The 72,089-nt window shown below is 38.2% G+C and overlaps 2 protein-coding genes across 6 annotated transcripts; both read right to left on the bottom strand.

The window, feature by feature from the left end:
• Nucleotides 1-21,365: 21,365 nt before the first annotated feature.
• On the bottom strand, nucleotides 21,366-44,650 carry Saal1 (serum amyloid A like 1). Of its 2 annotated transcripts, none has more exons than XM_046438289.2 (12): nucleotides 44,479-44,650; nucleotides 43,070-43,183; nucleotides 41,844-41,927; nucleotides 38,705-38,784; nucleotides 36,447-36,506; nucleotides 36,198-36,313; nucleotides 35,545-35,725; nucleotides 33,007-33,089; nucleotides 32,729-32,917; nucleotides 27,309-27,505; nucleotides 26,035-26,127; nucleotides 21,366-24,910 (listed from the first exon to the last, which is right to left on the bottom strand). In XM_046438289.2, exons 1-12 carry the CDS (start codon nucleotides 44,611-44,613, stop codon nucleotides 24,818-24,820), a joined length of 1,425 nt encoding a protein of 474 aa, XP_046294245.1. In that variant the 5' UTR covers nucleotides 44,614-44,650; the 3' UTR covers nucleotides 21,366-24,817. The 2 variants fall into 2 exon arrangements, with proteins under 2 accessions (XP_046294245.1, XP_046294246.1); XM_046438290.2 differs by having other exon boundaries at nucleotides 27,309-27,502.
• An 8,981-nt stretch (nucleotides 44,651-53,631) lies between these two features.
• Nucleotides 53,632-68,721, bottom strand: LOC124088482 (serum amyloid A-3 protein). 4 transcript variants are annotated; one of them, XM_046438130.2, is made up of 6 exons: nucleotides 68,554-68,711; nucleotides 61,888-64,147; nucleotides 56,833-56,882; nucleotides 56,138-56,232; nucleotides 54,296-54,434; nucleotides 53,632-53,902 (listed from the first exon to the last, which is right to left on the bottom strand). In XM_046438130.2, exons 4-6 carry the CDS (start codon nucleotides 56,226-56,228, stop codon nucleotides 53,764-53,766), a joined length of 369 nt encoding a protein of 122 aa, XP_046294086.1. In that variant the 5' UTR covers nucleotides 56,229-56,232; nucleotides 56,833-56,882; nucleotides 61,888-64,147; nucleotides 68,554-68,711; the 3' UTR covers nucleotides 53,632-53,763. The 4 variants fall into 4 exon arrangements, 3 of the variants coding, with proteins under 3 accessions (XP_046294086.1, XP_046294087.1, XP_046294085.1); XM_046438131.2 differs by lacking the exon at nucleotides 56,833-56,882 and having other exon boundaries at nucleotides 68,554-68,712; XM_046438129.2 differs by lacking the exons at nucleotides 61,888-64,147; nucleotides 68,554-68,711 and having other exon boundaries at nucleotides 56,833-57,584.
• Nucleotides 68,722-72,089: the final 3,368 nt, after the last annotated feature.

The following is a 72,089-nucleotide window of genomic DNA, read 5'->3' as shown; positions in this document are numbered from 1 at the left end:
CCTCTTGTATGTAATTTTGTATAACCCTGAGGGTCTCCTTCCATTTCCATGCAATTTCTCTTCTCTCTCCCTTTCCCTCCCACCTCTCATCCCTGTTTAATGTTAATCTTCTTCTCATGCTCTTCGTCCCTACTCTGTTCTTAGTTACTCTCCTTATATCAAAGAAGACATTTGGCATTTGTTTTTTAGGGATTGGCTAGCTTCACTTAGCATAATCTGCTCTAATGCCATCCATTTCCCTGCAAATTCTATGATTTTGTCATTTTTTAATGCAGAGTAATACTCCATTGTGTATACATGCCACATTTTTTTTTATCCATTCGTCTATTGAAGGGCATCTAGGTTGGTTCCACAGTCTTGCTATTGTGAATTGTGCTGCTATGAACATCGATGTAGCAGTGTCCCTGTAGCATGCTCTTTTTAGGTCTTTAGGGAATAGACCAAGAAGGGGAATAGCTGGGTCAAATGGTGGTTCCATTCCCAGCTTTCCAAGAAATCTCCATACTGCTTTCCAAATTGGCTGCACCAATTTGCAGTCCCACCAGCAATGTACAAGTGTACCCTTTTCCCCACATCCTCGCCAGCACTTGTTGTTGTTTGACTTCATAATGGCTGCCAATCTTACTGGAGTGAGATGGTATCTTAGGGTGGTTTTGATTTGCATTTCTCTGACTGCTAGAGATGGTGAGCATTTTTTCATGTACTTGTTGATTGATTGTATGTCCCCCTCTGAGAAGTGTCTGTTCAGGTCCTTGGCCCATTTGTTGATTGGGTTATTTGTTATCTTATTGTCTAATTTTTTGAGTTCTTTGTATACTCTGGATATTAGGGCTCTATCTGAAGTGTGAGGAGTAAAGATTTGTTCCCAGGATGTAGGCTCCCTATTTACCTCTCTTATTGTTTCTTTTGCTGAGAAAAAACTTTTTAGTTTGAGTAAGTCCCATTTGTTGATTCTAGTTATTAACTTTTGTGCTATGGGTGTCCTATTGAGGAATTTGGAGCCCGACCCCACAGTATGTAGATCGTAGCCAACTTTTTCTTCTATCAGACGGCGTGTCTCTGATTTGATATCAAGCTCCTTGATCCATTTTGAATTAACTTTTGTGCATGGCCAGAGAAAGGGATTCAGTTTCATTTTGTTGCATATGGATTTCCAGTTTTCCCAGCACCATTTGTTGAAGATGCTATCCTTCCTCCATTGCATGCTTTTAGCCCCTTTATCAAATATAAGATAGTTGTAGTTTTGTGGATTGGTTTCTGTGTCCTCTATTCTGTACCATTGGTCCACCCGCCTGTTTTGGTACCAGTACCATGCTGTTTTTGTTAAAAGTTAGAATCCCAAGATGTTATAGTTCTAAGATAGCAAATTCATGTTGAATTTTTAGCATTGAGTCATTAAATAATATATCAAATGTGGGTATACAGAATGTGAAAAATATGGAGAACTTTCTTCTTTTGTGTGCTGTAAAGACAAAGCAATGTGTAGCCTTGCCACACAGTGAAATATCTCAGGAGACTCATTCTCTGCAAGATTATTCTCAGGCTGATCTACAGAGATGTTGATGATATGTTACACACAAATTGAGAGTCTGAAATGCATGTTAATTATCTTGGGATTGGATTGAGGGAAAAAAATCTTTTCTGGAGGAAGAAAAGTCCATTTAGGGAAAAAACTAAGTTCAAAGCAAAAGTTGTGCTGATTATTCTCAAGCTATTTAGGGTGCTTATATGGATGTGCAGCAAATAGTTTTTGTTTTTTTGATAAGAATCTCTTAAATTTATATAGTACTTTTCATTTTATATTCTTGATATTGGTCCTTAAAGTAACTAAGATTCAAAATGGTTCAGTGTCCTGTCTAAACTGCCAGGGCTTATAAATGGTATGATGTGAACTAGAAACCAGCTGTTCTCTCTCAGCCCTGAGCCTTTCTTTTCTCCTCATGCCACTTTTTCTAAGAGAAAGTGTAATGTGTAATCTGAAGCTGATCACTATATGTTTAGTTTAGATTTCACCATTTAATTGAAGGTGATCCCTGTACAATTTACAACCATCCCCAAGCCACAACCACAGCGAGAAGGCTCCCTAAGTTTACTTCTGTCTATGGCATCATAATTATTTGTTCGATTTGTCTTCTCCTTGATATAAACTCCCTCAGGGCAAGAATTGTGCCTTTCTTCTCTGTGGCTCAGGCTCTGCATAATGCTTGTTAGAGAGAAGGTGCTCAAAAAATAAATTATTCCTTACATGTTTGTTGAGAAGGAATGAATGAACACAAAAACAAGCAAGTCTGTGAGAGAGAAATGAACGATGTGATAATAAAACAAAACACTCCATTGTCTTTAATCAGAAAAGTCAAAGCTCAATTTATATGCCTATGAGTAAGAAGCAGAGGTTGCTTCTCCACCTCAGATATTAGAGGCCATATGGTATTCTACCCATGTTCACGTGGAAGTTAATTTGATGAGGCCAAGAGATGAAGGACTCAGAGATCAAGCTGGGACATAATCTCTTGAGTCCTCAAGATCGAAATCTACTAAATCCCTCTCCAAAGGGCATAGTAATCTTCACAACATGATGTCTTCAGTGAGTACTCAACTCAGATAATATCCAATGGCTTTATGGGAAGAGCTGAATACAAGTCTGCTTACATATAACATATGCAAGTTTTATTACAAATCTGCTTCAATTCTCAATCACACTTTTAAAAATTACAATAGACAACCCTGTTGATCATTTGAACACCTTTGCTTTACCACATCACTCCAAGAAATGTTGGTCATTTCCAACACATTACAGCTCAAAACAGCCCAATTAGTACAGATTGTGACAAGCCTTCCATTTTCTGTGTATAAGAGCTTGCCTAAAGTTACACAGCAAATGACAAAGGGAGACCAAAAGACAAAGGTCTCTATTAGACCAGGAAACTTTTTACCTCAACCTACTGTAAAATTTCAAGAAGTTTCAAAAAGATCCCAAAGGATTTTTTGTTTTTATTTTTTCAGGTTTTAATTCTTAACTTTGGTCCTATAGAAACCTCCTAATCCACTAAGTCCAGGATGCCTCAGTTAGATGAAAAAGTGAATGGTGCCCCCTGTAATTATACAGTGTAGCTTATTAATAGCTGTGTGAGAAAATACCATGACCTATGGAAATAGAGTGTTCTGAATCATTAGGAAGTTAGCTATCCTATTTTTAGGATGAGAGGGGCTAGCTTATGAGAATCAACTGTGCTTGCAGAAATAGGCCCTAGTGCTTGGGTGCAATTCATTTTCCCCAATGTCTGCTATTGTCTTAATGTTTGCTTTGTGCTGTTTAAAGAGGCATTGTCTCCCTTCTCACTCAGTGCAACCAGTCTTTTCTTCTACAGGAAGTCAAACAGCATTTGTTGGGGCTGCTAAAAGCAAAGCCAGTACCATTTGTCTAATTAATGATCAGGGAAAATAAACAAACAAAAAATTATTTTTTGGTAGTACTGAGGACTGAACTCAGGAGTACTTTACTGCTGAGCTACATCTCCAGCATTGGTGGTTTTGGTTTTGGTTGTTGTTTATTTGTTGTTGGTGGTGGTGGGTTGTTTTTGTTTGTTTGTTTGTTTGTTTTGCAGTGCTGGGAATTGAACCCAGGGCCTTGTGCATGCTAGGCAAGCACTCTACCAACTGAGGGTGGTGGGGGTTTTTTGTTTTGTTTTGAGACAATGTCTCACTAAGTTGCCCAGGCTGGCCTCCAGTTTGAATCCTCCTAAATCACTGAGATTACAGGCAGGCACCACCATGTCTAGCTGAATTGAGCAAGTTGATGATGTACATCTGTCCTTTGTTTCTGTAACTGAGCTCAAGGTAGTATGGCTGGGCTTCTTTGACAATCAGGAAAACTGTGAGAGAATCTACATGTGACCATTTGTAAGAAAAGAAAATATGCTGGGCCCCATGGTGCATGCTTATAATCCCAGAGGCTTGGGAGGCTGAGGCAGGAGGATCCCAAGTTCAAAGCCAGCCTCAGCAATTTAGCAAGGCCCTAAACAACTTAGTGAACCCCGCCTCAAAATAAAATATAAAATGGGCTGGGGATATGGCTCAGTGGTTAGGTGCCCCTGGGTTCAATCCCTGGTACCAGAGAGAGAGAGAGAGAGAGAGAAAGAAAATAAACCATGTGGAAATGTGGAGAGACAAAGCATGCCAGCCCCGAGTTCTAAAGAGACAGAAGAGAAAGATCTTCCTCTCATCTTTGGGAAAATTCTATCCACATGGAACTAAACCCACCACCCTCAGTTGATAGAGTGCTTGCCTAGCATGCACAAGGCCCTACAAGAACTAATTAATGTATTGGGCCTCACCCTGGAAGAGGTTACTCATAGGTTTCCAGGTATCAGAATAGTTTACTAGCTCCACTGTGGCAACAAAGCCACTGATCGGATGTGTATATAACCTACATGTGACTTGCTAAGCAATGCTGGGTACATGGAAAGGTCCAAAAGAACTCACAGCAAAGCACAGCCAGGAAAAGGAAGTCTCGAAGCACTTCAGATCAGCCTTTGTACTTTGTAGAGTATATGGGTAAATAGAGCTCACATGGTCAATCAGTGAATGCAGAGCCACTTTAAAATTCTGCTTAGAACCTCTCATGGGTTCCCACATGGTGAGCTCCATCCTTTCCTATTCAGGCTATTCATGCCCATTGAGTCACTCAGCCCACTCCTAGGTGTGCACCTGGCCAAAGGTACAGAAAAGGAAGTTCCACACATAGCCAACTTGTCTGCCAAGCAGCCCACAAGTGCTGTAGAAATGGTTATTGTTTGCCACTGTAATAAAATCATTGAACAAATTCTGTAGAGCCTTAAATCATAGTCATAAGTATCACTAGGCATAAGTGTCACCTCCAGGAAAGGTAGGAGGGACAGTGAAGTACAGAATTCCAGGGACACAGAAAAGGACTATAAGGTGTCTCTTACAAAGGCCTTGCACTGAAAATGCCATGGAATTCAAACAATATAATGCAACATCAGAAAAATTACAGAACGCTGCCATTTATAGCAACTAATTCTTCTACTCTACAGTGATGTATCTTTCAAAAGCACTTCAAAAATCACCATGAAGGTCACAGGCCAAAAAACGAGGCAAGATCATAAAAAGTGACATCTGTTGCTAGTAAGCATTTAGCTTTTGTGTGACTGTAGCCAGCAGAGGACTTAATCTGCATCTTACAGCCAGGTTGCACTTCTGAAAAAGCTCATGCTGGCTAAGTAAGTATCCAATTCATAGACTAAGACCACCTCAGCAAAGGAAAGGTCAGATACATGTTTTGTGGTACCTAAAGCTTATTCAATTTAGGGACCCTTTTTAAGAAAAAGAATATAAGCTTTCAAATCCCAGAGGAAGTTCCAAACATGGCCTAAATTGCTAGGCACTTCGCAGGGTCTTAGAAGCAGCCTCAGCTAGTATGAGGTCTTAAACCAGTGGTTCCCAATCTTTTCTGAACCTTAAAACACTTGGGGAGTGTTTACAAAAACCTCTTGCCCGGTTTGTACCCAATATCAATTAAATCAGAATGTCTGGGGTGGATGCCAGGTATCAGTCTTTATAAAGATCCTTAGGTGATTCCAATGTACATCAAAATTTGGGAACCACTGCCTTACGCTTAAGCTTTATTTGCTTCAGGGAAATTGGTCTCTGCATAGGGAGCATGGTTTTCACTTATTTAACACTTGTGGAGCATGCCATATGCCAGGCACTATATCCGAGCATAAAGCACTGTGCCTAATATGCAGTTGGCAATCAGTAAATACTTGTTGTATGTATAAATGAGAAAGAAAAGATCAGTCAGCAAGGCTCCTAAGTACAACAAAATCTGTTTTTTTAAAACCTATTGCTTTCTTCATTGTTTCTTGGAAATAAATGCATGTGTATGGAGGAATACTGAGTGTATCTGCCTGTAGAGATTCCCAAAGAAGTCTGTAAGGACTTAACTACTAAAACTTTGGCAACTTCATCTCCTTTTTCACTTTTCCCATGTTGTAGGGTCTCAAAATTCAACTCATACTATTACTCAAATGTGGAAAGAAAAAGTAACAGCTTTGGTTTTCTCAAAATAAATTAGATATTTATCTGGAACCCTTGTTAGTAGCAAGAAAATAACCCAAAGATCCAATTCAGTTTAATTTATTCTGATCCAATATAGACCCTTGAAGAGCTGCCCCATGTTCAATTTTTTGAAAAAGGATTTAGTGTCTTGAATGGCTTCCCCTGAAGATGGGATCAAGTGTATGGAGGAGACGGGTAGCTATGAGACTTCTAGTGGGTGTGAGAGGATTACATTCTTCCCAACTCTAGTCTAGCTTCCAGAATGTTAGTTGCTTCACCTCATTTGAGGCTATCTCCTGCAGCTAATGCAAATTCACCATTTTGTCTTTTTTGGATTAGGTGAGGATCCACCATGCTCCCTTGAGTTTCTTACATACATGTCATAACTCTAGCTTCCTGGATCAGCTTCTCCCCTCCTACCTCTGCTGCAGAATCATCATGCCCTGCTATGAAAGACTTGTTGGCATGTCCACTAACTCTTGACTCAGAACTAACATTTTGTGAGAATTTAAGGCAGCTCAGGATAGCTAAATATTGGAGCCTCCCTTTGCAGGGGAGATGTGGCAAGCCCTAGGTTGGACTGGGAGAAAGCCAAGGGGCAATTTTTTAGTTAAGTCCAACAAAAGTAGTGAGAGCAAGCATTTATCTGCTGTTTTTTTCATGGAAGGTGAGCAGTGGCAAAAGAATTGGGCTGCACTACACTGCAGGAAGATATTCACCCACGGAAGAACCTGTATATTGCTTACAGTTGTTATTAGTCTTAAGGGAAACTCAGATGTCTAATCAGCATATAACTTGAAGGAGTGAAAGTACATTGCTTCAGGGGGAGTGACATGGACCTTGGCTTTCAGAAACTGATGGAACAACTATTAACTAGTTTCCTTCCTACCTTGAATTGTCACCCCCTCAGCACCACTGATAGCACAGTGCTTTAACACATGGCAAATTCAAATCACAGCAGATTGTGGAATGAATAAATGAATGAGAAATTTTCATCTACAGTTCAGGTTTCTCTCTTACTAGTTCAATAAACTTCAACAAAGCATTTATCATCACATATTGGAAGCTAATCTGAGTATACCACATTCTTACAAAACCTATGTTCTATTAACATCCCAGTTCTCCCACAGAGACCAATCTCCTGCCCACTGAAACTCTCCACAGCAACAGAAGTCAGCAGTACTAGCATGTAACTGGAGAGACTTGTCAAGAGTGATGATAGGTCTTAAAAAAGAAAAACTCGAGCTCAAATTTTAGAGCCAGAAAGATTGATTTTAAACAAAGATATATTTTACAAACTACAACTTGTAGCAAATAAGCTCATGGAAGCTTCTCTGGTACAGACATCATATAAAAATCCCTAGGCCAACCCAGATCTTCTGATGACAATCATATCAACTATAAATGCCCCCTATCCTGCCTCCACACTTATTCCCAGGACCAGATGACCACCGCTTCATAGGACAATCTTTCAAGTCCACACAGGAAACCACTGTTCAGGGTTTGGAATTATCTAGGCACACCTGTACCCTTCTTCCCGTGCCTATACTTCCTCCCCACCATCTAACTGCTTTCTTCTGGTTCTTTAAATCCAGAATTGCAAAAGGAAATATACATCTTGACTTCCATTGGCAATAAACACTTGAATCTCTTGCTCATCCCCTCTCTAGATGAGAGGCTTAGAGAGGAAATGAGAGGAAGAATTTTTCTTTCTTTTTCAATTAACTTCCATTTCTTTCAAGTCTGAGTAAACTCTGGACCCAGAACAACCAGGATGATATGATTATGGAAACTATTAATCTCCCCATCAAAGGAGAGGCAGCTCATGGTTACGGAGCAGTTGGCACGTTCCTCCAAAGGGCTTCTGCAGAATGAGCCTCCTGGTTTCCCTTGCTTAGGGTATAATCTTTTAGGAGTAAGCAATTTCCTAAAAGACAAAATAATCCTTAAGTACTGGGTGAACCGTTCTGGGATATTGTGTGCTTTCCCACAACTACCCTTAAGAAATAGCTTAAAACATGTTCAAATAGACTGAAAGAGAAAAAAAAAATATAGTATTCTTATTGTTAAGAGACTCAAAGTTCATGTGAAATTGCATCTTTAAGCTCATTCTAGGGACCGGGGTGGTAGCTCAGTGGTAAGAGCACTTGCCTAGCACATGTGAGGCACTGGGTTCAATTCTCAGCACCACATAAAAATAAACAAATAAAGGTATTGTGTCCATATATAACTAAAAGTTTTTTTTTCAAAAAAAATTTAAAAGATCATCTGGTATCACTTAATATGGGCAAAAAACAAAGGGGTGCATTTGGGAGCAAGAAGTCTTTGAATTGCTTTGAATAATGAATACTACAATCACAAATATTGAAATAATTTCTGTAGGTCAATTAGGACAAACAACTTATTGGTTTGTCCAAACCTAAAACATAGAAAGAAATTCAAGAATTTAATTTACTAACTTTGTTCCAGGGTCCACAACAGCAATAGATTTATTTTCTTCCTATGATGACAGGTATATAGACTTCTCTGCAATGAGGGAGTTAAAGGACTTAGGAATTTCCTCCAGAAGGGCTTGCTAATTGGTGAAGTGAATAATTGTTCTTATTACAGGTAGGAAGAAAAAGTCCAAAATCAGTTGTGCTTTGAAGAAAGCACACTCATGAATTATAAATGCCACCATGCTTCCCAAATTACAGTCACAAACAAAGAGTGAATTTCTAGAGATGCCAAGTTCCTCTAATGGTATGGGGTCAATAAAGACCATTTAAAACTATATGATCCTGTTGACTTGAGTGACATAACCAAGCCCATGGTATATGTATCCATTTGAATTATGGGCGATGATTAAAATATACCGCCCAGCCACTGTACTTTGAACATACACTCCTTCCTGGAAGCAAGCCCATACTTGAGGAAGGCAAACTCCTCCAAAATACAGAAAGTCTCCTTGTTCTTTCTTCCTATTCTCCCATTGTCAGAGTCTGTGTGCACATTGGGTCTGGGCAGGAAGGTGTCCCTTCTGTGAAGAGACTATTTCCAAAACTTCAATTTATCATGTAATCACATAAACTGTAAATATAAGGGGGGGACCCATAAAAGTCATTATAAACAGATCCCATGATGTCAAAGGAAGTTTAATAAGCGACCTTCTTTTATTACAATAGGCTTGACGTCATTGATTATTTATTATTTCCATCACTAAAACACAAAGCCATGTGCTTCATTGAGGACCCAGGATGAAAAGGATATGTGGACTTTCCTGAGCATTTTAATATCCTCTTATTGACAGTAGATAGAAGATCTGAATAAGGACTGGGAACAGGAAATGATTTTAGTGATTTCATTACAGTAATAGAGAGAAGCATTTCCAGTGGCAGTGTTTGGCAGATGGTCTGTTAAGGTTTCCATTTCTAACAGCCTGCAGGTTAACAAGCCTAATATTGATACAAGGTTAGTATGTAATTAACAGAGTATCCAACCAAGCAGAAAAGTTTTTATAAATATATGCTGTAGCCTTAGTAGTGGAACACAGGAAGCTGGCATTTGAAAGTTCATTTAAAATCATTTCACAAAGAAAGGTATTTAGAAGCAGCAAAGAGGTATATATTAAGAGTACAGCTAAAGAACTACTGATGTTCTGACATAAATCACATTGCAATAAAACATGGAGTAAGGTACACCTTCATTCAGTTTATCTCTAGTAAAAAACAAACATGATTGTAGAACTTTCAGACTTTTAAGACTTTTCAGATCTCATTGAAAACCTAGTTATCAATCAATTCATTTTTAACACCAAACATCACCTTGCTGAGGCGCCTGGAAATTGATTTCTGTGAAACAAAACATTACTATTTGGAAGTTCCTTTGTTATGCAAGATGTGCAGTCTTTAACAATTTCCAAAGTGTTTTTTTAAAAAATTCATTTAATATAACAATCCTATAAGGTAGGCAGAGCTTACCTCCATTTTATACATGAGGATGCTCAGAAAGGTTAAGTGACTTTGGTCAAAGTTATAGTAACCTTTGATCAATGCCCACCCCCCTTCACCATTACTGTGTGATCTATTTCTGTTCAATAGTCTATGCATTTTAACTTATTAGTTGAAATCATATTTCACATACAATGTGCCTTTTTTAAGGTATACTTTTCACTATGCCATACTTGCTTAAATGTGGGCATGAAATGTAGAGGAAGTCTTTCTGTAACAGGTTGGTGATTTTCAGTGTCAGATGCCAATCTTTTACAGAGCTATTTCTAGTGAGTTCTAGGAGAATTTGAAAGGTGAAAATGGCTGATTTTTTTGGAATACAACTTCTCAATATGTTGTTTCCTTATGAATCCAGTCAGAGACTGTAAACCTCCTAAGTTAGTCCAATGTTTCCCTGTACAACCTCAATTTCTCTTGATGACACAGTTCTTAAAACATCTGTGCTCCCTGGGATTTTGTAGTAAACCCTAAATTTGTATCTCGAACCCCATTTTCTCACTAAAGCTCCAGGTCCATATGGAAATTAGACAGCCTCCATTTGGAGGTCCAACACATACTTAAAGCTCAACATGCTCAGAATCGGACGTATCTTCTATTCACTCTCTGTACCATGCCTCCTCCCACTGGGTTACTTCCCCAGCACAGTGAATGATGCCATCATCCATTGATCGCCCAAGCCAGAAGTTTGGAATTCACTCCTCCTCTCCCTTGCCTCAAATTAATATTCAATTCCTGTTGATTCTATTGCTAAACTTCCCCCACATCAATCCCCTCTTCCTTCATAAGGCTTTCAGAGTTAAATTGTGACACTTCCAAGTTTCTCAGTGCCTTCAGAGTCAAACTCACCATGGTAATGGCACAGAGGACAGGTGTTTTCTTTTGCAATATTTTAAACAAAACCATTTTCCTCAGTCCTGTGAGGTGTGTGGTTTAGACACACATGGCATGAATCAACTGGCTCTTCAGAACCTTCTATCAGGGACAGCTTGCACTGCATCCAGAATTGGGGGGACTTTCACTGCCATGCCTCCCCACAGACATTTTCATATTTTCTAGGCTTATGACTTATAGTTGAGAGTTTTTTTAAAATCTCAAATAAGAATGGAATGAAGGGCATGTTAAGCAAGTAGGGCACAGAAAGACAAATATTGTATGCCCTCACATCTGGAAATGAAAAAAAATTTGATTTCAAGCCAGTTTTTGTGGGGTATACTTGTAACCCCAGTGACTGAGAAGATGGAGGCTGGAAGACAAAAGTATAAGATCAGCCTGGCAATTGCAGAACCCTGTCTTTAAAAAATAAATTAACTAATTAAAACACTTTTTAAAAATTAAAAAAGAGGGCATATAGAACTGTAGTAGAACAACCCTGGGTTTAATTCCTGGTACTGCAAAAAGAAAAGAGCTGATTTCATAATAAAGAGTAGAATAGTGGTAATCAGAGACTGGGGAGGTTGAGGACAGGAGGTAGAGAGAGGGCTAATGGGTAAAGGTGCCGTTGGTTAGGAGGAATAATTTCTAATGTTCTATAGACCACTAGGGTCATTATGGTTGACAATAGTTGATTGTATATTTCAAAACTGCTAGTAGAGAAGAATTTTAATATCCCCAACACAAAGAAATAATAAATGTTTGAGGTGATGGCTATACCAATTACTCTGGTCTGATCACTGCAGTTTGAATACATTTACTTAAATCACACTGTACTCCATAAAGATATACAACTGTTATGTGCCATTTAAAAATAAATATTTAGAGCCGCCCCCTTGCCCCGCACCTGCAAGGTAGGTGGAACTGTGACGACCAACAGAACAGGCCAGACCTGCAACCGACAGACAGAACAGGCCCAGCGGCCTGCTGAGGGGCAGAGCCGCCCCCTCCCCCCGCGCCTGCAAGGTAGGCGGACCTGCGACCACCAACAGAACATGCCAGACCTGCAACCGACAGACAGAACAGGCCCAGCGGCCTGCGGAAGGGTAGAACCGCCCCCCCTCCGCGCCTGCAAGGTAGGCGGACCTGCGACCCACCGGCAAAACAGCCCCAGAGGCCTGCAGAGGGGCAGTGCCGCTCCCCGCGCCTGCAAAGTAGGCAGAACTGCGACCACCGACAGAACAAGCCTAGAGGCCCACAGAGGGGCAAAGCTGCCGCCCGCGCCTGCAAGGTAGGCGGACCTGCTACCAACCGGCAGAACAGGCCCAGTGGCCTGCCGGCATGGTAGGCACATTGCCCCAATTGGAGGAGGGGCAGAGCCGCTGCCCGCGCCTGCGAGGGAGACTTTGCAACTATACAAGACCAGTATAAATATATAGGGGGAAAATTCAATAGCACAACAGTTTCACCAAGCAGAAAGAAACGCGAACAGTATGAAGAGACAAGGAAAGAAAGGACCACAAGCAATGCAGGTCAACTCAACGTTAGAAGAGGTAATATCTGCAGCAGATGGAATGTCAGATAAAGAATTCAGGATATACATGCTTCAGATGATCTGGAGTCTCAAGGAAGACATCAGACAGCAAAATCAGACAATGAAAGATCACTTCAACAATGAATTACATAAACAAATCCAAGAAGCAAAAGATCAACTATACAGGGAGATAGAGGTTATAGAAAACAAACAAACAGAAATCCTAGAAATGCAGGAAGCAATAAACCAACTTAAAAACTCAATGGAGAATACTACCAGCAGAGTAGAACACTTAGAAGATAGAACATCAGACAATGAAGACAAAGTATTTCAACTTGAAAAGAACATAGACAGCTCAGCAAGACTGTTAAGAAACCATGAGCAGAACATCCAAGAAATATGGGATAACATAAAGAGACCAAATTTAAGAGTCATTGGGATGCAGGAAGGGATAGAGTTTCAAACCAAAGGAATGAGCAATCTATTCAATGAAATAATACGAGAAAACTTCCCAGACGTGAAGAATGAGACAGAATCCCAAATCCTAGAAGCCTACAGGACGCCGAATGTGCAAAATCATAAGAGATCCACACCTAGACAGATTATAATGAAGATGCCCAACATACAGAATAAGGAGAGAATTTTAAAAGCTACAAGAGAAAGGAAGCAGATTACATTTAGGGGTAAGCCAATCAGGATAACAGCTGATCTTTCAACACAGACTCTGAAAGCTAGAAGATCCTGGAATAACATATTTCAAACACTGAAAGAAAATGGGTTCCAACCTAGAATTGTGTATCCAGCGAAATTAAGCTTCAGGATGGAAGATGAAATTAAAACCTTCCACGATAAACAAAAGTTAAAAGAATTTGCAGCTAGAAAACCATCTCTTCAAAACATCCTCGGCAAAACATTACAGGAAGAGGAAATGGAAAATAACAATGAAAACCAACAGTGAGAGGTAGGACACTAAAGGGGGGAAAATTAATCAAAGAGGAAAACAAACCATGTTTAGTAACATAAATAAACAAATATGGCTGGAAGAACAACCCATATCTCAATAATAACCCTAAATGTTAATGGCTTATATTCACCAATTAAGAGACACAGGTTAGTAGAACGGATCACAAAACAAGACCCAACAAAATGCTGCCTACAGGAGACGCATTTGATAGGAAAAGACATACATAGGCTGAAGGTGAAAGGTTGGGAAAAATCATATCACTCATATGGAATTCGGAAACAAGCAGGAGTGTCCATACTCATATCAAATAAAATAGATTTCAAGCCCAAGTTAATCAAAAGGGATAAAGAGGGACACTACATACTGCTCAAGGGAACCATACACCAACAAGACATAACAATCATAAATATATATGCCCCAAACAATGGTGCAGCTATGTTCATCAAACAAACTCTTCTCAAGTTCAAGAGTCTAATAGACCACCATACAATAATCATGGGAGACTTCAACACACCTCTCTCACCACTGGACAGATCTTCCAAACAAAAGTTGAATAAGGAAACTATAGAACTCAATAACACAATTAATAACCTAGACTTAATTGACAGATATAGAATATACTACCCAACATCAAGCAGTTACACTTTTTTCTCAGCAGCACATGGATCCTCCTCAAAAACAGATCATATATTATGTCACAGGGCAACTCTTAGACAATATAAAGGAGTAGAGATAATACCATGCATCTTATCTGATCATAATGGAATGAAACTGAAAATCAATGATAAAAGAAGGAAGGAAAAATCATGCATCACTTGGAGAATGAACAATAGGTTACTGAATGATCAATGGGTTATAGAAGACATCAAGGAGGAAATTAAAAAATTCTTAGAGATAAATGAAAACACAGACACAACATATCGGAATCTATGGGACACATTGAAAGCAGTTCTAAGAGGAAAATTCATTGCTTGGAGTTCATTCCTTAAAAAAAGAAAAAACCAACAAATAAATTATCTCATACTTCATCTCAAAATCCTAGAAAAAGAAGAGCAAAACAACAGCAAAAGAAGTAGAAGGCAAGAAATAATTAAAATCAGAGCTGAAATTAATGAAATCGAAACAAAAGAAACAATTGAAAAAATTGACAAAACTAAAAGTTGGTTCTTTGAAAAAATAAATAAAATTGACAGACCCTTAGCCATGCTAACGAAGAGAAGAAGAGAGAGAACTCAAATTACTAGCATACGGGATGAAAAAGGCAATATCACAACAGACACTTCAGAAATACAGAAGATAATTAGAAATTATTTTGAATCCTTATACTCCAATAAATTAGAAGATAGTGAAGGCATCGATAAATTTCTTTTTTTTTAATTTTTTATTGTTGGTTGTTCAAAACATTACAAATTTCTTGATATATCATATTTCACACTTTGATTCAAGTGGGTTATGAACTCCCATTTTTACCCCATATACAGATGATAAATTTCTTAAGCCATATGATCTGCCCAGATTGAGTCAGGAGGATATAGACAACCTAAACAGACCAATATCAATTGAGGAAATAGAAGAAACCATCAAAAGACTACCAACTAAGAAAAGCCCAGGACCGGATGGCTATACAGCAGAGTTTTACAAAACCTTTAAAGAGGAACTAATACCAATACTTTTCAAGCTACTTCAGGAAATAGAAAAAGAGGGAGAACTTCCAAATTCATTCTACGAGGCCAACATCACCCTGATTCCTAAACCAGAAAAAGACACTTCAAAGAAAGAAAACTACAGACCAATATCTCTAATGAACCTAGATGCAAAAATCCTCAATAAAATTCTGGCGAATCAGATACAAAAACATATCAAAAAAATTGTGCACCATGATCAAGTAGGATTCATCCCTGGGATGCAAGGCTGGTTCAATATACGGAAATCAATAAATGTTATTCACCATATCAATAGACTTAAAAATAAGAACCATATGATCATCTCGATAGATGCGGAAAAAGCATTCGACAAAGTACAGCATCCCTTTATGTTCAAAACTCTAGAAAAACTAGTTATGTTCAAAACTCTAGAAAAACATACCTCAATATTGTAAAAGCAATCTATGCTAAGCCTCAGGCTAGCATCATTCTGAATGGAGAAAAACTGAAGGCATTCCCTCTAAAATCTGGAACAAGACAGGGATGCCCTCTCTCACCACTTCTGTTCAACATAGTTCTCGAAACACTGGCCAGAGCAATTAGATGAAAGAAATTAAAGGCACAAAAATAGGAAAAGAAGAACTTAAATTATCACTATTTTCAGTTGACATGAATCTATACCTAGCAGACCCAAAAGGGTCTACAAAGAAACTATTAGAGCTAATAAATGAATTCAGCAAAGTGGCAGGCTATAAAATCAACACGCATAAATCAAAGGCATTCCTGTATATCAGCGACAAATCCTCTGAAATGGAAATGAGGACAACCACTCCATTCACAATATCCTCAAAAAAAATAAAATACTTGGGAATCAACCTAACAAAAGAGGTGAAAGACTTATACAATGAAAACTACAGAACCCTAAAGAAAGAAATAGAAGAAGATCTTAGAAGATGGAAAAATATACCCTGTTCATGGATAGGCAGAACTAACATCATCAAAATGGCGATATTACCAAAAGTTCTCTATAGGTTTAATGCAATGCCAATCAAAATCCCAACGGCATTTCTTGTAGAAATAGAGAAAGCAATCATGAAATTCATATGGAAAAATAAAAGATCCAGAATAGCAAAAACAATGCTAAGCAGGAAGTGTGAATCAGGCGGTATAGCGATACCAGACTTCAAACTATACTACAGAGCAATAGTAACAAAAACAGCATGGTACTGGTACCAAAACAGGCGGGTGGACCAATGGTACAGAACAGAGGACACAGAAACCAATCCACAAAACTACAACTATCTTATATTTGATAAAGGGGCTAAAAGTATGCAGTGGAGGAAGGATAGCATCTTCAACAAATGGTGCTGGGAAAACTGGAAATCCATATGCAACAAAATGAAACTGAATCCCTTTCTCTCGCCATGCACAAAAGTTAATTCAAAATGGATCAAGGAGCTTGATATCAAATCAGAGACACGGCATCTGATAGAAGAAAAAGTTGGCTACGATCTACATACTGTGGGATCGGGCTCCAAATTTCTCAATAGGACATCCATAGCACAAAAGTTAATAACTAGAATCAACAAATGGGACTTACTCAAACTAAAAAGTTTTTTCTCAGCAAAAGAAACAATAAGAGAGGTAAATAGGGAGCCTACATCCTGGGAACAAATCTTTACTCCTCACACTTCAGATAGAGCCCTAATATCCAGAGTATACAAAGAACTCAAAAAATTAGACAATAAGAGAACAAACAACCCAATCAACAAATGGGCCAAGGACCTGAACAGACACTTCTCAGAGGGGGACATACAATCAATCAACAAGTACATGAAAAAATGCTCACCATCTCTAGCAGTCAGAGAAATGCAAATCAAAACTACCCTAAGATACCATCTCACTCCAGTAAGATTGGCAGCCATTATGAAGTCAAACAACAAGTGCTGGCGAGGATGTGGGGAAAAGGGTACACTTGTACATTGCTGGTGGGACTGCACATTGGTGCAGCCAATTTGGAAAGCAGTATGGAGATTTCTTGGAAAGCTGGGAATGGAACCACCATTTGACCCAGCTATTCCCCTTCTCGGTCTATTCCCTAAAGACCTAAAAAGAGCATGCTACAGGGACACTGCTACATCGATGTTCATAGCAGCACAATTCACAATAGCAAGACTGTGGAACCAACCTAGATGCCCTTCAATAGATGAATGGATAAAAAAAAATGTGGCATGTATACACAATGGAGTATTACTCTGCATTAAAAAATGACAAAATCATAGAATTTGCAGGGAAATGGATGGCATTAGAGCAGATTATGCTAAGTGAAGCTAGCCAATCCCTAAAAAACAAATGCCAAATGTCTTCTTTGATATAAGGAGAGTAACTAAGAATAGAGTATGAGAAGAAGATTAACATTAAACAGGGATGAGAGGTGGGAGGGAAAGGGAGAGAGAAGGGAAATTGCATGGAAATGGAAGGAGACCCTCAGGGTTATACAAAATTTCATACAAGAGGAAGTGAGGGGAAAGGGGAAAATAATACAAGGGGGAGAAATGAATGATAGTAGAGGGGGTAGAGAGAGAAGAGGGGAGGGGAGGGGAGGGGAGGGGGGATAGTAGAGGATAGGAAAGGCAGCAGAATACAACAGACACTAGTATGGCAATATGTAAATCAATGGATGTGTAACTGATGTGATTCTGCAATTTGTACACGGGGTAAAAATGGGATTTCATAACCCACTTGAATCAAAGTGTGAAATATGATATATCAAGAACTATGTAATGTTTTGAACAACCAACAATAAAAAATTAAAAAAAAAATAAAAAAGTTACTCAATTGTCTCATAAAAAAAAAAGAAAATTATATTCTATGCCTTTATAATTATGTCAAAATGAGTCCTGGTGTTATATGTACCTAAAAATAACCAATAAAAAGGAAAAAAAAATCTGATGAAATTCACCAAAAAAATAAAATAAAATAAATAAATAAATAAATAAATATTTAGGGGCCCAGTTTGTGGCTCAGTGGCAGAGTGCTTGCCTAGCATGTGTGAGGCACTGGGTTCCATCCCCGGCACCCCATAAAAATGAAAAAAAAATAAAATAAAGGTATTGTATCCTTCTATAACTAAAAGAATATTTTTTTAAAAAATTAATATTTAAAAAAAATAAGAAATGGATGCAATCACCACATCTCAAGTGGAACTCACTGTAAGTGAAATTATAGATATAGGGATATTTCAGACAACTAAAACAGGAACTATTGCTGAGACCCATAAAAGACTATGACATGGAGCTGGAAAGTTGCTGAGCAGTAATGCAGCTTTGCACTCAGGCTATTTCAGAAATCTATCACTTCAATAATGCTGTGTAACAAACCACTCCAAAACTCAATGACTCAAAACAATAAGTATTTAGTTCTTGCTCCCCGGTGTACAGGTTGGCAACTCAGCTAGGTTAGGCTGAACTCCTGACTGCAGGCTATAGAATGGGTTTAGGTTTGCTCCATGTTTCTAATCTCCCATGGACCAATTGCTACCCAGGTCATGCTCTTCTTATATTGAATGACAGGAACATTAGAGGTCAAATTGCACAAGCACATTAGAGCACTCTACTTTCAGTTCTAAAAAATTAGTTAGCATTCTACTGACCAAAGCAACTTGGCCCAGCTCAAAGTCACGGGACAGGAAAATACACTCCATACATTAATAAGCCATGGCAAGGACAGATACACAGAGATAACTTTGAGAATAATGATCCAATCTGCTATAGGATGCATGACCTCTTTTGTTTACCCCTCTATGCAGACCCATTTCTTCCTCTACTCCTCTTACACATCAATTTATAATGCAAGCCCCATTAGGCCAAGATTTTTGTCTTCTTTGTCCACAGCAGTATTTCCTCTATGCATATTTTATTTCATTCATTGTCTTCCTAGTGATTCAAATAATGCCTATAATATAGCAGTCAATAAATGACTGCCCCACAGAGTGCCCTTACCCTTGTAAGGTATATATGATCTTGAGGAGTTATCTCCTGAGTCAACCTGATTTGCCCAGCTTGACTCAGAAATAAATCTCTTGTTCAACCACATGCTGAAAACAAGGAAGAATGTAGGTATATTAGGGGCAACTCTTCAAGAAGTAGATAGAATAAACAGATGTCCCAGCTGTATATACTACATGATATATATGAACACTTACTTTTTCTTTTTTCTTTGGGTGGGGGAATCAATAACTGGGATTGAACACAAAGGCACTTTACCATTGAGCTATAACCCAGACCTTTTTTTTTTTTTTTTTTTTTTGAGACAGGGTCTTGCTAAGTTGTTGAGACTGGCCTCGAACTCATGCTCCTCCTGACTCAGACTCCTGAGACACTTGGATTACAGGGGTGCAGTACTGCAGTCCGTGATATGTAAACATTTTCATGATCTGGTCCATGTCAACTTACAGGATGCAAGTATAGTACAGTGGTTCACGGGACAAGCCCTAGTGCCAGGCAAGCCTAGACTCAAACTGTGGGTCAGCTACTTACAACTTATGTAACGTTGGAGAAGTTACTTAACATTCTGAATCTTCATTTTCCCATTTCCATAAATTACCATTTCCATAAATGGTAGCAGTCATCTTCTGGAATTATTGAAGAATTAAATAACCTACGTAAAGATCGTTATAGAGTATCAGGCAAATAGTAAACTCCACACAAGCGGTGGTCATTTCTACCAGGAAAATTAAGTCTGGTGTCTTATCACAACCTTAAGTAAATTATGCTTCAATTTAATTCCAACTTGATTATATTAGAGATGCACACACATAGCCAAGCCATAGCTAATCAAAAAAGCACAGATGATGTATAGATCCTCTCATCCAGGTCTAATTTCAACTTAACATGGTTCTTTTTCAGAATTATGTTCCTTGTTAGGGCCCTAAAGTAGGAAAAATTAGAGTAAAATGAAAATGATTACTCTATGGTGCTGCTAAATTATAGAAGTTTGCAGGCATGAACATCCAGGGAAATATATAGCTCTGAAGAAAATATAGTTACATGGGCACAATAATCATGGAATAAGGAGTAGTCTAATATTCCAAAATCTTTGGCTAGGAAACTAACTAGAAACTCAGAGATGCTTCTTTATCTTTTATCTTTTTGTATTCTTTAATTTTTTTCTGTAGTTGTAGATGAAAAACACACCTTTATGGTATTTATTTTTATGATACTAAGGATAGAACCCAGTGCCTCACAGGTGCTAGGCAAGTGCTCTGCCACTGAGCTACAGCCACAGACCTTTAGCTTTTATCTTACAGATGCTGCCTGAGTTGTTAAACAATGTATTTAAGCAAATTTGACTTTATGAAAATTAACCTAAGGTCCATCATCAAATTTTAACAATGTAGACTCTGCATTCTATACAAAAATACAAAGCAGATTGATGAACAAATATAAGGTGAGAGCAGAGAGCTGGCAGCATCTACCACAAGGTGTCCTCCTCTTTCCACTCTTTTAGTCTTGCCTGGTTTCCTGTGGTTGTTGCTCTGGGCCTAGGCCAGCCCTAAGGACAACATTTACCTGCTCTTGTAGGTCTGACTAGACGAAAGAATTAAGTATTGGACATAGGTCATCTCTTAAAAAACTTCCGTCTCTATCTCTATGATTCTGCTTCTTTTCTTTACTACTCTACGAGCAGACTACAGTGGCTCAGGGTAGAGTGCTCACCTAGCATATGCGAGGCACTGGGTTCGATTCTCAACACCACATGAAATAAGTGAATAAATAAATAAAGCTATTGTGTCCAACTACAACTAAAAAATATATATATTTTAAAAAATTAACAATAAGAGATTCTGTTAGTAAAAGGATACCAGTAGGTTGGACGCAGTGGCGCAAGCCTGTAATCTCAGCAGCTCAGGAGACTAAGGCAGGAGGATTGCAAGTTCAAAGCCAGACTCAGTAAGGGCAAGGCACTAAGCAACTCAGTGAGACCCTGTCTCTAAATAAAATACAAAAATGAGCTAGGGATATGGCTCAGTTGTTGAGCGCCCCTGAGTTCAATCCCCAATAACCTCCAGACCCCAAAAGTATAACACTATGGCACTAAAACATATGTGACATCAACAATGAGATAAAGATAATAATTCTTACATACTTGGTTATATACTGATAACCCTATCAAGTATTTGTGTTGGTTTCAACTGTTTTGAATTCAGAAATATTTAATATTATAATAATTTGATTCTTATGTGAATAGCATTATTCATAATTAAACTCAGGCTTAAAATCATGGGGTTTGTTTTTAAAAAACTTTAATAGAAAATCTCAAACATACAAAAATAGAGGAAACAGCAGTGTAACAGACCCCCATGTAACCATCACCCAGCTACAGCAATTCCAATTCATAGCCAATCTTATTTCACTTATCCCACCTTCCTTCCTCTTACCCCTATTTTGAAGACTATTTTGAAGCAAATCCAAGACATCATACCATTTCATTGTACATACATGACCGTTCATAATGGTTCTTGGATTAGATCTCACACTAGTAACAAAAATATCGGAATGGATCTCAAGAGTGATACTTACTTATTTTTCCTTCCTTAAAACTTCTACCAAGAATATAGAAAAGATTAAAGTTGCAAAGTGGTAAAAGATATGTTCATATAGAATACATTAACCCTAAATTACAGAAATCTATTCCTTGAAAAAATAGGATATTGATAAGGTTATAAAGAATACTAGTTAAAACAGGCAAGATAATCTATAATCTCAGCATTCCTTTTCTTTAATTTACTCAAACACAGCTCTACACCATCACTATAGCTCAATCCTGTACAACAGAAAGTGATGTTCACTTAAGACTTAATGATTTACTTCAGAGGTTGTTCCTTAATGTCTACAGTTAGTTTCTGCATGCACATCATTAAAAAAAGTTTGTGTGTATGAGTGTGTTCACATGTAAAAGTATACATGTTGAGAGGTGCCTTTTAAACTTTTCCTCACTTAAAATGCCAGAGTTATCAAGGTGAGTAATTCAAAAGTAAGGCAATAGGAAATTAAAGACAGTTGGAAAAGTTCTTCATCTAGAATGACGGATCAGCCAAAAAAAACAAGAGTTTAATAATATCCCATTAACTGAAAGGGACAAAATATCTTCTAAAAAGGCAGAAGAATATGTCTTCTTTTTTTATTATTATTATTTTTTTTAGTTGTAGGTGGACAAAATATCTTTATTTTTATTTATTTATTTTTATGTGGTGCTGAGGATCAAACCCAGTGCCTCACGTGTACGAGGCAACTCTCTACCACTGAGCTTCAACCACAGCCCTGGAGAATATGTCTTTTTTAAAAAATGATTTAAATACTTTGAAAATCTAATTCAAATTTAATTAGAAACAATGACACCACATATAATAAAGGCTAACTCAAGTTCCTCTCAATTTTTTCCCTCTCCTCCTACAAAAAAGTGTAGGGAAAGAGTGAGTTTCAATTTTATTTGTACATGTACTTTCAAATATCATATTTATGTTCTGGAGAACCATCATTCAAAATACCACTGCAACTGATTCAAATATAGAACATTGTAGTGAACTCTTCAGATCATGTAACATTTTAAAAGTTTATACTGAACTATTATTATAATTTACAGATTTAACAAATGTTCAAATGTATCAAAAAATACTACGAAAGCAGCTTATAATGTTATAATAGAAAGAAATAATAAAGAAAATAGGTCAGGTCCAAAGTAAAAGAAATGTGAATCAGAAATAACACATCCTACCTTCCTATAAAATAACCCATTTTTTTTCCCTCTATAACTCATCCTCTGGGTAGCACTCTCTTCCTCAGAACCCCCAAGCCTTGTGTTCCCCCCCTTAAAACATGTTTTCAGGAAAGCAATATGAAAGGTATATGCACTAAGGAAAATAAAGCCAATAATTTCAAGTGTTACTTTTATAGGGTATTTGCATCTCAACCTTATATTTAAAGAAATAAAACTGGAGTTTTAGCATTGGCTAGCAGGTCATTTCACTGGTGCCTCTGAAACTTCATGTTAAATAAACACATTCAGTCTATCAATAAGACCAGCCCTCAGGACATACAAACATAAAGTAAACCTACCAGTTAAAAGTTTCAACTCTAAGATTTTAATTTTATGGTCTCATTCTTTTCAACAGTGATAATTCAAACAATAAAACTTCCTCCAAACTGGAATCAGTCTTCTTTTATCAATAAGAGTTATCTCTGTGTTTTATCAACAAAAATCCCTCAAGGAAAGTAAACAAAGTGTAAGAAAAGACCACTACCTTAAAGATTCTAAAACAGGGGCTGGGGTTGTAGCTCAGCGGTAGAGCGCTCACCTAGCACATGTGAGGCCCTGGGTTCGATCCTCAGCATCATATAAAAATAAATAAATAAGATAAAGGCATTGTGTCCAACTACACCTAAAAAATAAATATTAAAAAAAAAAAAGATTCTAAGACAACTGTGGAATGGGCTTTAAAAGCTAGCTTTATTACTCATAACTGATATTTTCTTTAAATCTATTAGAAATTCCACTTTTTAGTATCTGAAATAATACAAACTGGATGCTTTTTTAAGCATAGCTGGTTGATAGTACCTGAATACAATTCATTCATTAGAAAACACTATACAGAGTAATAAAGTGTGTGTGTACAGCACAGTTTGTAAATCATCAGAAGCTACCAACTCCCCTCAATCTTAATTTTTTTTAAAAAATCTGAATTTCCTCAAGCGAATCACTTTCTGAAATTCAACTACTGGAATAATGCTGAAAAAAGAAATTGGCTAATATGCTTTTATCACAATGTCAACATTTCTACCTTCATATGTCCAATGTAGGAAAATAAAATTGAAATGTAACAAAGGTAAACTAAGAGCAATAACTGCTTTTGAGTAATTACTAACAGTTTGGAAAGGAATCAACACAAATTACTTTCACAAAGTGGCTAAAATATATTTACATGTTATAGCAAAGACCATCAACTGGCTATCCAAGCACCATTCATACCTCCCTTCTTTCTTACTATTCTCTCCTACATAGACTACAAAGAAAAAATTTTAAACATTTACAACTAGGAATGACCATGTGATAAAGAAGGCCAGAGAGGGCTATCCTTTCAATACAAAGGATAAGACTTGCTAGAGGAAACCCCTTTGCCTCTTTTTCTTTCTGAATGAAGAACCCTTAGCCATGAAACAATAAACATGAATATAAAGGTATACATGTCTCATGGAAAGATAAAAGGAAGCAGTGTCCCTGAGTTACTTCTCAGAGCTGGACAGCCCCACTCTGAACTTCTTATTGCATAAATACACAAAATACATAAAAGACTTAAGTTACTAATAAGAGTTTTCTGTTACTGCAGCTGAATGTACTTGTAGGGGATACCAACACAAAATTCTCACATAAAAATCAAAGTAATAGTTATGAAGAAAACCTTACCAACCCCTCAAATATTCTTAGAAGAACCTCAATGGTAAGTTTGTATTTTTGCTCTCTTCAACTAAAGATAAATAACTCATAAGCAATATTAAAAATAGAGGGAGGTGAAGTTCAGATTTTAATACCAAATAATTGAGGTAAGTCTAGAGAGGAAGAAGGGCACAACACTAGGCAATTGTGTCTAGTACCAGTTTTATCTAATATTTCCTTTATGTCAATTTCAACTATGAAAAAAATCAAGTTTATTTCTTAGACAGAAGAAATTCCAACTCATTTTTCAAGCCTGATCCTTCAAAGTTGGGAAGCTTTCCTGCAGGTCATCAGCAAGGACATTATCGACTTCATGTAAGATTTTAATGAAGTCCTCCACCTGGGAGTCAAACAAAAGAATCAAATAAATATAGTGAGAAAAACGGTGATTGAAGATATTCTGACTATAAAAAATGTTCTACCCATGGTTTTCTAAATAGTTCAACAGACAGATATGTTGATGAATTTCCAGATGATATCACGGTCCCCCGAATCATCATGAAGGAAGTGACTATACCTAACTTTTTTATTTATTTATATTTTAATTCTTGAGCTACTACTTATCCTCCTGCTGATTCCCCTTTAAGGTTCATTATTATGTCGGGCGCAGTGTTGTACACCTGTAAATCTAGCACCTCAGGAGGCTGAGCCAGGAGAATCCAACATCAGTCTCAGCAATTTAGTGAGACCCTGTCTCAGAATAAAAAATAAAAAAGGACTGGGGATGTGGCTCAGTAGTGCCTCTGGGTTCAATCCCTGGTACAAAAAAAAAAAAAAAAAAAAAGTCCATTACTATAGTTTATTAATATTTTCCTTTTCAACATATTTCTGCATGCCTTCCTTTTGTACTTATTTTCCTTTAAATTTTTCTATTTAGAAACTGCCTCCAATGGTAGCAAATGTGTTATTTGAAGAACATAAAAACAGCTGGGCAGAGTGGTGCACACCTGTAATCCCAGCTGAATGTACTTGTAGGGGATACCAACACAAAATTCTCACATAAAAATCAAGCTCAGGAGGCTCAGGCAGGAGTATCTTGAATTCAAAGCCAGCCTTAGCAAAAGCAAGGAACTAAGCAACTCAGTGAGACCCTGTCTATAAATAAAATACAAAAGGGAGCTGGGAATGTGGCTCAGTGGTTGAGTGCCCCGGGTTCAATCCCTAGTATTCCCCCCACCCCCCAAAATACCAACTCTTCATAAGAATCTTACTTTTGCTTAATACCTATGCTTTCTACTTTATAACAGAAAGAGACAGCATAAATTCCATGTTGATTTCTTCCTAAAATCAGAATTACACTTAGGCCAGTACTATGAATTAGCCAGTAGCCATCTTCCTGACAGGGCATTAAATCATGTGATGTGTACCATCTTTTTTGACAATGGCCTTGAAAGATGAAGTCCTTCTTGAGAACATTTAGTAATCCTGTGAAATACAGACCCCTATACTTTTACCCATACTCACCACAGGACTATAAAAAGGAAGGAGGTTTTGAAATGCAGAGGAACATTTCTGTTTGCTTAACTGGCCCTCCTTTAGCCCCTGAGCCACAGTCTCCTAAAATAAATAAAAGATTTACTATCAAAAAATGAAAAATTCTTAAGCTTTATTTACTAAAAAAATACAAATCAGTATATATAATTACTTACTGATCCTATGGTCATTTCAAATGTTGCAAACTGAACCCAGCTTCATCAAAATTTTTATATAACCCAAACACATCTCCACTGTGGTCCTTATTTTAATGGCGGGTACTACCATCCACCCTACTGCACAAACCAAAAACCTGGGTACATCCAGGACTTTTCCTTCTGTCCGGCTACTAATTCCCCCCAAGAAGTGATCAATTCTACTCTGCTAAACCTTACCCCATCACTCCTCTCCATTCACACTTCATTGTTTAGGCTCTCATGATTTTTCAAATTATTATTATTATTATTATACTAGGGATTGAATTCAGGAGCACTTAACCACTGAGCCACATCCCCAGCCCTATTTTCTATTTTATTTGGAGACAGGGTCTCACTGTTGCTAAGAACCTCGCCATTGCTGAGGCTGGCTTTGGACCCGCAACCCTCCTTGTCTCAGCCTCCTGGACCGCTGGGATTACAGGGATGCACCACGGAGCCTGGCCAGAATATTCTTGAAGATTATCAACCTTAAGATCCCATCAGTTGGTCTCCTGGCCTCCAGCCTCAACTCTCTAATTCTTCCTCTCTATTGCTTTGGAGGTATCCTTCTGAATTGATCATATCACTTGATGCTTAAAAAAGACTTTAGCAAGGGCTGAGGTTGTAGCTCAGTGGTAAAGCGCTTGCCTAGCATGTGTGAGGCACTGGATTTGATTCTCAGCACCACACATAAATAAATGAATAAAATAAAAATAACATGCATGAAATCCTGGGTTCAATCCAAGCACTGCAAAAAAGCAGCAATAAAGTTCACAGCATTATGCAAACCATACTTTCATTTGCTGAAAAAAAAAAAAAAAAAAAAAGCCAGGCACAGTGGTGCATGCCTGTAATCCCGGTGGCTCAAGATGCTGAGGCAGGAGTATCACAAGGTCAAAGTCAGCCTCAGCAACTTAGTGAGGCCCTAAACAACTCAGTGAGACCCTGTCTCTAATAAAATATAAAAAAGGGCTGGGGATGTGGCTCAGTGGTTAAGCACCCCTGGGGTCGATCCCTGGTACCAAAAATAAAAACAAGAACAAAAAACCATGAATACTTCTTTCCTACCTTTGTTAATGCCTGAAAAATATTAGAAAGAAATTCACATGAAATATCCTTTAAGATTTTCAAGTGGAAGTCATATTGGGTTGGATCAGACTTTTTATTTTCTTCTTGGTTAGACTCTGCAGAGTTCTCTAGTTTCTTCTGACAATCTTCCATATTTTGTAACACCCGAATTAGGCTGTCAATCAGAGGAAGATCTACTGTACAAACAAATAAAGAGACATGAAATTAGCCAGTTTGGTTTTTTTTACTCATTAAGTCATACATTCATACTGAACTACAGATACAGTAGTAAATAAGATTGCTAAGGCATCAGCCTTCAAGAGGCTTATGTCTACATACCTTCACATAAGTAAATAAATAAAATAGATCATTTCAGATTTTGGTAAATTCTATGAAGGAAACAAAAGGGAAATATAATAAAGCAGCTCAACAGGGGAACTTCTCTGAAGAGTTGATACTGAGAACTAAAGGATAAGAAATGTTAGCAATGCAGAAAGCCCAGCAAAATATCTCAGAGGAACAGAGCAAAGACCCCAAAAAGAAAATATCAGGGAAAGTCTGAAAAGCAAAATGGAAGCAAGTATGACTCTGGGCTAGTGAGCAAGGGAAGAGTAGCACAGAAAAAGGTTAGAGAGATAGGAAAGAGCCCTACAACGCAGGGTCTTTGAGGACACAGTGACAAAAGAATATTAAGTTTAAGTTTTAACATCATAAAAATCTTAGACAAAGCTCTTAAATGCTAAATTTTATTAAATTAAGCAGAAAAATTCAGTCTAATTTTTAAAGACTGAATAGTCATTTTAATTAGAATACAAAAAAAACTGAATATAAAAATAAAGCTTATATTCAGGGGCTGGAGTTCTAGCTCAGTGGTAAAGCACTTGCCTCACAAGTGTGAAGCACTGGGTTCAATCCTAGCACCACATTAAAAAAATAAATAAATAAATAAAAAATAAAGCTCATATTCAAAATATATATTGTACCATCAACATGCTAAGAGATCTCATGTAGATTCAAACACTGATTCTAACTTCACCATTTCTGCTTAATAATTATAACTGGGGGGAAAAAAAGAAAGTTTTCTACAGCACTGAAATATCAAGTATATATCAAGTATACTAATTTGAAAAAAATCTAATTTCCTATCCAAACTTAAGTCATTTATGTACAGTATATGGAAGTGACTTTTTAAAAACTTAGCAACCAGGGAAATCTTATCTTTTATTACTCAATTCAGTGTCTTCAGAACACCTCTCTACCTGGCTGCTTTATTATAGTTCCCTTAGATCTACTCCTACTTCCTTATATTATCACCAACTCAAAAGCCCAATTCTTATTCCATTATTTACCTGTAGGTCACATCAATTTATACCAAGCCCTATCTCTGCAAAACCACTATTCAAGGCTGGGACAAGACAAGGAGAAGATTTTAATCAGCGGCTTGGAGTTAAAGGAACATCTTTATACTTTCTTCACCGATCATAAAATTTTACACAGTTTTGGGGTGGCTGCAGCAAAAAATATCTAGTCCTATTAACAGCACAAAAGAGGTTCCTACAAAAATCAACAGTTTTTCCATACGACAAAAATCAGGAAAACTTCATGCACAATAGCTTAAAAAAAAGAAAAAAAATATATTTATGAGTAAGCCTAACCAAAGAGGTGAAAGATAGACATCTACAATGAACATTATAAAACACTGAAGAAAGAAATTGAGAAACACACTAGAAAATGGAAAGATCTTCCATGTTCACGGATAGGCAGAATTAATATTGTTAAAATGAGCATATTTCTAAAAGTGATCTACAAATTCAATGCAATACTCATCAAAATACCAGTGATAGTCTTCACAGAACTAGAAAGAACAAAAAATCCAGAATAGCCAAAGCAATCCAGAGCAAAAAAACAGCAATGCTGGAGGCAACACAATAACTGATTTCAAATTATCCTACGGAGCACAATAACAAAAAAACCAAAAAACAAAACAAAAAAAAAACCATGGCATTAAAAAAGTCAGAGGAATGGAACAGAAGATACAGAAACCAAACCACATGGTTAATTCTTTTTTTCCCCCCACAAGGAAAAAAAATGCATTTTATTTAACCACCAACTGCCACACATTTAAACAGATATAACTAAGATGATATTAACTCTTCCTATGTGGGATACATTGTAAAATATTCTGCTCTGTTCTTTAATTAAAAAAGAAAAACTCGGTAAAAAGATATTGTAAACCACTAATGTCACTACCCTTAATAACTCTAGAACATTACCAATTCCAATTTATAATTTGAAGAAATTTATTGTCTTCCTCCTTCTTAGAATTAGCCCATGATAGTATTCTAAGTACTCAGAGGGGAAAAAACCCAAAAACTATGGCCTTATTTCCCTGTATCCAGTTTGGACATGGTACATGCTTTCCAACGTGTGTTTCAAGCACAGACCTTCCCAGGCTAAAAAGCAGAGAGGATGATTTGCAACTATGTAATAATACATGTCCCTATCTGTATTGCACATTTTATTGTCTTTTTTGCATACATTATTTCATTTGAACCTGGCAACAACCCTGTGAGGTAGGTGAGGAAAATAACAGGTTCACTTTACACATAATAAAATAAAGTCAAATAAACATGGGGTGGGGGGGTTGCTTTTTTTGATGCAGGAAATTCAACTAGGGCCTTGCCCCATGCAAAACACATGCTCTATTAACCTCACATATTTTTAACATTTACTCCTTATTTTTACATTATTGATTCAACTTTTTGTAGGCTACAATAATAGACCTAATTCCAAACTTACCAAGCCAAACTCATGCTCCTCTATCAATAAAAATTTATGGCCACAGAATATGAAAAAAAATATATACATATATATATATGCAATATTTTGTTGGTTCTTGTGTAATGGAACAGATAATATGAAAGACCCTAATGGCCAAGAAAACTGAAGTCAGAGGAAGTGATATTTTTTAAAATGTATTAATGGAAAAGGTCCCTTTCGGCTTCTACTTTTATGAGAGTTCAATGGACAGCTTTAATGCAGATAATACTTGAAGCATTTGAAGAGGTCCTAATTCTTTTTTTTTAGTTGTAGTTGGACACAATACCTTTATTTTATTTATTTTTATGTGGTGCTGAGGATCGAACCCAGGGCTGCATGGGCTAGGCAAGCACCTTACCACTGAGCCACAACCCCAGTCCCAAGATGTCCTAATTCTTGATGTGGTTATCTTACTCAACTTCTGAATGCATAATGATGGTGAACCATGGTTTTCAAAACCTTGCTACTTGCTTTCCCAAAGTGCTAGGATTTGAATGCCACAATACAAACTGATTCATGTTTTTGCCATTAATTGGAGTTCTTTAAATGAAGTCTGTGTCAGTGTCCATAGATATCAGTGCTCTGCAAAAGCTGCTGAGGGATTCAACATTCCCAGTGACCACAGAGGCCAAACCCCACCCACAACCATCTGATTCTTGAAAAAGATGTCAAAAACATGTTGGTGAAGACACCCTCTTTCATAAGTGGTGCTATAAAAAACAGGACATTCATATATAGAAGAATAAAATTAGATCCTTATCTTTTACCCTATACAAATGTCAACTCAAAATTGATCCAAGCTGGGCACAGTGACACACACCTATAATCCCAGCAGCTTGGGAGATGGAGGGAGTTCAATGTCAGTCTCAGCAAAAAGTGAAGTACTAAGCAACTCAGTGAGATCCTGCCTCTAAATAAAATACAAAAAGGGCTGGGGATGTTGCTCAGTGGTTGAGTGCCCCCGAGTTCAATCCCCGGTATCCGGGGGGAAAAAAATGGAACCAAGACCCACGTTTAAGGCCAGAAACTGAAACTATTAGAAGAAAAAATAAAGGGAGCACTTCAACATGTAGGCACAGGCAAAGACTTCTTGAATAGGATTCCCATAGCTCAGGAAATAAGAGAAAGAATAAATAGAATGGTATCAAACCTAAAAGCCTCGATAGAACAAAAGGAAACAATTAACAATGAAGAAACAACCCACAAAATGGGAGAATTTTTGCTAGCTAATCATCTAACATAGGATTTAATACCCAGAATATGCAAAGAACTCAAATGAACAACCCAATCAATAAATGGCAAATGAACTAAACAGACATTTCTCAAAAGAAGTACAATATGGCTAACAACTATAATAAAAAAAAAGGCTCAACATCTTCAGTTGTCAACGAAATGTAAATTAAAACTACACTAAGATTCCATCTCACTCTAGTCAGAAAGGCAATCTTCAAGAATACAAATAATAATAGATGCTAACTAGGATTAAAAGAAACTCTTATACACTGTTGGTGGGAATATAAATTAGCATAGTAACTATGGAAATTAGTGTGGAGGTTCCTTAAAAAGATAAAAATATTTAACTACTATATGATCCAGTTATACCATTCCTTAGTATTTATCCAAAAGAATGAAAGTAAGCATACTTAGATACACATATACCTATGTTTATAACAGCACAACACAACAGCCAAGTTATGGAATCACCCTAGGTGTCCACCAACAGATGAATGGAAGAAAATGTGGTATATAAACCCAAAGAACTTCTGTTCAGCCATAAAGAACAAAATTATGTCATTTGCAGGAAAATTAATGGAAATGGAGGCCACAATTTTGAGTGAAGTAAGTCAGATTCATAAAAGTATTGTTATGTTTTTCCTCATATATGAAAGTTAAGGGGGGCGAAAAGGATGCCATGAAAGTAGAGGGTGACCATTAGGGTAGAGGGAGAAGATGGGAAGAGAAAAAGAAAGGTAGGGGCAGTACTGGGGAGTAAAATCAATCAAATTGCGATTTCATGTATGTGTGAATATGCCACAATGACATCCCCTATTCTGGATAACTGAGCTACACCAACTTAAAAAAAAAAAAAAAAAGTTTCTAGTATGATAAACTTTCTCTATAATTTTCAAGGAAAGATTAAGAACATCAACACTCATTAAGGAAACTACATATGATAAAAAAAGCTAAGCATATTTGTAGCAAGATTAGTTTTTCTCTCATTTCACATCAAGTCAAAAGAAATAAGTAAGGTTATAGAAGATATAAGCAACATAACAACTAACAACTAAACTCCAACATTTAGATTCCTAACTCAGCCTCTCTCCTCAGCTTCAGACTTTAAATTGTCAAATCAACGTCTGCACTTGAACATCTAAAACTTAACATGTTTAAAACCAATCTTCCCCACCTAAATAAATGGCAATTTTTTTGGACAAATATGTTAAGACAGATTCTTGACTTGCATTTAAAGGAACAAAAATATACATATATTTTTAATGGGGATAAATGGGAGAAAGAAATCAAATGAAGAACACACACAGGCCAGGTCTTTAAAAATATAACAGGTTGCAATTTAATTTAGTGAATGACGCAATACCTGCCTTTTTCTGTCTTTAGATGTTCTTGGTCAGCCTGTGAAGCATAGATGGCAGACAACACTGAAAAAATAGAGGCTAGCACTGTTTTCTGTTCTTGCAATATGATGGGTGGGTCATCAGACTGGCAGAATTCGTGGCAGACCAGGTCAAAAAGTAAAGTCCAAGTGTCTTTTCCAGTATCAGGACACTGTACTTAATAAAGAATATAAACAAAGTAGTAATTTAAAAATAAAGAAACTACTAAATTAGTAGCTCTAATGCATCCCAATAAACCATCTTACCAATTGCTTGAATTCCATCATCCACTGTGGTAAGCAACTGTAAGATATGCATGTAAACATCAAGCCCTTCTGGGTTTTCAGAACTAAATACAAAAAGCAAAAAGCAGTGCATCAATAACTTTATTGTCTAGGGAATTTTATCTATTCATTCATTCTACAAATATTTATTACACTGTTTTAGCCATTGCCCTAGGAGCTGAGGACAAACAGTTTCCTATTTTATCCTCAGTTTTTAAATGCTCATTAGAACTTATATTATAATGGGGAAAGAGTAAACAAGCAAATATGTAATATAATCACACAAAGGAAAAGAGGTAAAATTCTTTTGGCTATGTCCCACAAAAACAACAATGCACAGACCTGCTAGACAATGTTTCCATCACTGTTTTCTTTTCAAATAATCAAAACAAAAAAATAACTGAGACATCTTTTTTTCTTACTAAGGATTGAACCCAGCAGTGCTTTACCACTGAGCTATAATCCAGCCCTTTTTATTTTGAGACAGGGTCTCGATAAGTTGTTGAGGATCTTGCTAAATTGCTGAGGCTGGCCTAGAATGCACAATCCTCCTGTCTCAGTCTCCTGAGTCTCTGGGATTACGGGTGTGAATCACTATACCTGGAAATAACTGAAACTATTATAGTATTATAATATTATAACTATTATAAAGTAAGGTCCATTGCACTAAGTATTGACAATGTTCTTAAAACTTCACAAGGTTATCCTAGTTCCATAGCCGAGTACAATAAAACCCTTAAAGCACAATTCTTATAAACAATTTGTTGTCTCAGAAATTAAAAGTGTTGGTTCTTCAACAAAACAATAAAATGAAAAGATAGTGAACAATTAAAACAATAGTTCAGCAAATGTTTATTTATGTACCTAAAATCTTCAGGCACTATGTTAGGGGCTAGGAAGACAGAGATGTTTAAGATGTTACCACTACATTCTTAAAATTTATTGTTTAATAGGCAGGAAGAAAATTAAAGCAGTAATTATAATAAAGTGAAATAAATTTAGCACTAGAAGAAATCCCAGGTGCCAAGAGAACACAAATCATGTATATTTCATTTAGTCTGGAGGGTCAGGAAGGTATCTTAAGAGAAATGACGTTTACACAGAAACCTGAAAGGGTGTTAATATGTTTGAGGTAAGAGGAGACATACTATGCAAAGGCTCGGAGTCAGGAAAACTTTGTTCAGTTTGAAGAATTGAAGAAAATTTCACATGGCAACACAGAATACAAGGAACCAAAACAGAAAGGCATTTTTCAGGGCCACACACCATGTTTTTTTAAAAATATGGACCTTATCCTAAGAAGGGCAACTGAAAAGTTTGAAGAATGGCAATGAGATGATAAATGAGTAATTTGCAAAGACAGCTTTAAAGACTAGTCTTGGACAGCTAGGTACAGTGGCACACACCTATAATACCAGTGGCTTAGGACGCTGAGGAAGGAGGATCGTGAGGTCAAAGCCAGCCTCAGCGACTAAGCAAGATCCTAAGCAACTCAGCAAGACTGAGTCTCTAGATAAAAAATAAAAAAGAGGGTTGGGGATGTGGCTCAGTGGTTAAGCGCCCCTGGGGCCAATCCCCAGTACTATAAAAAGATCAGTCTGGGAAGAAGCAATCCCTAAAACCAGGAAAAACAGGTAACAGAATGTGGCAGTTGTCCAGGTGAGAGACACAGAGCCTGGCTGGCACAAATGGGATCCCGGAAAAAGTCAGGACCATGACTTGAAAGTTGACTGGTTGTAGAAAAAGAGTGGGGTAGGAAGAGTCAGTAGCTTCACTATTTCTTCAACATATTCAAAGAGGATAATAACTGCATCATTTACTGATTGAAAATACTAAAGAAGCAGATTTGGAGGAAGAATGAAAAGTTTAATCTTCACTTAGTAAAGGACATAAAATTAATAGCTTTTCATGTGGCCTAAGAGCACTAAGAATACAATAGTAACCACTAAGCAGATTAATAGCTGCTTATATAAAATATCAATTATTCTAGTGACTAATAGTAAATAGTTTCAGTGACATGTAAGAACTAATAATTTCTCATGGCAAGACAACAAACTGCCCAAATCAATCACCTTTCCAGATTGGTGTACCTACAAAAGGGGCAAGGAACAAGAAAACAAATGTTGATAACATTAATGGAAATGTTTTGAACAACCAATAAAAAAAAAAAACAAAAAAACAATAATGGAAGTTGTTAAATGTTCAATGTAAAATGAAACACAAGAAAACCTTTTCTCTTTGATCTAAATTACATAAAATTGCTGGTGAAGTTAGGAAAGTAACCACAATTATTGCTCAACAATCACCTATAACTAGATGATATTAAAACAAGTATTTTGAACCATTATGATTCTTGCAAAGAATAAATATTCTGCCACCCCAAATATTGGTAGGGAATCAAACCTAACGAAGACTATCTGTACACTTCATCCTATCAAAAAGAAACTAAGACTTCTATATCTAAGGCTACTTCTAGCAGTTGGCTTTTCCAGAACATTTTGCACAAAAAAGCTCACTTACCGTAATTGTTTGGCAGCTTCAAGTACACAGGGCACAATCCTAAATACTGGCTGCTCTTCAGAATCTTCCTGGAGTTGGCCCAAAGGCTGAGCAACCCCATTTCTAATCCATTCCAACATTAGTTTCTCATCCAAATCAAAGAGCTTGTCCACAACCTCCCCCACTTTCACCAGCAAGTCAACTGAAGAAAATAAAACAAGTATTGAAATAAAAATGAGAATGTTGCAGGGCTGGAGTTGTAGCTTAGAGCGCTTGCCTAGCAAGTGTGAGGCACTGAGTTCGATTCTCTGCACTGCATATAAATAAATTAATTAAATAAAGGTCCATCAACAATTAAAAAAATTTTTTTAATGTTTAAAGCAATAAGGTTAAGCAAAATTCGTAAAGCTATTCCAAAAGACATATCTTGCCAAGACAGTACTTATTCTAAGGGTGATCTGTTTATCTCTTATGCTTAAAATGATTATCTTCCTTCAGTAAGCAGAAAATTTATCAGTGTCCTGGGAGTTTCAGAAGCAATTTTACTCCTTAAATCAAAAAACTTTTTCTTGCATTTAGCCTTTTTAAAAACATGACTTCCAGAAATAGTAACATGTTTTCCTAATAATTAAATGTATTCTAAAACATTTTTTCTAGATTACATGGTGACTTACCATTTGTTGAGCTTGACATGATGAAACAAATGCTATCATAAATAGCTGGTTGTTCTCGTATCCTTTCAACCCAGACACTGGCCACTTCTGTCTGGGAAAGGCAAGTAAGCAACAACCTACATGATAAATGTCAACTTAATGTCTATCTTCCAAAAACAGTATAGGAAATTTAAGAATCAAGAATTAACTCTATTTTCCTAGATTCCCTTATGGGTGATTTCATGGAACCCACAAAAAAGAAAAGCATACCTGCTTGTTTCCAGCAGAGTAGGCGGGTCTGAATCATACAAACAGTGCAATAACACTTGCCTACAAAACAAAAGTCCATATGCTTCACATCTCTCATTTCAAACATCAGAATTTTCATTTAATTTTTTAAACATTTTTACTATGAAATAAAGCATATATGCAGAAAGGCTATTAAAATACAAATCTACAGTCAATGAATTATAAAGGAAATGTTCATGTTTATTTTTAAGTTATTAATTTTTTAAAATATTTTTTTAGTAGTTGATGGGCCTTTATTTATTTATTTTATTTATGTGTGGTGCTAAGAATCGAACCCAGCATCTCACACATGCTAAAATGTTCATGTTTCCAAGAAAGAGAAGAATGGTGCATATCCATGACCCCTATGTATCTTATTCTGAATCAGTTCTCTTTCCCATCTAGAAAAGGAAATACCAATTTTTCCAGCAACCAATTCCTGTTCTACAGTTTTATTGTTTTATAGTTTTTAGTTTTGCTTTTGAACTTTATATGAAAGAAATTATATATTTTTTTCCTTAAAAAACTTCATCTATCCATCTATTTGTCTTTGACACATAATTGTACATACTTACAAGGTACAGTAGGACACTTCAATGCACATGTACATATTCTTAAGTCCAAGTTTTGCTCAAAATCATGTGTAGGAAATCATGGAACCCACAAAAAGGGAAAAGCATACCTGCTTGTTTCCAGCAGAGTTGGCAGCTGTTCCTTTAAGTCACTGCTGCAGAGCATTCAGTTGTATGAATATATCGTAACTTATTTTTCCAGACTACTGCTGATGGACACTGAGTCTATTTCAATTTGGGGTTATTTCAAACAATACTTCTGAAATAATGTTTGTGTAAAGGAGTTGGGGGTATAGCTCAATAGCAGAACACCTGCCTAACATTCATGAGGCCCTGGATTCAATCCTAGCTCCAAAAGATGATAATAATAATGATAGTATATGTGTATCCTAATGTACATGTGCAGTTTTTCTTACTACATACCTATGAGTGGCATTCTTGTGTCATAGCATATGCATATCTTCCAATCTGACTAGAAGTACTCAATTGTTCTTTTTCTTTTCTGGTACTGGGGATTAAGCCCAGGGGTACTTAACCACTGATCCACATCCCTAGCCCTATTTTTTATTTTAAAGCAAGGTCTTGCTAAGGTACAGAGGGCCTCATTAAGTTGCTGAGGCTGGCTTTGAACTTGTGATCCTCTTGCCTTCGCTTCCCAAGTCACTGGGATTACAGGTGAGTGCCACTGCACCAGCCTTGGTCATATGTTCTCAAACTGAACAAATTCATATCCCTTTAGCAATATAAACTGTTCTATACTAATTTTAAGATAAACATTAATTGAATTTAAAAGACATGTTAACATTTTTCATTATCAGATTTTTGATAGGGAATGCTAGAGACGAAATGCAATCCTGAGACATCTACTCCATGAATGATTATAAATTAGTGAGAAATAAATACTTTGAACTAGTATCTTAAATCTCTCCACACCTCGAAGACAAAAACCAACTTTTTCCAGAGACTCAGGTACTTGCATCCTATGATAAACTTACATAACCCCATCTCTGTCAAAAACTGTCTAGAACAGTCTCCTTAGCCATTTTGGATACAAATTTCTTTTAGATCCTGAATAACAGCCATGTACCCTATATTGAGAAAATGAATACATTCATCAAATTTAGCATGTAATTTCACCAAGGTTTCCCCCATTGAAAAACCTTCTGCCGAAAACTTTCCTGGCTATAGAAGAGAACTAGCCTCCAAGCAGAAATACGAAAGCCTTTAATCACAGAGTCAATCTTTTATCTTCTAGTCTGTTGGTAAGTTCTGCTCCCTGATCTAAGTGAAAGCTCTCAGAGTGACACTGTTTAACAAATCTAGTTTCCTAAACTCTGGATCTCTGGAGGCCTTGCATTCCCTATGCCTACATTGTTTTAGATTCTGATTCACTGCCCCCATCTCCAAGTTTGACCTCATGGATCCTTCTTCTGGCCTGCTTACATCTGCACTCAGGTCCCTTTGATATTCATAAAGAATAAACTGGCTTAACTCCTGAATCATGCCCATATGCAAGTGTGGAAGTCCTTAGCTACCATTAACATGCAATGAAGTTCCTGCAGCATGTTCATCAACAACATTATCTTTCACATTTTCTCATCTCTCATTTCCTTAGGGATATAAAATATGAATCCATTTTTAAAATATAATTATTATGATAAGACTTACCCAAGATTTTTATCACTGCTGATGGACACACATATCTCTTGGAAACAGGCCATATTACCTAAAATCCCCACACAGATTTCCTGCCAAAGCAAATTTCACAGGTCACAATGGTTCTGAGATAAAAAGACATATACAAAAAAAAAAAAAAAACCCTATTTATTAGCACTTATTAAGACCAGCCATTACATGTTATTTCATATAATTTATGAGGTAGGTATTACTATTATTCCCATCCTTCAGATAGGGAAAGTCAAGCAACATTCAACCAGTATTTCTTCCTGCACACCTCAGTAGTCAAGATGCAAAAGATTAGGGCTGTGATGGATGAGGATAGTGATGCAGGCATGGAAAAAGATGAAGATAAGGAAGACTCTCAGAGTGAAAGCAAAAAAATCTATTGGAAAGTAAAGGAGAAAGCAGTTGAACATGACTCATAGATTTCAAGTTGCTTCATTTCCCCAGAGATTGATTCCATTAACAGAAAAACTGAAAAAAGAAAATTGTATAAAAGGACACAATGAGTTCATGCAGCACAGTATACTTGCTAGAACATGAGATTTGCTCAGGGGGTTTGTTAACAATACTGACTTCCAAGTCCCATCTAGATCAACTGAATCTGAATGTCTAGCACAGAGCCTCAGAAGTTAATGTTTACCAAGCACACCAGGTGGTTTTTATGATCAGGTAAATGTGATAATCACTGAGTTAGAACATATGAAATCTGGGATTAGAAAATGCAGCATGCAAGTAGAAAATGCCTGAAGAAAGTTAGAGATGTGACACCAGTTACCAGATGGAAGTCAGGTTTTTTGAACCCACAATACAGAGCTGTAATATACAAGTGTAAAATGAGGAAACGAATATTAAAAAAACAAAAGACTGGGTTCTGGATCTAAGAAAGAGTTCATACCCAGGGTACAGAAAGAAAGCAGCCAATGAAAGTGACAGAAAAGGGCTGGGGATGTGGCTCAAGTGGTAGCAAGCTCGCCTGGCATGCGTGCGGCCCGGGTTTGATCCTCGGGATCTCACACAAACAAAGATGTTGTGTCCACCGAAAACTAAAAAATAAATATTAAAAAATTTCTCAAAAAAAAAAAAGAAAGTGACTGAAGAGGTCAGAGACCAGAGAGGGCAAGTGTCACAGAAGCTTCAGAGATGGAGTGTTTCAATAAAATGTGGGTAGTCAAATGTCAAGAAAAGATTAAAAGAGAGTAGGGACAGAAAAAAACACATACTTCCCTTATAAACTAATGACAGAACTTCCAATCAAACACCAAGTACCATAGTGCTGGCCACTCATCAGAATAACCTAGGGAATGTCAAAAGTTGCTGCTGAGTGGCTGGGTGCGGTTGCATGCACCTGTAATCCCAGCAGCTCCAGAGGCTGAGGCAGGAGGATCACAAATTCAAAGCCAGTCTCAGCAAGGGTGAGGTACTAAGCAACTCAGTGAGACCCTGTCTCTAAACAAAATACAAAAAACAGGGCTGGGGATGTGGCTCAGTGATTGAGTGCCCCTGAGTTCAATCCTTGGTATTAAAAAAAAAAAAAAAAGTTGTTGAGTGCAGCATGCATGGAGATACAGCCTGAATGACAGGATTTTTAAAAATTCCTTCAACAAAGCTTCTCAACCTATGATTCTGCTGTAGAGCACTAGTGTCACTTGGAAGTATATATGAACCCTAACAAAGTCGATCAGAAACTCGGGAGGTAAGCTCAGCAATCAGTGATCTGGGATTGAAGAAAGTTAGGAATGTTGCACCAGTTTGAGAACGTGCTAAAGTTTGAGAACCTGTGGTATTTGGTCTCAAGACAATTACTGCTGTAGTAGGCTGTGGCTAGAAGACACATTCAACAATATGACTAATTCCTGAAAGGTGCCATTTCTGACATGTTTATTTCTTAAATAATTATGAGTCAATATATTTAAGATAGAAAAATTAAGAGAAATAACACAAAATTGTCAAATTCTTCTATTAGTATAAGGATCCAAGGAAATACTGGTTCATCAGTACCCAATTCAGGTAGAGCATTTTATAAGATAAAAATTTTAATTCAACATTCAATTCATAAAAATATTCTACAGAATTCCATTCTTTGAAATCTCAAAGAAAGAAAAGCAATTCAGTAATGTGTTATACTGGAGTCAGGCCTAGATTCAAATCCCAACTTCATTCTTAATTAGTTTTGTGGCCTTGGACACATCTTAACCCGAGACACAGTTGTCTATAAAGTATGCCTCATAGGAGTAGTAAAACCAAATGCTCTGTAAATAATAATTATTTATAATTAAATTATTCAACAAATACATCCATCATATGGATAGCACATGGCAACTTAAATGGCAATAAAGCACAGGACATTTAACATTACATAAATAAAGACCTCTCATTTAGTTTTTATCTATTATTCTTAGGAATTTACTATCAACAATAACTACTAAGATCTTACTTATTTGGAAAGGCATGGAAGAAAAAAAAAACTACTTTGAGTAACTGATATGAACACCGAGAGGAGACAGAGGGCACACAAAGAGATGGCCATCACAATAAGCTGGTGAGATGGAATGCAGACAGACCTATCCAAATTAGGACCATCTAGACAGTAGATTTTTTTTTTGGGGGGGGGGGTGTGTGCCAGGAATTGAACTTAGAGGGACTTGACCGCTGAGCCACACCCCCAGCCCTATTTTGTATTTTATTTAGAAATAGGGTCTCACTGTGTTGCTTGGCACCTCACTTTTGCTGAGGCTGGCTTTGAACTGGAAGGTAGATTTTATGCTAGAAATATGATTCAGGTTCAGATTGTGGAAGTCTTAAGCAATAGGCTAAGTTTAGAATGGCTCTTAAGCAATGGAAGCTTTTGAGTGAAAAAGAACAATGAACTGAGAAACAGGAGGTCCAGGAACTGTTCTCTGTTTGTCACAAATTAGCAGCATAACATAGTTATATCTATCTAGTTTCTACAATTGTTAAATGAAACTATTGATCTCCCTAATCCAGTCCAAATCTAAAATTCTATGGCTCTAATAATTTTAAGTAGTACATTACCTAGTAATGTTCAATAAACATTTACAGACTGATATTATTGGTTTATAGACAGTAAGAAAATCAAAGTGAAAAAAATGAAATGTATACTTACTCTTAATCGAGGACACTTGGATCTGGCCAGTACTCCCATAAATATGTCAGGAGCCTTAAATTCTTGGAGAAATAAAGCCACATCCTATAAACAAAAATGAATGTTAACTTGGATGCTGAATATTCTTCTTTAAACTCCATAGCTAAGGCAACTATAAAAAAATTTAATTTCATATATACTACCATTAGGACACAAGAGAGAAAAAAACCCACAAGTTACAAGGTTAGGTGAGGAACTGTGGCAACAGATAAAAGCAAGGTTAGAAAGTTTTTGTGGTATTTGGTCTCAAGACAATGGAATAATTCCATAAACAAATCTAAACTCACTGTGATACTCTGGAGAATTGTCCTCCTTTTATTCTGCCCTGATTATATTTACATATCAGGAATTCTCAATAACTTAGTCAAACACACTTGCTAATTTTGTCAGAAGCTAATGTTAAAGGAAAAATCCTAATTCCTATCCTCCAAGGCTTAAGACACAATAAAGGAAACAGGTGAGAACAGCTATTGGGTCATATTAAAAAATCAGAACTTGGGGGTTGGGGTTGTAGCTAAGTGGTAGAGCACTTGCCTAGCATGTGTGAGGCACTGGGTTCAATCCTCAGCACCACATAAAAAATAAGTAAATTAAATAAAGGTATTGTGTCCATCTATAACAAAAAACATTTTTTAAAAAATCAGAATTTGTATTTTCAAAATTCTCAGTAGAAAAAATTCTGATCACAATATAATTATAAGAGTGAGTTTGCTTAGTCTACAATGCCAAACAGGGGCACACTACACAAACCTGGAGTGGACATGTGATCCCAAAAAGGCCAAATCCTGCCAAAGAATGTGAAATGCAATAACTAAATTAGTTAACTATGGAAGGTGGGGATGTGAATTGTTAAAGAGTCATATGCCACACAATGATGTTTCAGTCAGTGACAGACTACCTATAGGATGATGGTCGCATAAAATTAATTGTCTAGTGATATCATAGGTATCTTAGTGGGTTTAAGTACATTCTGTGATATTCACAGGATAATTGCACATACTTTCAGAGACAAATTTTTAGCATTCATAGCTTCTGGGACTATTCCTTGAACCATATATTCAAGTAACTACAGACACTCAAGAAAGCCTTTGCTCAGAGAGTGAAGGACTGAACCTATTCTAAAAATCCACTCACCACCTTCTCACCTAAGAGTCTGAAATTTCAATGTTTCATCTCTAACCTCATACCTCATCCATTGACATATCCCATACTCTGCAAATTTCATTCTCCATTTCTTCATCAAGCTCCATCTGCTGCTCCTCATCATCTGAGCCAGATTTGGTGTTTTGAGGTCTAACAATCTTCAAAAGAAAAGAAAAAAATAAAAATTTTCTATAGTACTTCGTAACTAATATATCCCACAACCACTTAAAAGTCCAGAGACTCTCCTCAAAGTATCTTCTCTCACAAACATCTTGTTTTAAAAATTAATGCCTTGGGTAGTTCTATTCACTCAACACTTATGGATCAAATACTGTTGCTAGAAAACTGGGATAAATAAGATGTAATCCCTGCTTTCATGCATTTTAGGATTAGTGGGGATAAGACATGTAAATTGATAGTCACAAAAATTTTATGACTCAACTGAATTATGAACTAAGAGTTGGAGTAGGACCTATGATGGACCAATTACCTATTCCTGAGAGAAGCTGGGAGTCACTCCTTTTAGGAGGTGATATTTTAGCTAAATCTTGGAGGGAAAATAGGAGTTTGTCAGGTGAAAAAGATAAGAGCATTCAGAGATAAGAATCAGAGTTAAGAAAGTGCCTAGCATTTGGGGAATGGTGTACAGTTTGCTGTTGATGGAACACACTGTACCATGAGCAGAGAAGCCTGGAGAGGCTGCAAAAAACTCTGGATTCCAAGCTAAGAAATATGCATTTTGCTTCAACAGTCAAACAAGAACTAAGAGGAGTAGCAACAACTTTTTTTGTGTGTGTCTTAAGGAAGATTATTCTGGAAGCTGTGTAGAAAAAAGACAGGAAAGGACACAAATTGGAAGAGGGGAATCTAGTTGAGATGCGGAGAGGAAAAAAACCTTACATTTACTGAGTCTCCTATAAGCCAAAAACCATGGTGGGCACTCTATGATCATTATGTCACTTAACCTATATAAAAACTCTATATATGATATTATAGATATTATCATCCTATTTTATAGAAATTGCCTGAGAAATCAAAGTTCTTGGTGGTTAGGTGACTTGCCCAAAGAAATACAGTTAGTAGATGATGAGGCTACATCTTTGACATCCATTTATTCTACAAAAAAAGTCCATGAATCATATAAATTTTAAGGCTTGGGCTTCAGAAATGACGATGGGGCTGGGGAGCATAGTTCTATATCTTTGGAGAACTTGAAAAATTACGGTAAGTGCAAACGTCCCGACATCCCTGACACCAAACATTTCTTGGCGAAAGGCGCACCAAAGTGGCCCCAGGCAGTTTGCGGGTCAGCTGAGGTTGTGAGGCGCCATTTGCCGAGCGCACGCTTGGGAAGGGGTCGTCGGGGGATTTGGTGGCTCCCGGAGCCCGAGGGGCTGCCAGCTACCGGGCCGAACCACCTGAGGGGCAGCCCCAGCGAGCGCGATTTCCACACCTGGATGAGCCCGCTGAGGACGCCAAAGAGCCAGTGTTTGCTGTAGACCGTGCTCCCAATGCAGTCCCCTCCAGCAGTCTCCTCATGCTCCTTCTCGTCCCGACTGGGAGGCGGCGGTGAGGGGTTACGGTCCATGACTGAGCGCGCCGACAGCGCCCGGGAGCCGCGCCGGAAGCCGAGGAGGAGAGGAAAGGTCTCCTCACGCTAGAGGGCCCAGCGCGCCTGGCGCGGCTCCTGACACAGCGCCCCCTGCTGCTCGAAGCCCGCCCGGCCAAAGGACCCGCCCAAAAAGTGGAATGTGACCCGCCGGACTCATGATTGTTACTTGTCACCCTCTCTGGACCAAGTATTCCGTTTCTCCAGGAAATTTTAGTCTGACTGGAGGAGGGGAGGAAGAGAATAGGCCAGTGTTTCTGATACAGACCCGAATCTTGAACTATCGGACCTATTCCACTTGCCTTCTCTGATAGCTAGAATCATCCATCTCTCTCCACCGTTGCTATTCTTAAAAGACATCCATCCATAATTATTCATTCCTCTCTCAGGTGTGATTGGATTTGCAGGAAAGACAAAAGTCGACAGCAAAAATGTCAATATTCCAACTCCTTCTCAGCAAATATTTTACAGCAGCCATTTTAATTTTTAAAAAAATATTTTTAGTATAGATGGAACATATTTTATTTATTTTTATGTGGTGAGGATCGAACCCAGTGCCTCACTTGTGCTAGGCAAGTGCTCTACCACTGAGCCACAACCCAGTCCCCCCATTTTAATTTAATGAAATTAAATTTATAAGTTTCCACATGTAATTTCAAAAATATTAATATAATAACCTAACAATTAGAGGACATCAAATTAATTTAAAATATAATGTGTGAGCCCCGCGCGGTGGTGCACGCCTGTAATCCCAGCAGCTGTGAGGCTGAGGCAGGAGGATCAGGAGTTCAAAGTCAGCCTCTGCAACAGCAAGGCGCTAAGCAACTCAGTAAGGCCCTGTCTCTAAATAAGTTATAAAATAGGACTGGAGATGTGTCTCAGTGGTCAAGTACACCTGAGTTCACTTCCCAGTACCAAAAAAAAAAAAAAAAAAGTGTGCATTTTAATATACTGTTTCCCCCCTTATCCACAGGGATATATTTTCCAAGTTCCCCAGCAGATGTATTAAAATGTAGATAGTACCAAATCCTATGTATATCATGTTCTTATATACATGCATACCTGTGATGAAATTTAATTTATAAATTAGGCACAAAAAGAGTAGCAATAATAACTAACAATAAAAATAGAACTATTATAACAAGATACTGCTATAAAAGTAATCTAAGTGTGGTCTTTTTCGCAAAATATTGCTCCATATTCACCCATTTTCTTCTTGTGGTAATGTGAGATGACACACTGCCTACAAGGTGAGATGAAGTGGGGTGAATGGCATAGGTTTCATGATACAGCATTAGATCATGATGTACGGGTCATTTGAATATAAGTACTGCTATCTGAGACAGTTGATCTAATAACCAAGAAGAGTAAAAAGTGACTAAGTAGTGGATTGCATATATGATGTGGATACACTGGACAAAGGTGTGATTCACCAGAGTGGAACAACTTTATGACACTACTCAGACTGGTGTATGATTTGAAACGTATAAATTATTAATTTGGGGGAATCTCCATTTAATATTTTCAGGCCACAGTTCACTACAGATAACTGAAAATGCAGAAAACAAAATTACAGAGGGGACCCTACTGTATTTTAAATACTCAGGCACAACCTATGCTAACAATTAGAAAGGACAAAGACCAATAGTATTTCTGAAGTATCAGGAGGCATAAATATCACCCCAGAAACCATACTGCAGGGAGAATGCTTCCCTCACAGAACTGTGGGGAGGACTAAAGGAGTAACCTAAACCCTGGGAGAATTTCAAAGAATGTCACTGTATGAGGGATGCCCACTGTCCTCTTACTAAACTTGTCATGTCTTTGGCCTCATGCTGTTCCAAATCTAGGCTCCACACAAATGTTCAGTGTGTCTTTTGGGGTTCCAGGGCATGGCAGCCAGAGTTCACACTGGCCAAGTCATCATGGTCATTCTCACCGTATTGCAAAACAAGGAACATGTGACTGAAGCCCTACACAGGGCCAAGTTCAAGTTCCCTGTCCACCAGAAAATCTGCATTTTAAAGTAGTGTGGCTTTATCAATTTCAATGCAGATGAATTTGAAGATAAGGTAACTGAAAAATGGTTCATCTGGAATAATAGTAGTGTCAAATGCATCCCTAATAGCAGTCCCCTGGGCTTCTACTGTGCAGTGCTATGATTTCTTAATCATACCCATCAATAAAACCTACCTCCAATCAACTACAACAGCAAAAAAGCAAACAACAACAACAACAACAAAAAAAAACCAGGTACCTCTGGTAGCAGTAAAATCAAAAGGATTAAGATTATAATCTTTGTAGGATCTACAAAAGCACCAATCAAAAATTGCCACCAAGCCCTGTAAATAACAAACCTTCCACAGAGTCTAGTAATTGATAGAACAAGAGTGTTATAATAATCATGGGCTGGGGTTGTAGCTCAGTGGTAGAGTAACAGCCTAGCATGTGTGAGGCCCTAGGTTCAATCCCCAACACCACATAAAACTAAATAAACAAAATAAAGGTATTGTCTCCATCTATACCTAAAAATATAATTTTTAAAAAGAGTGTTATAATCAATTCAGAATCTCAGGAAGGAGACATGGAATTGTGTGCCCAGATGCCCTTCAAGGAAAGACTTGCCGCCCAAATATAGGGGGTGAGTCAGCAGCCTGCACTCAGTAGTCAGTTCCTTCAGGGTGGCCTCAGCTGCAAAGAGGTCCCATCCTTCTCAGAACAGCCCTCATGTGGTTACTGAGCAAGGCAGTTGAGGGAGATGGGGGATGTGGTACAAAGACCTAGTTGGTTCAACCTAATGTTGAACAACCTGGAGGCAACGCTCCCACCCAGGCTCCCTGCCAGGTTGTCAAAGATGCACAATACTTCTACTGCTTCTCTCCTGACTTTCCTTGTACTGGTGTTGATCCCTAATAAGCATCATGGATCCTAAACCCTATGCAGCATCTGTATGCAGACAGCACAACTAGAAAATTTGATATAGCTCATTCCTATACCAAGGGTTACCACTGATATATTTAAAGCATCAACATGACTATAGTTCATTTTCAAGACTATTTAACTGAGCTGGAAATTATGACTAGATCTCCCAGAAGAGACTGGATCTCTGGACATGCACAGATAAATTGTCCAGAATTATTCTGAAGTTTTGGGCCAGGTAATTTAGTACTGAGCAATATTTGTTTGTAGGGTACTCCTGGCTCTGTAAAGATATGCCCATTCCCTTAAAACTTCTGAAATAAAAGCTGAGCATTATTCTCTGTGGTAAGCTTTGGAGTAAGATTGTGATGAGCTCTGATTGATTATGCCTCATGTATAGAGGACCAAAAATCAAAAAAACATAAATAGCTGGAAAAAGAGTAAGATTGAGTGAGATTGCAGACAATAACAACTGGATGGATTACTCAAGAATTATGTGCCAGGCATTGTTCTAGGCATTGGGGTTATAGCAGTGAAGAAAATAGAAAAATTCCAGCTGTTGTGGCCCTTGCATTCTAATAGGAGAAGACAACCAAACCTCACTCACTCTGCTTTTGTCATGTGACTTTTTTGTCCAATAGGATAGCAGCAAATGTGATACAAGAAGACGTTTGGTGAATGCTTGTGCCTCCTGGGGCCCGCCTTTTTGGGGCACTACTACCGTGTAAATATCCAGTCTTGTCTCCTTAGTAATAAAGGCCAGTGGAGATAGAGACCCAAGAGTCTTAGCTGTTCAAGATGGGTCCAGCTCCAGTGCCTGCCAACCTTCCAATTGAGTATAGGAGTCCTGGTAAGATCAGCAAAAGAAACTCTTGCCTAACCCATAGAATTGTGAAAAGTAACAAGTCCTTGTCTTAGGCACTAAGTTTCGGGATGGCTTATTACCACAGCAATGGATGACTAAATGGATTACTAAACATGTAAGAAAGTAATATATACTAGGGAGAAAAACAAAGCAAGGAATGTGGGATGTTGTTATCTATCAATACTTGGAATACAGTGTGGTGTTGGTACAAAGGTAGACATGTAGGTGATTGGAATGGGTCCCACCACCCTCCCTTGCACAGGGGGAGACTTGAAATGCTATAGAAGTGAGATTGCAGACAACAGCAACCTGATGGATTACTCACGGATTAGTAATAGGAAACCAGATATCCAAATGGAAAAAATAAAATAAAACTAAATATTTGACAAAATCCAAATTTGAGTGAATTGAGAACTAAATGTTCTAAAGTAAACTAAAAAGTCAAATGTTAAAGATTTTAGAAGGAATTGTAGGGGACTCATTTTATTATTATCTCAGAGATAGAAATGATTTGCTGAAAATATGCAAAGCAAGAGCCTTAATGCAAAAGATTGCTACATTTTGAACTTTTGTTCAATGTAAAATGAGATAAATTGGTTTTTAAAAGATTCTGGTTGGATTTGATCTAGCTATCCCCCTCCTTGGTCTATACCCAAAGGACTTAAAAACAGTATACTACAGTGACACAGCCACATTAATGTTTACAACAGCACAATTCACAATTGCTAAACTATGGAACCAACCTAGTCACCCTTCAGTAGATGAATGGATAAAGAAATCGTGGTTCGTATTCATAATGGAATATTACTCAACATCAAAAGAGAATAAAATTATGGCATTTGCAGGTAAATGAATGGAGTTGGACAATATCATGCTAAGCAAAATAAGACAATCCCCCCCAAAAGGGGCCAAATGTTTGTTCTGATAAGTGGATGCTAATCCATAATTGGGGGGTGGGGACATGTGATGAATGGAGGAACTTTGGATGGGGCAATGGGTAGGGGGAAGGGGTAGGAAAGATGGTGAAATGAAACTGACATAATTACCCTAGGTAAATGTATGATTGCACAAATGGTGTGACTCTACTTCATGTACAGCCAGAGAAGTTGAATTAACAAAGCAGGAAATAAAACCGAAGGAAATATATGAAGAGATACTCAATTCTGATTTATTTAAAATCATAGAAATATAAATTATTAGTTTACATCTACAAGGTTGGAAAAATCTTTTAAATATGGCAATTCTAAGTACAGATGAGATTAGAGAGAAATGGAAACTTTCATATAGTAAATGGTTCACTTCATATTAGCACAATTACTTTCTAGAAAAATTTGATAAAACTAATAATTTTCAAGAGTGGCTGTCGCGAGCCATCCGGGGACTGTGTGTGGATTGTCGCACATTGCAGCCTAATTGGACAGGGAAATCTGGTGTCTGGGAACTTCCAGTGGACATTTCCTCTGTGTAAGACTGCCCAGACACTTTGGGAGCCCTATTCAGCTCTGCCAGGTCCCATACAGCTCTGGAAATGGGGTGACCTGCTGCAATCACACAGCCCCTCTGAGATGGGTGTGACCTGCCAAGATGCCAATCAACCTACTGACTGCAAGACATCATGAAGCAAGACTTCACCCTTGAAACCTTACCTCTGCTTTTTATGTACTCCCTTAAATAAACCATGGGAGCCATTTTCTAATTGTTTAGCTCCAGCTCTTGTGTAGACTGGACCTATCAGGTGCTCCAATTCTTTAAACCTAATTCTGACTTTGTGTTTTATTCTTTACTGATTATTCTAGACTTTAATTTCTCAGGAGGCTTATACCCTCCTTATCAGGAAGAAGAACCCCCTAAAGAAGTGCTAGCCACCTCCCCATAAGTGGCAATCCATTTTTGAGCGCTCTCTCTCTCTCTCTCTCTCTCTCTCTCTCTCTCTGTGTGTGTGTGTGTGTGTGTGTGTGTGTGTGTGTGTGTGTTTGTGATAGGGATCAATCCCAGGGACCTATGCATGGTAGACAAATGCTGTATCAATGAGCTGCATCCCCAGTCCTTTTTGATTTTTATTTTGACACAAGTTCTCACTACATTGCTCAGTCTGGCCTTATACTTGCAATTCTCCTGCCTCAGCATCCCAAGTAGCTGGAATTACAGCTACCACTGTGCCTGGGCATTTTTGAGCTTTGATGTCAATGTCATGGGTCATTACCAAAAATTTTTAAAGATACAAGCTAGACCAGCAAGAAGAGAAAAATGTCAGAGGCTATTGTGTATTCAAAATGTTTCATTGTTTCACAAAACTTTTATTTTAATTACACACAAACACAAGTATATTGTTTCCTAAAACTTTTGTTACATACTTGCATATAGCTTGTATTTATCAACCATCATGTTGATGTAGGAGAGTAATTCAATAGTTACTGGTTTAATCTACATGACTGATCCAAATTTAACATCTACTTGTGGTTTTTAAAATTCTTAATAAAATAAAAATGATTTTTAAAAAGAAGATGCCAATCTAAAGTCATTTGCAAGTTATTGATATGGCTATGATAACCTCCTTGTGTTTCCCAAGTTTTATTCAAGTCAGATTCTCACATATGAGTCTTGTACATTTTCTTTTTCTTTTGGGATCTCAGGTGCACAGAATTGGATTTAGCATAACCCTGGGTTATGACACCCTGCCATGTCATCATCATGCTAATCAAACAGAACTACTTTTGCAATCAGAAAGCTGCTGGATTTTTGTCTCGTTTCCCCTGCAAAGTCCTTCTTTCACTTTGATCCTAAATAAAAACACAAGTTCCATGTTCTCTGTGCCTAGCAGGTATTTAAAGTTGATTTTGTGTGTATGTTCTGCATTCTTCATATGCAACCCCCTCTATCATGCTATGGTTGCACTAATATAGTGACATAACTTCCCCCGACATGTCTTCTTCTTCCTCAGCCCCTTAGTGCTACCTCCCTTTCACCATATAGATTTAGTATAGAATTCATAGATACCTGGGTGGTACATAGAATACATTCATTGAAGGGATGATTTGAGCGAACTAATATGTGTAAAGATGGTGGATTTTTTGGCTTGGTTCTTGTTGGTGTTTGCAGTGCTAAGGTTTGAACCCAGAGCCTTGAGCATGCTAAGCAACTATTGTACCACCAAGTTATACTTCAAGCCTACAAAGGTGTTTTATAAACTGTCAATTTCAATACAGTTGCGAGTTGCAGCAATAGTTAAGAATGTTTGGGCTGGCATTGTGGCTCAGTGGCAGAGCGCTTGCCTCATACAAGTGAGGCACTGGGTTCGATCCTCAGTATCACATAAAAATAAATAAACAAAAATAAAGATATTGTGTCCATGTATAAATAAAAATTTTTTAAAAAAGAATGTTGGCTCCATTTCCATGCAATTTCCCTTCTCTATGAATGACAGTAGAGGGGGTAGAGAGAGAAGAGGGGAGGGGAGGGGAGGGGAGGGGATGGGGGATAGTAGAGGATAGGAAAGGCAGCAGAATACAACAGACACTAGTATGGCAATATGTAAATCAATGGATGTGTAACTGATGTGATTCCGCAATTTGTATACGGGGTAAAAATGGGAGTTCATAACCCACTTGAATCAAAGTGTGAAATATGATATATCAAGAACTGTGTAATGTTTTGAACAACCAACAATAAAAAAATTTAAAAAAAGAAGGTTGGCTCTAGCATTAAATTAGCAATGTGATTTGGATATGTTATTTAAACTATTTGTGCCTCAATTTCCCCTAGAGGGATAATCAAAGTGTGAAGATCCAACGGGATAACACAAGAAAGCACTTAGAGGAGTGCCTGACCCATAGTCATCTTGACATGAATGGAAGCCAAGTAGTTATCATGTTATTCTTCTATTAACTAGTGTCAGAAGACCAATCATCAGGAGAACTAACATATCTACCACTGATTTTGACCAGGGAGGACACAGATTCTCAAGAAGTCCTGAAGAGAGTGTTGGGGAGGCATTCACGGTTCCAGATAGTAGGCACTGAGAATGGAACATGGCCTGAGTGAAGAAGTGGGGATAACCCAGTGTGGTCATTCACACCTGTAAACCCAGCAACTCTGGAGGCTGAGGGAGAAGGATTGCAAGTTTGAGGCTAGCTTCAGCAACTTAGCAAGGCTGTAGCAAATTAACAAGATCCTGTCTCAAACTAAAAATAAAACTGGCTGGGAATGTGGCTTAGTTAGGTAAAGTACCCCTGGGTTCCATCTTCAGTTTTAAAAAAAATAGTATGGCCAGAGAGAAGGGAAATATCTTTAAGTGGCATTTCTTAATATCACGAACCAGGAGTGGTCAACATTGGTTTCAGGTAGGAGAGGATGGGCGAGAAGAGAGATTCCTGGAACTAGGCCTCTATGGCAAGGAGAGAGAACAATGTGGAACTCAGAATCTTGGGAGGCTGAGAAGGGCAAAGAACATATGACTAGAGAGAGAAGCTGCCTGAATGTGAAGCCTAGAATCAGTCTACTAAAAACAGACGTGTGGACCACAAGTCCTAGGGAGAGGGTCTGATTTGGGAAAGATCTGTGTAAGGTTTCTGAAAACACCTCTCTCCAAGATGCCAAGGACTTTGGGGATTATTATCACCTCAGGATATACTTTGACCCTGGAGATGGTCTCTGCCAGGGCCAATCCATAGTAACCCAGGTACTTTGTTTTTTTAAATTCATTCTCTGTGTGTGTGTGTGTGTGTGTGTGTGTTGTTGCTGTTGGTTTTTCTACCCTAGTAGAAAAGGTTGGGGAATATTTCTCTTCTACTCTAGAATTTTTTGTACAAAATAGGAACTATTTACCTTTTTGAAGGGATAAACAGACCCATCTAGACATACGAATTTCTTTATGGGAAGATTCAATCTTTCAAAATAATGAGATCCAGATTTTCATTTTCTTCTTCTGTCTTTGTAAGTTATATTTTTCTAAGAATGTGTTGATTTATTTGTTTCTAGTTTCAAACTTTAATGCTGAAGCAGCCCATAGGATCCGATTTACAGAATATACAATATAGGCTTATGTTGATCCATGTTGTGGCCCATGTATGAACATATACTTTATCCCCAATTTTTTTTTAAAACTAGTGCCTTATCTCTTTTTTTTTTATAAAATCAAAACAATGATGTTTTATGATCACCCCATGGCCAGTGTTCCCAGTAACACCATCACAGGCTCTTATTACAGTGACAAATTGGATTTCATGAGCATTTATTAAGCACTTTTATGTGTTCTAGTATTAGGCATAAAGAATTCAGTAACTACTTCAACAAATTTCTCTGCTGTCAGTTCACAGCTAGATTTCTGGAGAGCAGAGAGAAGACACTCAGTACTTCTTAGGCAGGCCAGCAGGTCTGAAGTGATTGGGGTCTTTGCCACTCCGGCCCCATTCGTTGGCAAACTGGTCAGCCTTTGAGTCCTTTGCTCCATGGCCTGTCAATCTCTGAATATTCTCTCTGGCATTACTGTAATCAAGGCAGGCAGGAAGGAGATTAATCATTGGGCTAATAAGCAACAGTCCCACCCTTTCAAAGTAAAGGCTCTGAGAAGAGTCCAGGAAAGCCAAGGAAAGGGGGGTAAATACTGCCCCTCCCTGGCACAGCCCTACTCAGCCCAGGCTGGTCAACCTGAGAAGAACAGCACCCAAGAAGGAGGGTTGGGAATCATTCAGGCCCACCAGCCACTCAGAGCCCACATCAAGCACTGACTCAGAGAAAATCTCCAGAGAATGGGCAAGAAGAGGAGGGGCCACAGCCTCCACGGGAAACTTGGCTGCTCAGAAGAGAGTCCCCTCCTGACTATCCAAGGCAGTCAAGCTCTGCTCACCCAGGCCTGGCATCCCTGGGAACCTGCCTTACCTGATCACTTTAGCAGCCCAGGCACCCCCAGGTCCCCTACGGGCGGCATCATAGTTCCCTCGGGCATGGAAGTACTTGTCTGAATTTTTGTAATTGGCTTCCCGCATGTCAGAGTAAGCTCGCCACATGTCTCTAGTCCCTGGAAAGGAAAGAAAATGATGACAATGATCATGCCCTGGCAAATTAGAGAAGTAAAAATTTTTCCTCCAAGTCAGAAGATTTCAGCCTTTGACAAAGCCCTCGGAATGAATATTGGCTTAAAAGGAGTATTTCTTTTTATACTGAGTTAAGGTAATGAGAATCACACTCGATACAAGTTTTGTTCTGTTTGATTCCATTCTTTGTCTGTTGCTATTTTGTTTTTGACTGTGTGTGGTGCATGTAAAGATGTGGGATGGTCTTTAAGGGATATTCATTGCATAATGGTCCTGTATCTGGAAAGATCCAGGGACCCTTCTGACTAAGTGTGAGAACACGAGGTTCTGAGGGAGGCTATGACATACATATGACCTCTCCAAACCTAGGCAATGGGAGAAAGTCATCCTCATGAGCAGAGTGAGGACAGTCCTATCTTGAGTACATCTGAATGTCCAGGCTATATTTGAGCCTGAATGACTATCAGAATCCAAACAGAGGTGACAAAGGTGAGTTCTCTAAGAGAGATTTAAATAAACCAAATCAGGTTCAAAACTTCAGTGTCCTCCCTAATAAAATGAAAGAACATTGATCTAAGGAGTCAATAGAGCATTGTGAGGTATTGAGTTTGATCCCTAGCATGGCAAAAAAAAAAAAAAAAGGTATTTTTAGCTGGATGTGTGAGAATCTAGATGGATCAACAGCAAATCCTTAAAATAATTATTCAGAAAGTATTGCAGAAAATTAATAATACCTGAAAATTTTTTTCAGTACTGAGTATTGAACCCAAGGCCTCAGGCATGCTGGGGAAGCATTGTACCACTAACTTGATCCCCAACCCCAACAGTTAAAATTTTAAATACTACATTTTGAAAACAAAATCTTGCCATTATGGCTAAGGAAGTATTTTTCCCATGCTGTTGGTTTCCTGGTGATGTCTTGTTCCTAATAGAACCATTGGGGAGGAAATTCATTGCATCTTCTGTTGTGGACAGAGGAACTAGAGTTACCTCCCAAAGGTACCCCATCCCAACCATTTACCATTTCTCGGGTAAAGAACGGAATATTATGCACAATCCCTCAATACTGTCTATAAGCAGTAGATAAAATTCTAGGAAATCTACCTAAGTTCAATCCTACTCTTCTTTGGGGTTTTATCAGGTACCTTAGGCTCTTGTGTGCCTTAGTTTCTCTAGTAAGGGGTAAGAATGGTGACTACATCGCAGGGATTAAAAGATAAACACTAATTCATTTATTACTCGTAGTACAGTGTCTAGCCCATATTAAGAGCTTAGTTAATCGTGGTTGCTCTTACTATGTGGTTGAGACTGCACTGATTCTGCTCAGCATTCCCACAAACATGTGGATGCAAACCAAGGATAGATGGCCTTGACTTAGAAATAAGCTATCCCTGGATTCCCACTAGGGGGCAGTAGAGCCCCACGTGTTTTAGGAGAACACCACCAAATTCCAGAGCTTACCTATATTGTTGCTGAAAAGCTGCCTCTCAAACTTTAAGTGGCCTCTAGCCTAGTGATCCCCATAAAAGAGTGAAAAAGGTAGCCAGAAAAGCTCCATGAACTACTACAATTAAGAAACAAAAAAAGTTCCTTCTCTATCCAGCTGTGACTTTGACAGTGGGGATGTCTGCTCAGGTGAATCACCTGAGCCAGATGTAGCCTCCTGCCCCCATCCTTTGATCCTTACCTTGACCAGCTTGCTTGAGGAATTCGCCCCATCTTTGGCTGTTAACTCCCAGGACCAGGAAGCAAAAAATGATGCTAATTAAAAGCTTCATTTTGCTGCAGAGTCAAAGAAACACAACCTAGAATGATTCGTGTTTTTGGAGGGATTTTTATATTTTGTAGTGTTGATTCATCATTGCATTCCAATAATAAACCTCAATCAATTTTACACACAAACATGCGTGTGTGTGTGTGTGTGTGTGTGTAGAGAGAGAGATGAGAGGTAAATAGGTTTTCAAAAGGTTTGATCCTTCATTTTCATCAATCTTATTAGAATCCAGTGTCTTAGAGATTGCAATGCACTGTTAGAATAAACTACTTCCCATTTCAGTCATTCCTTATCAGCCCTAAACCTCCACTGTACAGGAAATTTCCAAATAAGCATTTGGGGATTTTGATACATTCCTCTCTGTAATATGAGATGAGTTAAATCATCAATAAATATTAATATAATGCCTATTGTAATCACCACTGAATTCACACAGATGCACACAACAGAACTCTACCCTGAAAAGTATTCACATCTAGTGAATTTTAATTATCAGAATATTAGTTTTAGGAAGGATGTAGAGAGAGAAAGCTGAGGTGCAGCACAAGAACACTGGTGGAAAAAGAGAATTGTCAGAGTAAAATGGTTGAAAAGTTCTAACACCTCACCCTGGGCTGTGGTTCCTGCTGAGTAAAGCTGCAGCTGCTGCCTGTGCCACCTGTTGGAGAGATGTGGCTGGTATTTATATACTGGCGCTTTCTAATGGAGCAAACCTCTTCTCCCTCTTGCACAATTCCTTTTGGTCAGAATCCAGCATCCAGACGTCTCTTCACACATAGGGTCTTGATTTTCCCAGATGATGCAATCTGACAACTTTCAGGAGTGTAGCAAGTTGGGGTTTTCTGCCTATTTCCCATATTACTACTGACTGGCAAAGGTTTTCTCCCTCTACATAATAATGTACTGACAATTTGAGGTAAAGGGTAGTCAATATTGGAAAAAATAGCTTTGATCTTGTGAAGAATGTAAGAATACAGAGCAAATGGAACAGCTGAGCTGGTTCCACCGCAAGGGACATGAACTGGGACTTAGGGTACAGGAGTAGGTAAAGAAAAAAATAGACAACCCAGGAAAATAAAACTGTTAGCATCCATGTGGATGTTTTCAGCACTGAAAAAAGAAATCTTCCAGATGCCAGTGTATTTGTGATGAGTTGCTACGGAAGATCACATGGCAGGTTATATCTGAAGGATGCTATAATCCAGGAATGTTGAACAGTAGTATAGAAATTTGCTACAAAGTCATGTAGATTTGATACATGATAAAGATAGTCAGAAAATGGCCCACTGGATACTAATTATCAAAGTAGTAGATTCAGGAAGGCATCAGAGAGAGCTGGGTTGCAGCACAAGAATGCTGGGAGGGTACTGTTGTAGTCAGGAAAGCAAGACTGTGCTTTATTATATAAGTTTAGTAAGAGTATTTGGGGAAGAACCTTTATGCAGATGCTATCAAGGAACTACAATCCACTGTCTTCTCATTTATCCCATCCCTACCCAGCTGTGGGATCTGCCCTTCTAGCATCATCTGAAGCTTGAGGGCATGGAGAAACCCCTCCAGAGACAGTTTCAGAGAACTCCATCTGCTTTATTGAGCAGCAAAAATAGCTTTTATAGTGGATATATGCTAACTTACATACAATAGTCACGATAGGCCAGAGGTAATAAACAACATATATTACAGGAGTCCAGACACCAAGAGTTCAGAAACTGCCACACAGGCTGGCCTTGTACCAACAGGGGAATAACTTCCTGTGACAGGAACAAGGAAATAGTGCTTGTCAGTGTTCTGACAGCACTTTGTCCCAAAACATAGTGTTCTATGTTAGGACTTCCCTGCTGCACAATGAGCAAGGTAAGCAGTCCTCCATGAGGGACCAGAATCAAGCCCACCAATACCTATCCCTTCATCCAAATGGAAAATTTTAATGACAATTAGATTTTCCTAGAGAAGAAAGAATAACATGTGTGTGATGGGGCAGAGATGACGTGGGAACCCAGAGGACACCAGAACTGGTCCTTCTCACGTAGAAACCAAGGCCCAGCCCAGGTTGTGATAGCTCAGGATTTTTGCCTGGAATGTTTGCTGGGAGAAAAGAAAGTGGGCATTGTATTAGAGATACTAGTAATCTCCAAGACCGATGCAAGCAAATCATGGAGACTTGATAGAAGAGATACTGGAAGATGATATATAACAACTAGTAAGGAGATGGGACTTACACTCATCTAGTAACCCAGAGAAGAATGAAGGTGAAATGCTTTCAATTTTGTTACAAAACTGAAGGAGTTACGAGTTGGATATTAGAAAGAGGATGCATAATGAAGCAAATCAACTCGAGATAAAGGAAATCAGGCAAGGATTGACACCACGTTAGAGAATCACTGTCTTACGTTTAGAATCTGTTGAAATTAGGGATGATGTCTTTTTCTAGGTCTGGGCCTCATTTTAATTTTTTTAGGCACAATGAGGTGAAAGTTATAAGACAGATACCTATCAAAGAATTTTTCCTGTCCCTTTGGTTCTTATCCAAAGCAATGATAAACAATATTTGAGTAGTCCCTACACAAATCCTTGGAAAGGTGAGATTCCCAATAGTTCAAGTAAGCTCCAAGTTGTCTTGGCTCACTTGGTCCTAGGAGTGAACAGAGAGAGAGAATGAAGAGGAGGAATGTTGTCAACTACCCACAGTCAAGTCATGGGCATGCTTCGGGAGACCGCTTCATAGGAGAGGACTTATTATATCCAGACCCCTTTTTTCCTACTTTCCTGGGAATAGAAATTGTGAGCCAGCGATAGTCACAATTACTTTACTCCCTTAAGACCCTTTGACGCTGGAAAATCACTCTCTACTTTTTCACTCATTCAAGTGCTTCTCCTCTCTGATAAAAAGAAAGCAAGCCAGGAAAATTTCTAGGTGCCAGGAGGAACTCTTCAGAGACTTTCATAAGCATTGAATGTTCTCTTCCTTTATTACTTAATGTGTTCTGCTTCCCAGAAAGGGACACACAGTTTTTTGCAGTGCTGAGCTTAGAATAATTTACACAAGGGCAGTTAGCTATTTTCTCTTGTTTTTCCTGAAAAAAAGAGTTTTTTGAGTCTCTAGGCCTGCAGGGAATTTCCCAAGACTCCTCCAAGAAGCCAAGTGTCCTAGTTTGAATAGAGTAATCTCTGTTGATGCCACTTTCCCAGCTTACATATTAACGTAGCACCTCCTCTCACTCTAAAAAATAACTGGGTGTGAATAATAAATTAGTAGTAATTTTTCACTAGAAACCATGTATGACCAGGCTGCTTGAGAGGCCTAAGCCACACATTTTTTTTCTTACTATTAATTTAAGTGGAAGAAGAGAACAATAGCGCTTAATTCTATTAAAAACTAGAAAAACAAAAATCAGAAAAAATAAAGAAGTCCACAGTAACATGGCTAAGAGTGGCATCTCAGACATAAGCCCCAGTCTTTGAGGGTCAGCAGGAAGAATGATGGGAAACTCCTTAAATATAAGTAAGTAAAATAATGATTTTACTTTATAGAGTTGTGAGATTAAATGATTGATACTAAAAGGGGTTTTAATTAGTTTTGAATGCACATAAAGCACTTAATGAATTTTAGCTCTTCCAGATTAACTAAGGAAACACACAATAATTTATACTTTCCAGAAAGCAGAAAGATTAGTAAAAATATTATTATCAAGGCAACACATTATGACCAATCAGAATTTCAGTTTTATTACTTTTTTATTCCACATTTTTATTGGTGCCTTACACTTGTACATAATAATGGGATTTGTTGTTATATATTCGTACATTCCTTCTTTTTAAAAGGCTGAATTGAGACCCTGCATCTACTAGAAGAAAATGTAGTAGTGCCAGTTTAGGAACCGACTTCCTCAACAAAACTCCTAAAGCACAAATAAATAAATAAAGAATCAATAAATGGCCTAAGTCACACATTTTTACAAAATGGGAGAAAATCTTTGCCACCTGCACCTCAGAGTATTAATCGCCAAGATATAGAAAGAACTCAAAAAACTTAGCATCAGGGGCTGGGGTTGTGGCTCAGCGGTAGAATGCTTGCCTCGCACGTGAGAGGCCCTGGGTTCGATCCTCAGCACCACATAAACATAAATAAATAAAATAAAGATATTGTGTTCAACTACAACTAAAAAATAAATATTAAAAAAAAACTTAGCACCAAAAAACCCAAATAGCCCTATCATAAATGGGCAAAGGAACTGAACAGGGAGTTCAAGAAATACAAATGGTCAACAAATATATAAAAAAATGTTCAACATCTCTAACAATTAGAGGAATGCAAATTAAAAATACACTGAGATTCTTTCTCACTCCAGTCAGAATGGCAATTAACAAGAATACAAGTAACAATGTTGGTGAGGATGTGGGGAAAAGGTACACTCATACATTGCTGGTGGGAATGCGAATTAGTGCAACCATTCACTATGGAAAGCAGTATGGAGATTCCTCAGAAAACTTGGAATGGAACCACCATTTGACCTAGTTAACCCATTCTTTTGCTTATATCCAAAGGTCTTAATATCCACATACTACAGTGCCACAGCCACATCGATGTTTATAGTAGCTCAATTCACAATAGCTAAGCTATGGAACCAACCTAGGTGCCTTTCAACAGATGAACAGATGAAGAAACTGTGGTATATATACATAATGGAATATTACTCAGCCATAAAGAAAAATGAAATCATGGCATTTACCAGTAAATGGAGGGCACTGAAAACTTCCCTGCTAAGTGAAATAAGCCAATCAAAAAAAAAAAAACCAAAGGTCAAATGTTCTCTCTGATATGTGGATGCTAACACATAATAAGGGTAGGGGAGGGAAGAATAGAGGTACTTTGGATTAGACAAAGGGGAATGAAGGGAGGGAGATGGGAATAGGAAAGAGTAGAATGAATCGGATATAACTTTCCTATGTTCATATATGAATACATGACCAATAAAACTCCACAGCATGTACAACTACAAGAACTGGTCCTAATTAGAATAAGTTATACTCCATGAATACATGTCAAAATATGCCCTACTGTCATGTATATCTAAAAAGAACAATAAATAAATAAAATAATTCAAGTCTGTATTATATATTTCAAAATTTCCAAAATAATTGATTTTAAGTGTTTTCATTACAAAAGAAGGAGGAGGAGGAGGAGGAGGAGGAGGAGATAGGTAGGCGAGGTGATTTGGTATGTCAATTAACTTTAACAAACAAAAGGAAAGGGCATAGTATAAAAAGTGGATCTGTTGTTATCATTCTTTCCTTGTATGGATTAAAGCTGAGGGATCTTCATCCAAAAGCTTGACTGGATCCCCTTTGATTGATGGCTGTAAATCTCCGGGGTTTTTTTTTTTTTTGTTGTTGTTGTTGTTTGTTTGTTGTGAAAAATTGACTTGTTTAAAATTTTAATTTAATTATGTGGTACCTAGTATGAGAACACCATTTAGATTTGGTCTGGTCTGTTAGGGCCTGATGCAGGATCTCAGTCCAAAACAATGGTCTCCTCTAATTTGTACTGGACCATTGAATGAGCAGCTACTTCCACCAAGTGACCAGCACACTGGTTTCATTAAAGAGGTTCTTGGCATAAAAGTTAGCTAGTGAGATCAAAATAAACACACAGACTCAATTACCTTTTTCTATGACCAGGTCCGGGACGGCTCTCCCTCTGGCTCACACCTCAAACCACCCGGTAGGGCAGCAGGAATTACTCAGGGCTAGCAGGAGAGAGAGAGAGAGCATGCCAGGGAGTGGCCTTTTATTGGGGAACAAGAAATTCAGGGGAGAATTCCATCCAATGAAGGTTGAGGGGGGCAGCACTCCAAAGTCAGGGTCAGTGATTGGCCCCAGGGTCAGTGGTCAGTCACACCCCCACACGGACAGGCTCTCACACCAGGAGAGGGTAGGGAAAGCTCCAACACAGTTTAGCCAGAGCGCCTCACACCCAATCCGGGAGTTGCCCAATCACGTGTGAGAATGGCTCCCCACATATCCCCCCTTTTTTTTCTTAAAAATGAGGCAGTGGTTTACTCTTTGGAGTTTCTGTATTCATGTTCCGAAGACTCGCCATCCTATAATTACAACACAAAAGAGAATTAACAGCAAAGAGAACAATCCAATAATGTACCAGGCCGAGTGTTTAAGAATATTTCCAGGGTTAAATCCATTTAACTCCTTCAATATTTGGTTAGCCAAACAAGAAGGATCCGAAAAATCAGCTTTATTATTTTGAATGTCTTGGATATGGTGATGAAGTTCCAGAATATCCAAGCTATTATTACTATTTTGCCAAATACCTAACAAATGGTTTTTAACCTTCTCCCAATCCCAGAGAGAAGCATTGTACTTGGCAGCTGTAACACACACATATTTACAATTTGCATGGCATTTAAGCCTTTCTTTAAATTTTAAAGCTGAAAGTTCATTACCTATGTCTATAACAGTCACCTCTAAGGCGTTTAATTTAGTCTCAATCCTTTCATCAACGTTTACTTGATTACGCAGAGCCTTGGAAGTATTTTGAGCTAAATTATTAAGAAATTGTGCATGCTGAATATTTTGAGACAATGTCAGAGACGCAGAGACAGTGGAGGCAATAAAAGAGACTAGCGCCAAAACACCAACAATTATAATTCCAATAGCACGTTTAGGTCTTGCTAGCTGGGCATGAATTTGCTGCAAGACTTGTAAACCAGTATCAGCATACCATGGCTCTGAAATATTAGCAGGTAATAAAACAAAAGAGGACTGATGAAGTACCAGCACTCCTTTTCCTCCATTATACCTAGTAATTCAATTGGTTAGGTTACATTTGTTACAAGTAACAATATATCTGTCATCTATCCATTTAACTTTTACATTTCCAATAATTAAAACATAAGGAGATTGGACACAGGCTCGTAAGCCATAGCAAGATCCCTCCTTACAGTTCTTGCCAACAAATTTTGGTAAAGGCTTGTCTGTAAAATGTAAGAATTCTGAGGCAGCAATTAAGTGCCAAACATGTTTTTGAATACCACCCTCACTATAAGTCAAAATATTACTAACAAATCCTGCAGATGTCATAGCAGAATTTCTTTGTAATTGTCTCTTATCAATTTTTGGAGACCAGTATAAAATATACCCACTATCTTTAGACACCTTGTGTTGTACAGGAAAAGTATTTACACAATCCATCCATCTAGGAAAGGTGCCAATATCAATTGTAGAACTATTTGGACAGTGGGGTAACCGTGGAGGTTTTGTAAAAATGACTGGTTTGTTATGGGAAAGTCCCATCTTAATTACTGATCTAGCATAAGGTTTTAAGTCTCCATAAATAGAATTATTTGTCAGTCTAGGTCTACCAATAGCTGTCTTTTCCTCGAATGATACTTTCAGACAGCCAGCATGTTTATTGTGGGACCAACACAAAGGTAATTGGGCACTGTAGCCAGAATAATTAAATCTAGTCACATGATTGGGAGTAATATGAGTATCTGTAAATCCTCCCATCATGAATGAGTCATTAGTAAATACTGGAATAGATTCTCCAGTCCACACAGCTGGGTGTACCAGGGGTGGATCTGGGAAATATGTCCAGTAAGTGTCTATCTGATTCCCCTTTACCTGACAGCCCAGCAGGGCAATTACTGTTGCTACCATCATCACTGGGGTCCTCTTCTTTCCTAGGAGTCGAAGTATTCGGGAAGCCTGTGTTGTTAGCTTCTTTACGTCTTCCCATGAAATCAGCTTTTCGGCTGGGTCAATCTGGTTTTTCTTCATCTTTTTCTGATATCTCTTCCTTTTGGATGGGGGCTCCTCCAGGTTGATCGTCAGTCATTTGAATCTCGGTTCTATCTCTTCCATGTCTGATCGCGCGTTCAGGAACCCAAATAGGATGAAAAGCACCTTCTGGAAAGATACAAGCATGACCTCTGCCCCACATCATCACTGGGTCCGGGCCTTTCCACTGACCAGTCTGTAAATCTTTCCACAAAACTCTGCCTAAAGGGCCTGTTACTGAGGGAGACATTTGTCTCTCAGCAGCAGTGTGACCTTCTGCGTCACAGTTTAAAAAATTTAAAACGAACAAAGCATGATTGAGGCTATTTTGGGGAGTCATAACCCTATTCCCCCCCCTTTAATTTTTGTAATTGAAGCTTAATAGATAAATGAGCTCGTTCCACAATGGCTTGACCTTGGGGGTTATAAGGAATTCCTGTTTTATGATTAATTTGAAACTCTTGGCAAAATTGTTGAAAAGAAGAGCTTATATAAGCTGGAGCATTATCTGTTTTAATCTGCATAGGGCACCCTAACACAGAAAAAGCTGCTAGGCAATGAGAAATTACATGTTGAGTATTTTCCTTAGTACGTGCTGTGGCAAAAATAAATCTTGAATAAGTGTCCACTATGACATGCACATAACATTACTTACCAAATTGAGGAATATGAGTTACATCCATTTGCCATATTTGATTTGGTTTTAATCCACGGGGATTTACCCCTGATGGCAGAGATGGAGAGTGAATAACACACTTAGGGCATTGGCTTACAATTTGACGAGCTTGTTCTCTGGTAATATTAAATTTTTTACGTAAGCTGGAAGCATTTTGATGATGCAAGGAATGGTAAGCTTGTGCACAGTCATATGAAGACATCTGTTGACAAAAAGCTACTAATTTATCAATTTTGTCATTACCTGAAACTAAAGGTCCTGGAAGATTAGTATGAGCTCGTATGTGTCCTATGAAACAAGGGTATTTTCGCATTAGCACTGCCTTTTGTAAATTATGAAATAATTCAAATAACTCTTGTGATGAAGTATATCCAATAACTGAAGTTTCAATATTTTTGGTAACTCCAACTGCATATAAGCTGTCAGAATAAATATTAATAGGATCATTTGAAAAGTAATTTAAGGCACAAATCAGAGCTTGAATCTCTGCTCTTTGGGCAGAAGTATATGAAGTTTGCATTACCTCTGTGTGAACACGACTATAAAAACCTGCTTTACCTGAGCTTGAACCATCAGTGAACACCGATAAAGCTTCATCTATAGGATGTGCATGTACAATCTTTGGAAAAATAAGTGACGTTAATGATGCAAATTGGATAATCTTATCACGAGGGTAATGGCTATCTATCGGGCCAGGAAAATCAGCAAAAGCTATCTGCCATAAGCTAGAAGTTTGAAAAAGCCAATTAGTCTGTTGAACAGAAAATGGAATAATTATGATATCAGGCTCAGATCCAATTAATTGTAAAATCCTAGTTCTGCCTTTAATTACTAATTGAGCTATAAAGTCATGGAAAGGAATTAATGTTTTTTGAGGGGAGTGGGATAAATAAATCCACTCAATAACTCCTAATCTTTGCCATATGGCTCCTGTTGGGGTATGTTCTGTTGGAAATATTAATAAATACACTATTTCTTTAGGATCAACTCTAGTAAGTTGTGCATTTTTAATTGCATTTTCAACTCTTTTTAAAGCTGTTTTAGCTTCTAAGGTTAGCTGACGTGGAGAGGTTGGAGAAGGATTTCCTTGTAATATCTGAAATAAAGGACTTAAATCAGAAGTAGTTAGTTTTAAGGATGGCCTCAGCCAATTAATATCTCCTAATAGCTTTTGAAAATCATTTAAGGGTATGTAACTCCTTAACTCTTATCTGAAGATTTTGAGGACGGATTGTACGTCCTTGAATTATCTGGCCTAGATATTGAATGAAAAGGAGGCATCTTTTGAATTTTTTGAGGAGCAATGCATAAACCCATTGCTGTAAGCAAAGCCTCTTGAGTAAAAATTTCTGAAAGTACCTCTGGATTAGCATGAGCCAATAATATATCATACATAAAATGAATAATATACGCATCAGGAAAGCTATTTCTTATGGGATCTATCGCCTGGTCGACATATTTTTGGCACAAGGTAGGACTATTATGCATTCCCTGGGGGAGTACTTTCCAGCAATATCTTTTAACAGGTTTCTTAAAATTAATTGCTAGGACAATGAAAGCAAATCTTTCACAATCTCCAGGATGTAACCTTATAGAGAAAAAACAATCTTTTAAATCTATTACCATCAAGCTATAATCTAAAGGGATGGCTGTGGGGGAAGGAAGTCCTGGCTGTAATGATCCCATAGGCCGAATTGCATGATTTATCGCCCTTAAATCCTGTAGCAATCTCCAATTTCCTGACTTTTTCTTAATAAAAAAAATAGGTGTGTTCCAAGGACTAAGTGTTGGTTCTATATGACCAGCCTGAAGTTGTTCCTCAACTAACCTATAAATTATTTTAAGTTTTTCCCCTGAGAAATCCATATAGGCTCTTCTGTGAGCCAGGTGATTTTTTCAGCTGTCTTAGGGATCGGTGAAGTACTCAGGGCCCCTAGTAAAAATTTTGGCTTGGAGCATTTACTAATCTTTGTCGCGGAGACTGGTTTGTAAACAGATACTCTCCCTGAAGGGTCTCCTTATCATCTCCAGGAAAATACCTCTGATTAACTTCCTCAACTGACCTTATAGAATTTGGAGTAACTAATAACAATCCCATTTTGGCTAAAATATCCCTTCCCCATAGGTTAGCTGGTAAAGACTCTAACACATAAGGTTTAAAGACTCCACTGTTCCCATCAGAATCTTCCCAACGGAGATAATTGGCACTTTGAGCAGGCTGTGAAATTTGTCCAATTCCCTCTAGGTTAGCTGGTGCTACATGTAAGGGCCAATTCCTAGGCCAGAATCTACTAGAAAGGACTGAGATGTCGGCCCCTGTGTCTAGGATTCCTAGGAACCTCTTATTACTAATTTTAAGTTCTAATAAAGGGCGTTCTTGTCGCACTAACTGCGACCAGTACACTCTGTCCAGCGGTTTAGAAACTGAATTTACTGGTGGGTGTTTCTCAGAATCACAGGGCAATAAAATCAATTGGGCAAATGTATCCTTTGGAGTGAGCCTTAGGGCATAATTGGACCTTACAGTAACATTTAATTGTCCTTTAAATTTTGAATCTATCACACCAGGAATTACCTCAATGGCTCCCTTTAAATTATTACATCCCAAAATTAAACCTATAGTATTATCAGGAAGCAGCCCGAAAATCCCAGTAGGGATTTATTTTGGCCCTGATTCAGGATTCAATTCAACTGTCGTTGAGGGTCCTAAGAAAACTGTCTGCGATCTACGTTCCGGTAAAAATCACGGGCCGTCCTGGTCAGTGCCAGTGACGTCACACTGTGCAACCTCTGCTTGAATTCCCCGTATTGTTGCTGGCCTGGGGAGGGGCCGACCGGAAGTTTTTTGTTCTCCCGCTAGGAGGAAATGACGGCAAGAAGGCAGGCTGATCCGCGCCATCTTGATCCGCCACGTGGGGTTGAGTCCTGCAATATCTATTATCACCAGTAGATGGAGCCCTGAACTTAAAATTGCGCATTCGACATTTGCGCGCAAAATGGTTATTTTTCCCCGCAAACATAGCACCTCCCGCGGGGCTTTCGTACTAATTCCTGCGGCCTTAGTGTTTCCTTTAGTGCCGCAGCTAGGGCTACTGTCTGCAAATGAGCAGAGTCTATCTCAGAATACAAGCGGATAAACTCAGAAACTGTCCCTTTTTTATGGTGTGGCCTAAGAACGTCCTGACAATATTTATTCGCATTTTCAAATGCCAATTGTTTAACAATAAGCTCGCATGCCCCCGGGTCCCTGATAGACATGTTTGCAGTATGATACAATTGGGCTATGAAATCTGAGTATGGCTCACTCGCACCCTGCCTGATTTTGGTAAGAACTAAATTGGATTGGTCTTTAGAGACTATTTGCTTCCAGGCACGTTTAGCACAATCAGTTATTTGATCATATACTACAAATTCATAATTTAACTGTCTTTCTAAATCAGCAAATTCACCCGTTCCTAAGAACATTTCTACTGGAGTTTGTAAATTCTGTCTTCTATTCTTTTCTGCCTGTTCTGTACAAAAATCAGTACAATAAGAATGCTAAAGTAAGAAATCTCCTCCACTCAAACAAGATCTGGCTAACGAAATCCAATCACTAGGTGGGAGGGGCTGTGAACACATATTATCTATTAGGCTCTGTACAAAAGGCGTATTCGGGCCATATGTCTCGCATGCACTTTTCAATTCCTTAATGGTTTTAAATGGGATTACAGCATGAACTCTAACTCTCTGATCTTGCTCATTAATCTGTTCAAAAACTGGAAAAAGTTGAAAACCGCTAATATCTTCCCCCGCTTCCTGTGCTTTCTTAATACCTTGCTGGAACGGGGTAAGAAAAGTCACTGTTAATTCAGAGTACCTGTTAAATTTTGTCCTTTTAGCAGGTAATGGCCGAATTCTAATAGCCTGGGCAGGCGGTGTTAAACGCAGCCTGTTAAAATTTCTCTGTAAGTCCTGAATTTCAACATCTGATTCTTCTCCCTCGGACTGTGACTCGTGGGTAGAATATGTGCTGTTGCCATTTTGAAATTGGGCTTCTAAGCCACGTGGTGGAGAAGAACTCTGTGCCTCTCTAAGAATCTCTTCCGGATTTTCCTAGTCTATCTCTTCCGGAGGACTTTCTAGGACTGCGGAGGTTTCTTCTCTATGATCTTCTTCTCTACAATCTCCCTGCGGGCTAGCGTGATCATGCAAGTTTAAAGTCACATTCCTAACTTTCGGTTTAGCCCCTAGAACCTTTGTTTTTAAACGGCTCAAGGGAAAGGAAATTAACTTAGCCTCAGGGGGATTTTCCATTTGAATAGACCTAATAGCTCTCTGAATGCCTTTTAATAGATCTTCAGGGGGCCAGGAACTCTGTCCCACATATTCAAAAAGACAAATTTCCAGAGCCGTCCAAGTTTTCTGAATATTTTCTATGCCTCCAGCTAATTCATTAGAAAGACAAACTTTTTGTAATTTCCTTCCTAGTTTCTCCCAAGTAAGTAAATTTGGGGACTCTTGTTCACAAAACCAAGGGCAATATTCACCTACAATCTTTAAGAATTGTAATAACTGAGTTTTCTTTATCTGTTTTCCTTTCTGATTAATTATAGTGTCTAAAATAGTCAGATACATTTCCTTATCCGTAGAAGTTGAATTTCCCATTTTAATTAATTTAACGTCTCTTTTCTTCAATATCTCCAGGTACTTTTGTGACCCAAAATTGTCACCAATTCCTTTATCTTTATAGTGTGCTCCCACTCAATCTAGCTAATCTAGAATGCCCCCCTCATGGGCGCCAAATTCCACCATGCGACCAGCGCACTGATTGCATTAAAGAGGTTCTTGGCATAAAAGTTAGCTAGTGAGATCAAAATAAACACACAGACTCAATTACCTTTTTCTATGACCAGGTCCGAGATGGCTCTCCCTCTGGCTTACACCTCGAACCACCCAGTAGGGCAGCAGGAGAGAGAGAGAGCACGCCAGGGAGTGGCCTTTTATTGGGGAACAAGAAATTCAGGGGAGAATTCCATCCAAAGAAGGTTGAGGGGGGTAGCACTCCAAGGTCAGGGTCAGTGATTGGCCCCAAGGTCAGTGGTCAGTTGCCGCAGTCTGGCTGGGCACAATCAGGAGCCACTTGTCAAAAGAAACTAACTTTATTTTTAGAACCACACACGCCAAACAAAACAGCCTCTCAGGAAAAACCCTCAGAGCCTCAACTGCCACCACTGGCTTTCCACAAGCCTCTCTCTCCCACACAAGCTTCTCCCCACCTCCCACAATCCTCCTGCTCTTGAGGCCGATTGGCTGGGTCACGTGGGCGGAGCCAAAAAAGTCCCCCAATGAGCAGCTCCGTGGTCTGAAAGGGCAGGGAAACAGCCCAATGAGCATCACCGCAGAGGAGCCAATCAGCTAGATGTTGCTGGGGCCGAGGAGCCAATCAGCTAGATGTTGCTGGGGCCGCTGTGAGCCAATCATCAGCCGGCAGCTGGAAGTTTGCTGGCAGCTGGAAGTTTGCTGGGGCCCCTTTGGCTGTGGCTCTCAACATCTCCCCCTCTCTGTTTAAACAATAAGCATGTGGCTTAGGGACCGTGCCTGTTAGGCAGTCCAATTCAACATATGGTCCTTACCCGTCATCAGATGAACTGACCTCTAGGCGTCAGCCTCCTGTCTTAGGTTGGTACCACTGCAATTGGATCATACCCGTCACTGACTACCAGTCCAGCATACAGCCATACTTGTGGATAGGCCTTTGCACCTGTGGGGGGGTGAGGTTCTTTGCCTCACCTCTGTTGGCCCCCAAATTTTAGACCATCACTAGTAGAGGAGGATGCAAAATGCCATGACATTAAGCCAATTGAGGGCTCCTTTGAAAAATTGTACCACCGGTGACACCATCAGCAAAAATACTCCAGCACTACCACAATTCGCTGTACCAACAGATAGTTCACAATGCATACAGGTGAGCTCACAATGTGTCCAGGCAAGTTCTGCAAGCAGTTCAGTGATGGCTATTGTAGAAGCTGTAGATTGGTTTTATCTTTGACTTCACCAGCACTGGGATGAAGATAGGAATTCTGGCAATAATGGCTAAAGAAAAAATTATGTAACATTACAGAAGGCACTAAAAGAAAACAATTTTCTTAACAATTTACATTATCTTTAAGAGAATTATTAAATATAATGAAAAGGAAAGGTGAAAGTAAACAAACAGATCTGTTAACCTTCTTTTTTGTTTACATATTAAAACAATCCTCAACAGTTGTTTACCCAATTTAAATTAAACCATATAAATCACGTGAAAAAAAATATTTGGATCCATTTTATCATGAGCGCTCATCATATATGATATATGGACATACGTACATTCAAACATATAACACAAAACACAAGTGTGCACACATAATATAATACATACAACACATAACATTATAGTAAAGGCCTTATAACTTTTTTACAGGTGAAATCTCCATTGCAATGTTTAAAAACTCTATAGTCAAAAAATAGAACTGATCAGCAAAACATTAACCTAGGTCTGTATGAGCTCAAAAAACAAAATAGAACTTCATGATATGGCAAAGGGCAATAATAAAATAGATATTGAAAAAAGCATCCTGGTTCTGTTGCAGATGTAAGAATAGCCAAACTGGAGTTTTGGATATCAGTTGTTATGGATTTGAGCCAAATCATCTTCTTTTTGGTCTGTAGAAATTGCTTTAGTTAATCTTTCTGGAATCCAAATCGGCTGCTGTTCTCCCTGTGGAAACACATAAACAGACCCCCGACTCCAGACAATCACTGGGTCAGGACCTTGGTTAATCTCTCTGGAATCCAAATCGGCTGCTGTTCTCCCTGTGGAAACACACAAACAGACCCCCGACTCCAGACAATTACTGGGTCAGGACCTTTCCATTGTCCTGTTAGAATATCCTTCCAAAGTACCTTGGGCTTATGTACATTTTTTGGACACATATGACTTTCTGCAGCACTAAGTCCTGATGAATCCAAATTTAAAAAGTTTAGAGTAAAAAGGGTTATTTTAAGTTTATCTTTGGGGAATATATACCCCTTCCCAATTCCTTCTTTTTGCTTTAATAAGTACATTTTAATAGTTTGATGAGCTCTTTCAACTATGCCTTGTCCCTGTGGATTGTATGGGATTCCTGTTATATGAGTAATGCCAAATGTTGAGCAAAATTGTTTAAAAGAGGTAGAAGTATAACCAGGGGCATTATCTGTTTTTAACTGTTTTGGAACACCCACAGTGGCAAAATTTTGTAAGCAATGAGCTATAACATCTTCAGTTTTTTCTCCGGCATGGTTTTTTACTAATTTCTGATCCCGTATTTCTACTATAATACAACCCAACAAGATGACGCCAAACAAAACCGAGACAGAATGAAATAAAAA

The sequence above is a fragment of the Marmota monax genome, unplaced genomic scaffold (genome assembly GCF_021218885.2).
Source record: "Marmota monax isolate L192 unplaced genomic scaffold, Marmota_monax_Labrador192_F-V1.1 WCK01_AAM20220418_F8-fsc00061, whole genome shotgun sequence".
NCBI classification, from domain to species: domain Eukaryota; kingdom Metazoa; phylum Chordata; class Mammalia; order Rodentia; family Sciuridae; genus Marmota; species Marmota monax.
Note: the sequence above shows the minus strand (reverse complement) of the source record. Positions and strands in the feature narration are given on the sequence as shown.

Bases quoted from the DNA above. Each gene is read 5' to 3' on its own strand.
- Saal1 (XM_046438289.2), bottom strand. From the start codon at position 44,613: ATGGACCGTAACCCCTCACCGCCGCCTCCCAGTCGGGACGAGAAGGAG. The intron at 38,785-41,843 runs GTAAGTATACAT...TTGCTTTGGCAG, and splicing joins CCAAGTGTCCTCGATTAAGA to GAAATCTGTGTGGGGATTTT. The intron at 32,918-33,006 runs GTAAGATGGTTT...TTCTTTATTAAG, and splicing joins TGATGGAATTCAAGCAATTG to TACAGTGTCCTGATACTGGA.
- LOC124088482 (XM_046438131.2), bottom strand. From the start codon at position 56,228: ATGAAGCTTTTAATTAGCATCATTTTTTGCTTCCTGGTCCTGGGAGTT. The intron at 54,435-56,137 runs GTAAGGATCAAA...TTTCCTTTCCAG, and splicing joins CCTCAAGCAAGCTGGTCAAG to GGACTAGAGACATGTGGCGA. The intron at 53,903-54,295 runs GTAAGGCAGGTT...CCTTGATTACAG, and splicing joins TGGGCTGCTAAAGTGATCAG to TAATGCCAGAGAGAATATTC.